The 72089-nt window shown below is 45.6% G+C and overlaps 1 long non-coding RNA gene across 1 annotated transcript; it reads right to left on the bottom strand.

Annotated features, from left to right (window-relative positions):
• Positions 1-32819: 32819 nt before the first annotated feature.
• On the bottom strand, positions 32820-62097 carry LOC138297436 (uncharacterized). The gene is made up of 2 exons (XR_011204104.1): positions 61947-62097; positions 32820-33382 (listed from the first exon to the last, which is right to left on the bottom strand). It is a non-coding gene; the product is annotated as an uncharacterized lncRNA (long non-coding RNA).
• Positions 62098-72089: the final 9992 nt, after the last annotated feature.

The following is a 72089-nucleotide window of genomic DNA, read 5'->3' as shown; positions in this document are numbered from 1 at the left end:
TGGCATGGTGAGCAAAAGAACGATGGATTAAACCCAGATCTGTGACTGGGGGTGAGTGTTTGCATTGTCAGCACTCCGTCCATCATCCTTTTGTGTTGTTAAAGTTGCCCTAAGTGGGAAGGGTATGCCCAGACGTGGGTCCCTTGCTCACTGTGCCACTGGAATCAAGCTAGCCTGGCTGATGAGGGGTGAAACCCCGAAACCGGTCCCAGGATGCTTGTTTCCGGTCCAGGTAGGACCTGGCCTGGCAGTTCGGGCTGGACTGTTCCCATGAGGAACAGGGTCAAGACTGATTTGTATATGGCTGGGTCCAAACTGGGGTGGCATGGTGAGCAAAAGAACGATGGATTAAACCCAGATCTGTGACTGGGGGTGAGTGTTTGCATTGTCAGCACTCCGTCCATCATCCTTTTGTGTTGTTAAAGTTGCCCTAAGTGGGAAGGGTATGCCCAGACGTGGGTCCCTTGCTCACTGTGCCACTGGAATCAAGCTAGCCTGGCTGATGAGGGGTGAAACCCCGAAACCGGTCCTAGGATGCTTGTTTCCGGTCCAGGGAGGACCTGGCCTGGCAGTTCGGGCTGGACTGTTCCCATGAGGAACAGGGTCAAGACTGATTTGCATATGGCTGGGTCCAAACTGGGGTGGCATGGTGAGCAAAAGAACGATGGATTAAAGGGTGAGTGTTTGCATTGTCAGCACTCCGTCCATCATCCTTTTGTGTTGTTATAGTACTTACATACACAGGACACGCTCTTGTGGGTCCAGCTGGAAACACAGTGGCGATTCCTGAGAAAACAGCAACAGCACACTGTCACTGTTAGGCACGAAATACAACGTATAACACTGGACAAGGATGGGGGCTGGAATTGCCTCCTGGAAACCAGGAGCCAACCTCAGTACACAGGAGGACACGTATGCACTGGTGAAGACTGATAGAACACTTACCAGACACAAAGAACCAAGAAGAAACAGAAACAGAAGGGAACAAACAAAGATGCAGAGGCAAGAACTAGGAACAGGCTCAGGCTGAAGCAAAGGCGGGACTAGGACTTGAAAACAGGGCGCAAACTTCTGGCTGGGACAAACAGAGACAGGACTGGGAAACTGAGAGCAGGCTCTGGCTGGAACAGGCAAGGACAGGGCTGGAATACAGGGAGTAGGAAATTAGCAGTAAACAGGACTGGGAAACAGAGAGAAGGTTCAGGCTGAAACAAGGCAGGAGCAGGGCAGAGAAACAGGGAGCAGGCTCTGGAAGAAACTAACAGGTACAAGGCTAAGAGATAGGGAGCAGACTCTGGCTGGAACAATCAGGAGCAGGGCAGAGAAACAGGAAACAGGATCAAGCTGGAACAGAACAGGAACAGGAACAGGAACAGGAACAAAACTGGAACACCATCCGACAAAGGGTCTGTAACACAAAGGAATCGAAGTCCGATGCACGACGGGGAGCTTGAGGAAATGGCTGCTTATAAGCAGTTCCAAGCTGGGCTGCACAGGAGAGGTTTCAGGTGTGTGTTGTTTCGGACACTTGCAAGTCCTGGAGGAGAGGATCCAGTGAAAAGGAGCAACTGGACTTCTCCCATTGAAAACAATGGGAAACAGAATCCGGGTTTTCCTAACTACCAAGCTGTGCATTATGGGATTTGCAGTCCCAAGAAGCAAATATAGCCCTACACAAGTGTACCATGGAGAAAAGAGAAACAAACAGGAGTCAGCAAGGGACTCTAGATAGGTGTTCAAGGTGATTCCCAGGCTTCTGACAGTCCCCTTACAGCGCCCCCTGGAAATGGGACGACCGAGTCGTAACAGTATACCCCCTCCCACCAGTCTGCTCAAGAAGAGAAGGCGATCCTTTGGCTGAAAAAAGTTGAAGAGGAAAAGCCACAGCAAGAAAATCCAACCCCAACCTTGGTGGATAAGTTTACAGTCCTGCCATAGGTGAATATTCCAATGAGCAAAGCATGTATTAATACCCATATGGGCTCCAATGTCTTTCCTCTTTATTGTTCGAGTGATACGGGAGGAGTGCATGGAGTTGGTTTCTGGTGAAGTGGATTCAGGAGCAAGGAGATCTGGAATGGCATTATGGGCGGTATTCTTTAGGACTTTAGTTTCCTGTTCAGTACTGTCTTCTTTAGAGGAGATAATTGGCGTGTTAGTAACTGTAAGGTCTGTAACTCCTTCCGACAAGCAGGATATGTCTGTTTCTGCAGCAGTATTTGCATTGATTGTGGTCTGAGGCTTGCAAAGCATAGAGACTTGGGAGACATGGGTAACTGGTGTTCTCAAGGTAAACATGTAAAAGTCAGAATTTTCTTTAGTTTTGGATGACTTCGGAGTATCAATCACAGGATCAACAAGAGTTTTTAAGTCTTTAGAAACTGGATTAACATCTGAAGATGTAGAAGTTCCACAAACTAATTCTTTAGGGTGATCTTCAGACAAGACTGGGATTTCTTCATTGCAAGTGCTCTGTGGTGTGTTCGTGGTATCAGAAATGGTTTCTTTGCTAGGCGTTTCTACTACAGGTAGTTGATCTTCAACTCTGTTAACATTGAAAGGTTGTTCTTTGGAAAGAAATAGAACTGGAGTCTCTTCAGAAATCACCTTTACACTGTTACCTACATTTTCAGCTTTAGCCTTTGAATTGATGATGGTTTCTTGCAATAAAACACTAAGAACAGTACTTATCATCAGATCTTCGAATACAAGATTCAAATTCAAGTCTTTAGTTTTAGTGGGACATATTATATCTTTCAGTACTTGAGCTTCGGTTTCAGATTGCTGGTTTTCAGGAGTGTTTAATTTCAGAGACACAGCAGGTGGCATTGGTGTGGCTGATTTTACATCAAAATCAGATACCGGTAGATCAGAGATCTGATCTTCACTAACCGTTGAGTTGGAAACAGGCAACGCAGTGGCAGGGAACAGCAAGTCGGAGTCAGTGGTTGAGGCTGCAACTGTGTCCTGTTCTAGGAGAAGGCTCTCATTTCTTATGACAGGCTGTTCAGTTTCAGATTGCTGGCTTTCTTCCTTTTCTGAAATCTCCACAGTTTGCTTTGACACAGAAGAGATTTTTAAACTTTCTGAGAAGTCCATTACATTCTTAGTAATTGCGGGTATTTCTTCACGGTCAGAAAAATCCATTAGTTCACTTGAAACATGAACTGTCTCTTCATTATCTGAAAATTCTATGATATTGTTTGAAAGGTCAGGAGTATCCCCACAATCTGAAAATTCTGGTGTGGGCGCCATTTGAACAGCACTATCTGCAGGTTTGTTCACAGCAAGGCAGGAACCACTGTCATCACTAGATTCAGATTCTTCAACACTGTTGCACAACTTGCCATTAATCTCCAGTAAAGTCATATATTGGTTTCTTAAGATGCAGCTATTGGAGTCTGCATCAGAACTCTCTTTTTCCTTTGGCTTTATTTGTTCTGATAGAGGGGCTGAGACACTTCCTTCTGAAGACTCTGATCCATCCTTTGAATCAAGAGGTGTCAAATCTCTCACAGATGTCAGTGATTCAGTCAACTGAACAGGGATATTCTCTGGAAAACTACAAGCTGAGAGAGAGTCTGAAGAAGAGGCTGATATATTTATAACTGGAGCAGTCTTTTGACATTCATTCATAGCAGGGAAAATCTGCTTTATAGCAGTCTTTGGAGAGGCACATGAGGTAGCATACTGTTCTTTAAGCCAAAGCTGGTGATCATTTTCTTTTTTCAGGTTTTCAAATTGCCTTGCAGTAGTTTCCATCAGCTGCTCTGTTACTTCTTCTACCTTACAGATAAACAGAATGTCTGGTTCTGCCAACAGTGAAATATGCATTGATGAAAAGAGCCCCCGGGCAAGATTTCTAGTGTATGTTATAACATATTCATCATAGAAGTCCAATATCTGCCTTTTAATCTGCCAAAACTGCTCTTTTAGTGTGTGTATGTCCATATTGTTTTCAAACCCACTCAGAATAGAAAAGGGTTTAGCAGAGTTTTTAGGGATTGAGACTGGTGTATTATCATCTAGTTTGGGAAGAGCACAAGCCTTATGAGTGGAACTAAGGAATCCCACAGTCTTTACTGATCCATTTGATACAGGTTCTATCCTGCTGACTTGAAAGCACTGAGGGACTGTTAGATCTTTACACGAGTCAGCACAACACTTAGGAATTGAGACTGATGTACTGTCATCCAATTTGGGAGGAGCACAAGCCATTTGAGTTGAACTAAGGAATCCCACAGTCTTTACTGATCCCTTAGATACAGGGTCTAACCTGCTGACTTGAAAGCTCTGAGGGACTGATAGGTCTTTATAAGAGTCAGCACTGCACTTTGAATTCTGAGAAACTGGCCTAGATGGGCTGAAGCACTCAACAGAAAACAAGGGAATCCCTAGTGTGGCTTCTTGAACAGTGTCAGGATTCTTTGTTTTGACGGAGTCCTGGAAGTGAATTTGGGATGCACTAGCATGAGGCGAGGAATTAACCATCTTTTCTTGAGAGTAAATGTCTTGTGCAGAGGTAGCAAAAGCACTTCCACAGTTACGAACATTCTTACTGGCTTCAGCTAATAGATATTGCAAAAACTCATTACGTCCTTGTAATTCTTCTACAGACAGGGACTGGGGGTCATAGCCACAAATAACATAATAGTCTATCATTGAAAGATTAGCAAGCCACTCAGTATAGTACTGAACTTGCAAGTTATGGTTTTCTTTAACAAGTCTATCCTTTAAACTAAGGTCTTTTTTAGAGGATTTCAGAGAATGTATAGGCTTAGAAAGGGGTGTCTTAACATGATAGGAAAGCCCTTTAGGTTTGTGTGTGCCTTTACTGCCAGGGGAGCTTGAAATGTTTGGATCGTGCATTCTGTCACGGTTTCGGACGGGTCTGATCAGGACTCTGGTTGGGACACCCCTTTAGGTCACCGAATATCCTAAAGAGGTAGTGTACTAGGGCAGAAGAGCAGCTAAAGGCATACACGGAAAGGACAGCTATAGACAGGCACAGGAAACAGGAAAGTAAAAGCAGAGCAACCCTTGTGTGAACAAATAGAAACGGATTACTAGTGGACAAACACGCTGGGGTTGTACACAGAGTAAGGTGCAGAACCTCCCACAGTGACAGGGAATCTCAATGACTCTGTGCAGTTTGCTCTTACAGATAGTCACCCTGCCAGCCCCATAGAAAGGAGGCAGCAGAAGTGATTCTGTCTCTGGACCCTAGAGCACAAACAAGGATAGTACTTACATACACAGGACACGCTCTTGTGGGTCCAGCTGGAAACACAGTGGCGATTCCTGAGAAAACAGCAATAGCACACTGTCACTGTTAGGCACGAAATACAACGTATAACACTGGACAAGGATGGGGGCTGGAATTGCCTCCTGGAAACCAGGAGCCAACCCCAGTACACAGGAGGACACGTATGCACTGGTGAAGACTGATAGAACACTTACCAGACACAAAGAACCAAGAAGAAACAGAAACAGAAGGGAACAAACAAAGAGGCAGAGGCAAGAACTAGGAACAGGCTCAGGCTGAAGCAAAGGCGGGACTAGGACTTGAAAACAGGGCGCAAACGTCTGGCTGGGACAAACAAAGACAGGACTGGGAAACTGAGAGCAGGCTCTGGCTGGAACAGGCAAGGACAGGGCTGGAATACAGGGAGTAGGAAATTAGCAGTAAACAGGACTGGGAAACAGAGAGAAGGTTCAGGCTGAAACAAGGCAGGAGCATGGCAGAGAAACAGGGAGCAGGCTCTGGAAGAAACTAACAGGTACAAGGCTAAGAGATAGGGAGCAGACTCTGGCTGGAACAATCAGGAGCAGGGCAGAGAAACAGGAAACAGGATCAAGCTGGAACAGAACAGGAACAGGAACAAAACTGGAACACCATCCGACAAAGGGTCTGTAACACAAAGGAATCGAAGTCCGATGCACAACGGGAAGCTTGAGGAAATGGCTGCTTATAAGCAGTTCCAAGCTGGGCTGCACAGGAGAGGTTTCAGGTGTGTGTTGTTTCGGACACTTGCAAGTCCTGGAGGAGAGGATCCAGTGAAAAGGAGCAACTGGACTTCTCCCATTGAAAACAATGGGAAACAGAATCCGGGTTTTCCTAACTACCAAGCTGTGCATTATGGGATTTGCAGTCCCAAGAAGCAAATGTAGTCCTACACAAGTGTACCATGGAGAAAAGAGAAACAAACAGGAGTCAGCAAGGGACTCTAGATAGGTGTTCAAGGTGATTCCCAGGCTTCTGACAGTCCCCTTACAGCGCCCCCTGGAAATGGGACGACCGAGTCGTAACAAGCGCTCTGTAGTTAAGCCTACTGCTCTGCCAAGCTACCAAGGGGGTAAGCAGGGATTAGCTGAGGGTGATTCTCTTTTACCCTGACTAGAGTGAGGGTCCTTGCTTGAACAGGAGGTAACCTGACTGTCAACCAAAGACCCCATTTCTAACAGTGCACATTTAAATACTCTGTAGTGACAGTAGCAGATTTGTTCATATGCTGCAGGCAATGTTTTTGGACATGTGGAATGCAAGTTAAACATACAGTTGCCATGAGTTATACAATAATTTCTACACATTAGCGTCATTTGTTGACGCAACAGCTGCACTAACTTACAAAACGCAACAGCAGCCTGTAAATTAGTGCTGCCTTCATGTCAATCGATGATGCAAATGTGGCTCTAACATATGTTTTATGCATGGACTGTGAGTGTACCAGGAAAGACATGTTTTTAATCCAGATATTTTCAAGAAATAATGTGTTCCCCAATTATTTCTGACACATGTCTGAACTGGACTCTGACACGTGCGTACCAAGTTATATCTGACCTCAGGTAATATCTTAGGCTGATAGTTGGACTTGGTTGTGCCGCAATTAAATTAGGGATGGATGCCAAAAGTAATGCACACGGGTTAATATCAAAATGTTTGGTGCAACTTACCATAGCTGTGGCACATAAAATGAAGCAAATGATACAAATTGAGGGGTAACAACTATCCATGGCCCTCTGTACATTGTACCTGTGTGTTTTACATTGGTCTTAGTCACAGTAGCTGGTCCCGAGCTAATGCATTTGCCATCTGTGTTACTCTATTGCCATGTACTTCTCATAAGTTATGGGATCATCATGGGATACCTGAGGTTGGGGAATGCATGATCACAATGGATTAAGTGCATGATGTCATGCAAGGGACCACTGACCAATTCCATCATACATATAAAGTTGACTAATACTTAGCTAGTTTAGTTTGGCACACCCATGCTGATCAAGTACAGCATATATTTAATAACTAACCTCCCTGTATGGAGGCTATCACTGACATGGGTGTATGCTAAGATCAGTAGACCAGCATTCCTGTGACTGCTGTCATTCCGAAGGTACATACAAATTGAAAACTACATCATCATGATTGACACACTGGTACATTTGCCAAACCATGTATTAATCAAATCACAGTGTCAGTTTGCTATATATCCACTGATCAACAAAATTGGCAAATGTACGGTGATGAATGTGGCTCTTCTGTGATTTCCGAAAGCCATATTGGGTAAACAGGTCAATGAGAGACACAGTTTAGGTGCAATGACTACACCTGTGCCCATGCAGTATGTCATGGATGAATACAATATACACTGTCAACATATATCTCCTTGTTGTATTCAAATATGAAAACTGGTCAATCCATGGCTAGCCTCAAACTGTCACCAAATAATGCACAGGATCCCTGCCATTATGGTGTCATAGGGGGGCATATGCTGCTCGGGGTACCCTTTTCATGTAACATATGTAATCTAGACACAACACAGGTCCTATATGTAAGGGACCATAGAAAGCATGATAAATCATGCCCTTAATTCAACCCACAGGTGCGTCACACAGAAGGATTATCCTTTGATGCCCAAGCCACAATACCTGAGTGACTGGTATTGCAGTCCTCAAGGGAAAGTGGCTTTGGATGTCTCTCATTGATACACATGGTGAGAGGAGTACACTCCATAAATGAGTCTGCAAACAAATGATGGAGCATGTTTGCCACCACATGATTGTTAGGGCCACTGCATGTGTGCAGATATGTGTGTGTATCACTCACTGGAGTGCCCGGGTCTGTACATGTTTGCAGTGGTATGTCGGTTGCGTATCATCATGCCTGAGAGGCTGGACTTTCTGATTTAATCTTACACACAGTAATTGTATTTGGAAGTGTTGTACAGTGCACAGACATTGAGCACATTTCTCCCTTCCATGCTTTACAGGTGGACCTGCCCCCTACACAATCAGAGAGGTGGCTCGATTTGTGGACCCAGGCATCTCCAGTAAGTGTTGATATTTCTGTTCTGTGTTGTGTTTGCTGCTGTTGTGTGATTGACTCCTGTGTGTTGGACACATAGCAAGGTATAATGCACTGGTAAATGATTGGATATATTACTTGAGTGGAGTATCATTTTTTTCCATCTTTGAGTTGGACAATCATTAGCATATAGTCATATTTTGGGATTGTGGTGCAGCCCTGTAGGCACGGCCCTGTGAATAGTGTGACTTTTGTTGATAAAACTTTTAATAAGAAAATTTAGCAGAGGACCATATTTATGATTTAGTTAGCAAATCAGACCCTGAATCTCACAGAATAGGGATGCCAAAGTCTTACCCACAGACTTGAGCCTCCCTGTTCACGAATGAACATGTTTGACTGTATGTTTGACTTCCTAGCAGCATGTAGCTCCACATGTTGTGCTACGTGTATGTGGCACTTGAGTACAATGTCATAGGTGTGCATGTAGCTCATGGCCAGATGTGTGCTTGCATCTATCTGCTTGTTGTAAGTCATGTATTACTGGTATGAAATGATGTTGACAATTGTCTGCATTACCACACATAAATCTGGATGGGATTGTCCAAGGTTTGGGTGTATCCTAGTTGGACATCCTCCTTACCTGTGGTGGACTGCCCAAACCCATGTACAGCTGTCCAAAGCTTCCTGGGTGTCCTAGATATTGGAAAGTATTTGTTGCTTGTCCACCCCCCCTCAGGCACAGGCGTAGGGTTATGAAATGTGTACCTAGGACTGATGATCCAAGTTTAGTACACAGACATATAAATCTGTAAATCACTTGTCCAAAACTAGGATACCCACTCATGATTAGCAACTGCATTCTATCCTGGCAATTCCATTTACAAATCACAGATCTTGTGGCCCTTGAGTGTCATCCAGACGTTAGTCATTGGCCTGTCACATGTGGAGGACTTGCAGCATTTTTGTACGTGACGAATGGCTGATTAATGATGCATAGGTCACTTAAGTTGTTACACATCTTTTAGAGCATTGCTGTGCTGTTTGATAGGACATGTGTAGGCTGCATTGACATGTACTTCCTCAGTGATCTGTATGATGATATGGCCTGTTACTGGTACATTAGATGTATTGTCTGATTTACTTCTCGAGCCATATCACACAATGAAGTACCTAATGTTTGTTTTTTTATTTTTTTTAACAGCAGCCAATATGAATCCCATCCAGATTCGGGAGTTTCAGCGCGGGGTGATGCGTTACCGCCATATTCTAGATGTGGAGTCTGGGTTCTGCCACATGACACGGCATTATAGCCATGAAAGAACCTCCAGAGTGTGGAGGGCATTTGCCCATGAGGGCCCTTTGATGTCCACCACAGCCACCACCACCAGCCCCACCACTACCACCCAGGTGGCACCAACCATAGCAGGCATCTTTGCTGGACCGTCAACCTCCACTGCTCCAGGACCTAGCACAGCACCACCTGCACCTCCTCCTACACGCATGGCACTGACAAGGGGACATATATCTTCAACTGGCACCCAGACCACCCCTGCTGCAGTCATTGACCCAGCAGATTTTCAGCGGATGCAACGTGACATTGACTGTATGTTGAGGAAAATGAACAGGCTGCAGCAGGAAGTGGCACAAGTGAATAGGAGGGTGCGTGCCATAAAGAAGACCCTCCGGAGGGCAAACTTGTAAACATTTTACCCTCAGCCATGATTCCCTCCCCTCCCTCCTCTTTCCTGGTTCTTTTCATTAGTGGGTTTAGGGGGCTTAGTGTTAGGTTAGAATAGGCTGTTAGTTTAGTTAGTAGTAGTGGGTGGGGGGGTGGGGGTATACACTTTTAATATCTGTTTTTTATTATGTGTGTGGATGATGTTAAAAAAAATACAAAAAAATATTAAACAAAAATACAAAAAATATATATTTGTTTAGTATAAGATAATATGTGTTTAGGTTAGGTTATGTTGTCCTCCATGTGTTCCGTCTTATAAGGGGGGGTGGGAGGTTGATGTTTAGATCGTTTCATTAAATGTGATAAGTAAGTTTAGCTTAGGTTAGTTAGGGCCAGTTGTGGGTAATGCGTAGTTAGGATAGGTTAGCTTAGGTAAGGTGTTTCCCCAGGGTTTAACTTCCTTTTTTACTGTTAAATATTTAGGTAATCCTTTACAGTATGTGTCACATGGTTGGGGATCAGGGCCTTGGCATGGGTGAACAGTGTCTCTTCTGCATTTGTATTTGTGTCCCATCCTGCAACCAAATCCCAATTGAGCTGTTACATTGGCAGCTACACCAGAGCTACTTTGCTAAGAATCTGCCATCCATTGCAGCCACCACTCAAGGTTACTATGGATCCCAAAGTATTGTTAATTTTTGATGTATGTTTTCTATCTCACATACTTTGGGACCAGATTTGGTATTGAGGACACTGTGTTAAGTCTGCCTGCAGCGTGATGTTCAAGTGAAGCCTTATAAGGTGAGTGATAGTATGATCTCATGTAGTATGGTATACATAACTCACACATATCATTTGTTACATTGCTCAGCCAGGTTACATATTTGTACGTACACTCATACACATCCATTCATGCTGTATGGTGTGTGTTAGGAAAACTTTGGGTCAAATATTACATACGTAAAAATTGTCTTGAAGAAAAAGTTGAAGGCAATAATTTTTTGCTTAGACATCCCTTGAGGAAGCGTTAGTCTGTCCAACACAGCATTATAATGTATAGTTTCTATTTCCCTCATAATTAACCCTCAGGAAGGGCAGATGATGGTACAATCCAGACCACAGTGCATAGTTATCAGCAACATTCTTCCAGGGCAGTTGTATTGACATTCTATAATCATTGACCTGAGGTGAACATCACTGATCTCCATCACGGTTGATGTGTCACATTACACAGAAACAAAGTTGTTGTGTAAGTGCTATTTATTTTAAAGTGCTGTAGTGCTATGTGTACATTGTCCATGATTGTGAGTCCATTAGTGTGACACCTTCCATTGTGATCCTACACAAGTGCAAAAGGACATGTCATTGTACATGCTTGGGTGAAGTGTCAGACAGTGCAGAGGGACAGGATTTGCCAATGAGCTAGTGAGAGACAATCACAGGGCAGGGTGACAAGATAAACAGTGGGCTGGAGAACAGTGCTTGTGAGCAGCTGTTGCAAGACTGGCATGTTACAAAGCACAGGACCTTGGTTATAGGTGGCCATGTGGCAGGGACTAGTGCTACCGGGTACTCTTACGGGTGAAGGTGATCTGTTCCACGTCTTCATCTTCTGATGTGGGTGTTGTCTCCTCTGCCCCTGGTGGTAGTGGTTGTGAAGGGGCAACACACACCCCAGTGTTTGAAGACGTGGAGTCAGACATCCCGGTAGCTGCTAACTGTGGGGCTATTAAGGGCAGTACTGCAGCAAGGAGGAGCTGCTGGTTCTTAAGTATAGCAGCCACATCACTGTGGTAGGCAGCCAGGTTGGCCCTGAGGGGGTCAATATTGCATTCGTGCACACGTTGACACGATTGTTGTTAGAGGTGTTGTGTCAGCTCTCTTACAGCTGTGCTGATTACCTTCACACTTTTTTCGAGTTCATGCAAGATTGATGTTCGCCCTTGCATGGCTGCTGCCTGTTCTGCAGTTGACATCATGCACAAACGCACCCCCTCTACGCTGGCTGCCATATTTTCCATCCCCACCTGCACCTCCTTGGCCAGCTCCTGCTGTACTCCAACTACAGTTCTCTCAAAGCTGGTGCCAGTGTCGTCAGAGTCCTCAGCTGGGTTGGAGCTGGCAGGTCATACAATTTGGGTGGTGGGTGATTCCTCTGTGATGGCTGCAACTTCTTTGCTTCTCCTTGCGACTGAAGGTGGTGTCTGGAGGGTCCCAAGGACATCTTGGAGGGTCTGATGGCTGATGTTTGTCAGCTCGTCATCCATGTCATCAGGGATGTCCAGGACAGGCATATCCCCAGGAGACCTATCGTCCTCTGCAATGATATATGACCCTAGGGTAGGTCGCTCCCCAACCGTTGCAGTTCCACCTGCACTCCACCTCTGCGCTTGCCTGTAAATAGCCAGTATTCTCTTGGTGCCTTTCCCCGCTTTGGTCTTTCGCTCTTGTTGCCTTTCTCTCCTGTGTCTTTCGCTCTTGTTGCCTTTTCTCTCCTGTGTCTTTAGCTCTTGTTGCCTTTTCTCTCCTGTGTCTTTCACTCTTGTTGCCTTTTCTCTCCTGTGTCTTTAGCTCTTGTTGCCTTTTCTCCCCTGTGTCTTTGGCTCTTGTTGCCTTTCTCTTCTTTGTCTCTAGCTCTTGTTGCCTTTTCTCTCTTTCTGCCTATTTTCTCCGGTTGCCTTTCCCTCCCGTTTTCCACTCTCCTGCCTTCCCGCCCTCCCGCCTCCCGCTTTCCCGCCGCTGCCCCCGTGCGGCCCTGCCCCCGCTCCCATTCGTTGTCCCCCCTCCCGCCTCCCAGCTGACCCCTCCTCCCCCCCTTCCCTCTTTTGGAGGTCGCTGCGCGGCGGAGTCAGCGACCCTTGACCCTAGGGTAGGTCGCTCCCCCACCGCTGCAGCTCCACCTGCACTCCGACTCTGCGCTTGCCTCTAAATTGCCAGTATTCTCTTGGTGCCTTTCCCCGCTTTGGTCTTTTGCTCTTGTTGCCTTTCTCTCCTGTGTCTTTCGCTCTTGTTGCCTTTTCTCTCCTGTGTCTTTCGCTCTTGTTGCCTTTTCTCTCCTGTGTCTTTAGCTCTTGTTGCCTTTTCTCTCCTGTGTCCTTAGCGCTTGTTCCCTTTTCTCCCCTGTGTCTTTCACTCTTGTTGCCTTTCTCTTCTTTGTCTCTAGCTCTTGTTGCCTTTTCTCTCTTTCTCCCTATTTTCTCCGGTTGCCGTTCCCTCCCGTTTTCCGCTCTCCCGCCTTCCCGCCCTCCCGCCACTGCCCCGTGCGGCCCACCCCCCACTGCTCCCATTCGTTGTCCCCACTCCCACCTCCCGCCTCCCAGCTGACCCCTCCTCCCCCCCTTCCCTCTTATGGCGGCCGCTGCGCGGCAGAGTCAGTGACCCTTGACCCTAGGGTAGGTCGCTCCCCCACCGCTGCATCTCCACCTGCACTCCACCTCTGCGCTTGCCTCTAAATTGCCAGTATTCTCTTGGTGCCTTTCCCCGCTTTGGTCTTTCGCTCTTGTTGCCTTTCTCTCCTGTGTCTTTCGCTCTTGTTGCCTTTTCTCTCCTGTGTCTTTCGCTCTTGTTGCCTTTTCTCTCCTGTGTCTTTCGCTCTTGTTGCCTTTTCTCTCCTGTGTCTTTAGCTCTTGTTGCCTTTTCTCTCCTGTGTCTTTAGCTCTTGTTGCCTTTTCTCCCCTGTGTCTTTCGCTCTTGTTGCCTTTCTCTTCTTTGTCTCTAGCTCTTGTTGCCTTTTCTCTCTTTCTGCCTATTTTCTCCGGTTGCCTTTCCCTCCCGTTTTCCGCTCTCCCGCCTTCCCGCTCTCCCGCCTCCCGCTTTCCCACCGCTGCCCCCGTGCGGCCCCCCACCCCCGCTCCCATTCGTTGTCCCCCCTCCCGCCTCCCAGCTGACCCCTCCTCCCCCCTTCCCTCTTATGGCAGCAGTGGGCATGCAGCTGGCGCGCCAAAGGCAAGCCGTCTGTGCCTGGACCGCGCCCAGCGCCAGAACCCCTGGCCCCCAGCGCTCCCAAAACCGCCAGCTCAGCTACAACACCGCTTCCCTCCAGGCACTCAACCCTGGACGCACTACCACCTGCTTCCAGGCGAGCCCCAAACTCACCCAAGGACCCTTCACCTGCCAAACCTGCAAGTATACCTTTCACCGCGCCTACAGTCCGTCCACCGGCCCACGCCCTAACAACCACCTCAAGTGCATCCTCCACAACGCACGCTCGGTCCACAGACACGCCATTGAACTATGGGACCTCCTGGACTCCACCGCACCCGACGTTGCCTTCATCACAGAAACCTGGATGAACGCCTCATCGGCTCCCGACATCGCCCTAGCCATACCCAACGGCTACAAAATCACCAGGAAAGACCGCAACAACCAAACCAGAGGGGGAATCGCCATTGTCTACAAAAGCTCCATCAACGTCACCACCTCCATCGAAGATACCCCCCTCGCGTCGGAACACATGCACTTCCAGATCCACACCGACCCCAGGACCCCCTGGCCCACGCGCCCCATTCAGCTAATCCATCACAGACTTCATCACCCCGCACGCCCTAGCCTCGCCTGACTACATCCTCCTCAGGGACTTGAACTTCCACCTGGAGAAGAACAACAACACCAACACCGCCACCTTGCTCGACAACCTTGCCAACCTCGGACTCAAGAAACTGGTGAACACCCCAACTCACACCGCCGGCCACACACTCGACCCCATCTTCTCCGCCAGCAACCATGTAGCCTTAAACTACTCCTCCGAGATACACTGGACCGACCACAGATGTGTACACTTCACCTTCAGACGCAAGACCCACCACCTTTGCACACAACTAATCTCCCGCAGACCCTGGAACAAAATCTCCACAGAACAGCTACTTTCCACTCTCAACCATAACCGACCTGCCATCACCCCGACTCCAACAACGCAGCTCTCGGCCTCACATAGTGGATCACCAACTGCGCCGACAACCTCGCCCCCCTCAGAAACCTCCCAAGACAGACCGACATTAGGAAACCTCCTTGGTTCACAGACGCCCTCAAAGAATCCAAGAAAACCTGCCGCACCCTCGAAAAAACCTGGCGCAAAGAACACCGCCGAGAACATGTCAGCCCTCAAGACCGCCACCCGCAAACACCACCAGCTGATCCGTTCCACCAAAAAGGCATCCTTCAAAGAGAGACTGGACAAGAACACCCGCAACAGCAAAGAACTCTTCAACATCGTCAAATAGCTCTCCAATCCCAACGCCAGCTCCAACACCATCACGCCCTCACAAGACCTCTGCAACTCCCTCGTCACTTTTTTCTATCGAAAGATCACCGACCTACACGACAGCTTCGGACCCCAGATCCCGCCGACCACCACTGAACTCACAGCCCCGACCATCACCCTCAACGCTTGGACCCCCATCAGCCCCGAAGAGACAAGAACCACCATGAACTCCATCCACTCCGGCGCACCATCGGACCCATGCCCCCACCACATCTTCAACAAAGCCGACACCATCATCGCCCCCTATCTCCAGAGCATCATCAACAGCTCGCTTGCCACGGCCACCTTCCCCGATAGCTGGAAACACGCAGAAGTCAACGCGCTCCTGAAGAAACCTACAGCGGACCCCAACGACCTGAAGAACTTCCGCCCCATCTTGCTCCTCCCCTTCCCGGCCAAGGTCATGGAGAAGGCCGTCAACAAGCAACTGACCAACTTCCTCGAAGACAACAACTTGCTCGACCCCTCCCAGTCTGGCTTTAGGGCCAACCACAGCACAGAAATCGCCCTCATCGCAGTCACAGATGACATCAGAACCCTGATGGACAACGGAGAAACAACCGCCCTCATCCTCCTTGACCTCTCGGCCGCCTTCGACACCGTCTGCCACCGCACCCTAATAACCCACCTCCGCGCCACTGGTATCCAAGCACAGGCCCTGAACTGGATCATCTTGTTCCTCTCGGACCGTACACAGAGAGTCTACCTCCCGCCCTTCCGCTCAGAACCCACCAAGATCATCTGCGGCGTCCCACAGGGCTCCTCACTCAGCCCCACTCTCTTCAACATCTACATGATCCCCCTCGCCACCATCGCTTGCAAACACAACATCAACATCATCTCCTACTCCGATGACACCCAGCTGATACTCTCCCTCACCAAAGACCCAGCCACCGCCAAAGCCAACCTGCAGGATGGAATGAAAGACGTCGCAAAATGGATGAAGCTCAGCCGCCTGAAACTGAACTCAAACAAAACAGAGGTCCTCACCCTCAGAAACTCCCCGTCTGCTTGGAACGACTCTTGGTGGCCCACGGCCCTGGGCAGCGCACCTACCCCCTCAGACCACGCACGCAACCTCGGATTCATCCTGGACCCCCTTCTCACAGGACCAAGCAAGTCAACGTCGTCTCATCCTCTTGCTTCCACACCCTTCGCATGCTCCGGAAGATCTTCTGCTGGATCCCCGCCGATACCAGAAAGACTGTTACCCACGCCCTCATCACAAGCCGCCTGGACTACGGGAACACCCTACACGCAGGAACCACCGCAAAACTTCAGAAACGTCTTCAGCACATACAAAACGCCTCTGCACGCCTCATCCTCGACGTACCCCGCCACAGCCACATATCCGCCCACCTGAGACACCTGCACTGGCTCCCCGTCAACAAGAGGATCACCTTCAGGCTCCTCACCCACGCACACAAAGCCCTCCACAACAAGGGCCCCGAATACCTCAACAGTCGCCTCGCCTTCTTCACGCCCACCCGTCAAATTCGCTCTACCAACCTCGCCGCCGTCCCTCGCATCCGCAGAGCCACCGCCGGAGGTAAATCCTTCTCCTACCTGGCAGCCAAGACATGGAACTCCCTTCTTGTCCACCTCAGGACTACCCAGGACCACCTCGCCTTCAGGAAGCGCCTCAAGACCTGGCTCTTCGAGCAGCAGTAACCCCCCACCCCAGCACCTTGAGACCCTCACGGGTGAGTAGCGCGCTCTATAAATGAATTGATTGATTGATTGATTAATTAGTGTGTCTGTGGGTTTTGTAATGTGACGTGCCTGCCTTCCTATTCGTTGCACATTGTGATCTTGGTTCCGGTTCATTACTCCTGTCTTTCATATTAGCATTCTTCCATGGCCTATGCCCCACCTGCATGTCACATGTATTGTGGTCAGTTTGGGGACTTGTCAGCATCACATCCTCTACGTGTTGGTTCTGGCCAAATTGTGAATTGCCACCTTCTTGCCCTACTCAACCCTCCGTCTGCTTCCATTCTCATGGTGAGGCCTTGCACTGGCTGTGGTTATTCTGATGGCACTAGCACCACACTTCACAATCTGGAACTGCTCCAGTCTCTGATATTTCACATCCAGCTATATGTTGCTGAGACCTAGCATGTACTATGTATAGCATTGGCATGGCACACTACATATGTCAGCATTGGTAGTGTGTAATGTTGATGTTGGGGAATGTGTGCTACATTGGATTGCACTGATGGCCCCAGCAGTCTTCCATTTCCTCTTCTGAATGTGAGGGTGAATTTCACTAGCCGGGGACATATGACCTCCCCCTCAACGCTGTTGTCTGAGCAGTATGACATTTGGGATGATGCATGGTGTCATTGGAGCTATTGTGACCCAGGCACAGGGTGGACCCTGACATATGCAGCATGGGTATGACATTAGTGCTGTGTACCTCATAATGTTTATGACAATGGCTAATGTTTGTAGCAACTATGGACAATCACATTTGACAGGATTAGAACATTTGCATTGATTACAGGGGATTGATAAAGTTGTCATCCTGAACCCTCTAATTTGGGTGTGTTTGATCCATGGGGATGTTACTGCCATTAGCTACTTGACTTGCACACACAGCAGAGGTGGTAGTGGCAACTGTTGTCAATGTTAAATTCCACTTGCAGATATGGCCTGAGACTGTTAATTGAGCCCTAGTTCATATAGGGAGAATACCAGCTATCGTGTGACAGCAGGCCAGTTTTACGTTGTACCCTAGCCTCCTGGACTGGCTTTACCTTTCCAACATCCTTGGCATGGTAGCATACTCCCATGCAAAGGTTGTTGGTGTAGTGTAGTACTGTGCCCCAGGTTTCCTCTGAACAGGCCATGCCCCCGTGCCGTGCCCCTTAACCCATTCCACTCCCTGAATATCATGACTTCAATGTATTGTGAAGTAGGTACGTCCCCCCTGCTTGCAGTTAACAATTGTGCATTTTAATTCCCCATGCGACTTACCCTGCATGTGTGTTGTCTCCTGGTAGTCTGCGCTGTCCTGTCCTTGAATCCCTGTGACAATCTCCTCAGGGATGACGGCTGCCACCATCTCCTCCGTGTGGTCCAGGGCCTCCTGCGGTGTTGGACTCCCACCTCCAGTCTGCAGTGCTGCCTTCCTGTTCCTGGCCATCTTTTCCTTGGTCCTGCGCTCGCAGTCATGCCAGCGTTTCTAACACTCAATGACTGTTCTCTGTACTTCTGCCACACTGTTTATCTTGTCAACAATTTGTTGCCATATTGCCTCTCTCCTACTGATTGGCAACTTTGAGGCGACAAACAGTTGGTGCTGGTGTTCCATCACCTCTTTCACCAGAATGTCCTGCTCCTCTGCACTGAAGCAACACTTTATTTTCTTCTTCTCCCTGTTCTGGGTCTTCTGTGGGTCCTCCTGGCTGGTTCCTGGTCTGTTGTCATCTTCCTGGGGTCTGTGCAAGCATCTGGGATCCATTTTGGCTCTCCTTAGCACATTTTGCTGTGTTTGCGCCGCTTTTTGACACTACTGCATCAAAAAAAGGCGCATATCCGTTAGCGACTTCGTAAACCGGCTCACAGTCATTTTCGCCGTGTTAACGTTGTTTTTCTTTACGACGTGACGCATTGGTTTGAGTAAAAAAAAATGACTCACACCAGTGGTTTGCGCCGCCGTGCGTCAAAGTATAAATTTGACGCCCGAGCGACGCAAAGAAATGGCGTTAGCCGGCGGTATCATTTTTGATGCAAAACTGCGTCAGCTCTGTTTTGCACCAAAAAGTACAAATATGGCCCTCAGTTTTCTGCACTCCTGGCTTTCTATTGTCTGTTTTGGTTGGAAAATAAATTTTCAAGGTACATATATGTGATGTTAAGTATGGTAAACCTAATTATATCTACATTTACTCACCTTGACTATATTCTTATAGTCAGTATTTTTTCACATTATTTTTGCTTGCAGATATTTAAGTGTCAGTATTCTGACAGTACACCATTCTGAAAAATATTGCTCTCTAAACCAAATCAGTTCTCTAATCTTAACAAATCTCCTTTAGTCCGCTGATCAATCGCTCTTCGGCTCCTACAAAATATAACAGGGCTGCCCTCTTTTTTCACTCCTCCCTTAAGGTAAAATCCAAAGATAGTAAAGCAGATAAGGAGTGAAGGATAATACTGGTCAAAGGGTAGATTTTGGGCAGGCTGTGTACCATAGTATCCACGACAGGCTTTAGGGCGGTGCGGCTGCACTGGTTGCTGACCTGGATTGGGGGTCGCTGACCTCAGGGGGGGATGTGTCTCGCAATAACTTAGAAACTTGCGATTTGAAAGCACCTGCTGAAAAGTTCCTTGTGCGTCCAGCCTTCAGGAAACTATTAAAATGTCAAAATACCTCTTGTGATTAATGTTCCTGCTATGGAGAGAAATGGGAGGGGGAACATCCGGAACAATGACTACGTTGTTAACGCAGTCGGAACCATACTTGCATTAACAGCGACTCTCTTTTTTCTCTGCCTTAACCACGCATGTGCTGAACAATGCACATGCGTGGTCAAGGCAGAGAAAAAGGGAGAGTGCATCAGGAGAGGACGCGGTCAGGTAAGTGGGGCTGAGGCAGGGTTGGGGGTAGTTTTTAGGGGTGTGGGTGGACTATGGGCTTCGGGTGGGGGGAGGTCAGGGTAGTTTGTTTTTTTAGGGGTGGGGGTATGTGGGGATCAGGGTAGTTCTGGTTTTTAGGGGCAGGGGATCGGGGCAGTTCTGTTTTTAGGGGTGGGGTGTTAGCGTAATTTTGTTTTGGGGGTGGGGGTCAGGGTACGTTTGTTTTTGGGGTTGGGGGATCAGGGTAGTTTGTTTTCTGGAGGTGGGGGATCGGGGTAGTTTGTTTTTTTAGGTATGGGGTGGGGGGATCAAGGTAGTTTAGTTTTTGGGGGTGGGGGCTGGGGTAATTTGATTTGTGGGGGTAGGGGGTTAGGGTAGTTTGGTTTTTTTGGGGTGGGGGTTGCGATAGTTTTGTTTTTGGGGTGGGGGTTGGGGATTGGGTAGTTTCGTTTTTGGGGGTGGAAGGTGGGGGGGTCGGGATAGTTATTGTTTTTGGGGGTGGAGGTAGGGGGGTCGGTAGTTAGTGTTTTTGAGGGTAGAGGGGTCGGGTAGTTTGGTTTTTGGTGGTCGGGGTAGATTGATTTTTGGGGGTGGAGAGTCGGGGTCGGGGTAGTTTAGTTTTTTGGGGTGGGGAGGGGGGCCAGGGTAGTTAGTATTTTTGGGGGTGGGGGATCAGGATAGTTAGTGTTTTTGGGGGTGCGGGATCGGGGTAGTTTGGTTTTTGGTGGTGGTGGGTGGGGGATCGGGGTAGTTTTGTTTTTTTAGGGGCGGGGTGGGGGTTCGGTTGTTTTTAGGGTGGTTGGATGAGGTTGGGGAAGGGTTTAGGGCTCAGGGTGGGTGGGAGGTATCCGGGGTAGTTTTGTTTTAGGGGTGGGGGTTGGGGTAGTTTTAGTATTAGGGGTGGGGTACTTCTGGGCCTTAGGACAGGTGGGGGAGTTGCATGCTAGAACCACGTATGCCGTTCCCACACATGCCTTTACTAGGCATGCTATTACAACGAAAAATCGTTGTCATGGCAGTCGTTGTTCCGACCGCGTTGTTCAGGAATGCCTGCTTCCAGCATTCGTTGTTCCATCATACATTCAATGGGAGCTTTGTCTAGTTGCAGCTTTGACTCACCATAAAGCAGTGCAGAGGGTTAATATGCCTGCTACACAGAACAGAAATATAGTTTACGTGGATAGCTGAGTGGCTTAGTAAAGCCAGCCTTTACAAGTGCTTTAAAACAAATGTATGTGAAAGGGGAGCCATGGAGAAATGAGCAGCACATTTTCAGGGTGGTAGTTAGGGAATCCGAGGAGGCGGTCCTGGGGTGAGGGCACCAAAAAAGACTGTCGCACAGGGCACCACCAGTGCTAAAGCTGGTCCTGATAGCATCCGTCTATGCCTCCACCTCAGCACAAGCACCCTTTTTGCACTCATTCTTCGCCCTCTTGGGTGGCTTTGCGGGAGGAGGGATTATTCTTATGGGGCACTTTAATCATATCTGGGTTCCAGAATTACACAGCACCCTCTTTCACAGCTCAACCACGGGAAAATTAATGAAATCCTTAAAAAATCCATCCTGTCAACAGGCCTGGTAGATGCCTGGAGAACAGCACACCCTACTGTTTGAGATTACACCTTTTTCTTCCACTCCCACCATTCATATTCACAGCTGGACTAGATATTCATAAGCCAAGCCCTATAAAACTCTATTTTAACCTCCACTTTCCACTCACTCACGCTGTCAGATCATGCTCCTGTGGAGCTTAGGCTAGACTGGCCACCCCAACATCTAAACTCCGTAGATGGTTCTTCCCTGGCTCCCTTACTGGACTGTCTTCTTTTGTGACGAGATACGTTCCACCATTAAAGAGTTTTTCCGGTTGAATGACCCTGAAGATACCAGTTTAGCAAACACATGGGACGCATTCAAAGTGGTTATTACAGGAAAATGTGTTTCCTTGTTAACCACGCTAACCAAACAGAAAACCCCAGAGAGAGTGGCACTTGAAGCAAATCTTCAAGTCACAGAATGGGCTCATGAAGATAACCCTACTCTTGCACAACAAAGGAAAGTCACAGCCTTTAGGGAGAAATTGAATGCCAACTGTACTAATAGAGTGGAGTTTAACTTGCTTTGCCTCAAACATATGACATATGAACGAGGGAATAAGGTGAGTTACACATTTAGCGTGACAATTACGTGCCAAACAAGAGAAAGAATACGTTGGCTACCTATGTAACAAAATGGGAGATATAGCTATGACTGAAACAGACAAGGTGAAAGCCTTTTATGACTTCTATAGGCACTTGTACACATCTGATATACCTAGTGAAAACTCGCAAATAGATTACTTAGAAGGATTCCAACTACCTCAAGTGACGGAGGACCAAAATGAGGAGTTGGGCAGACCAAATAGGGACGAGGAGGTCTGATTGACGATCACTTCTCTTAAACTGCATGAATCACCAGGACCTGATAGGTTTTCAGCCCAATTCTACAAATCCTTTAGCTCTGAGCGTGTACCACATCTAATGTGCCTCTTTAACTATATGGCGTGCATTCGCAAGGTTACTCCCTCTATGAGCGAGGCCTTGATTACAGTCATACTGAAACCAGGCAAGGACCGCCACCAATGTGTTTCCTATAGGCCAAAATGCACTTCTTAACTTAGATGCTAAATTGTACACTCAAATTCTCACCACAAGACTGGAAAGCATACAGCCTGGCTTGATCCACCCAGATCAGTCTGGCTTTATTAAAGGGAGACAGACATATGACAACTTGAAAAGGATGGGCCACCTCGGCGAAAAGGCAAACAAAAATAGACTCCCGGAAATGCTCTTGACCCTTGACGCTGACAAAGCCTTTGACCAGATGGACTGACCCTTCCTTTTCCATATTCTCCAGAAATTTAGCATTAGTGAATACTTCGTAGCCATGGTCCAAGCAAACTATATGAACTCCCTATCACAGGTAGTAGTCAATGGAGTGGGATCTGACTTCTTTAAGCTAGAACTTGACAATTGGCAGAGGTGTCCACTTTAGCTGCTTTTATTTGCCCTCATTATAGAAACCCTCACAGTTAGAATAAGAGCCATCCCTTTTGGACCAGATAATCACAAAAACTCGTTGTTTGCAGACAACGTATTGCTTTCACTCACTTCCCCACTTCATCATTGTAAGCTCTACAGCAAGATTTAGCTTGCTATGAAAGGGTGTCAGACTACCACCTGTACCTCCACAAATCCTTCCTCCTTAGTTTGACTCTGCCCAAGTCAGAAATAGAACAGCTGGCTGACTCCACTGCCTTTACCTGGACATTAAAGATCTAACTTATTTGGGAATCAAAATAACGCCTAAAATTTCTGACTATTATTGTGCTAATTTTCCTCCACTCATACACCAATTGAAAGCGGACCTCAAACAATGGGCCCCCATGTATTTATTGTGGTTGGGCCGGATCAATGCGGTGAAGATGTCAGTTTTGCCCCAACTACTGTATCTATTTCAGGGGCTCCACATAGAGCTCAATCAAGAGTTTTTCTCAGAGGTTTGCTCCATTGTCACACGTTTCATATGACAGGGCCCGACTCCTGTACGAGCTCTTAAAAATTCCAAAACAGGGGGGCAGATTGGCACTACCTGATTTTCTTCTCTACTATAGAGCAGCACAGCTTAGGGTGATAAAGGAGTGGTCCATGACAGAATCAGGCAAACACTGGCTGAATATGGACAGAGCGGTGGTAGGGTGCTATATCTGGGATGCCCTGTGGAAGCTGAAAGTAGACCGACCCCCTCAACACATACCTTAGCACTCCCACAAGAACCGCTCTTAAGGTATGGGACACCATGAATCATGCATCTGGGTGGGGGACCCTTCCCTCACCATATAATCCTATCCACTTTAACCCGGCCTTCCCCCCGGTGCTCAGACTGGGCCACTATCACCGTTGAAGGGCAGGAGGATGCCATACTATTTCTCATCTTTTTCATGGGTGGGATAGCCTTACTTTCCAAATTTGCCAACAAGATTTTGGGCTGCGCACCTCAGAGAGATTTCGTTATACCCAACTGAAACACTGAGTCCTTCACCCAGACATGCGATTAGCAGCCACAAGGGAACTGTCTCCAATTGAAACATTTGTTTGCGAGGGAACGGGGGCTAAAGGCACCATCTCCTTTCTATATGCCCATCTATTAAATACTTTACCTACTACCCAACCACGCCATATAAAATTTTGGACCACATTGTTGGACAACTCCATATCAGATAAACAATGGCAGAAGCTCTGGGAAAATATAACTAGATTTAATCATTCACTGGGGATGAGGGAAGCTCATTATAAAGAACTTTACTTTACTTTACTCTACTACCTCAATTAATTTACCCCACTGCCTCTGATTTATGCTGGAGAGGCTGCAGACTACTTGGAGATTTTACACATATATGGTGGAATTGCCAACTCATTCGTCCCTTCTGGTCTGAAACTTTGGCACAAATCAAAACCATTTTGGGATACCCGACCCAAGATACATTAGGTTTTACCCTATTGGGCTTAACCCTGAAACCCTGAGACCCTTAAACACCAAATTTCAAGTGATCATTCCATTGTGTGGTTGTGCCTATGTGCTATTAAGAACGCCTTGGCAGCAAATTGGAAAACCCCCACTGCTCCTACTTTTTTCCAGTGGCATGCTAGACTCTGGAAAGCCCTGATGATGGAAAGAATGGACAATGTACTATCAGAACTTTGAGTACCAATGGGGTCCCCTGGTGACGTTCTTATCAGAAGGCATCCCACTTACAGCTTGCCCCACTTGCTCAAGGGCGTGCCACCTATTCCAGTTTTAATCACGGTTAAAGACTTTCTGACCTTATCTCTGAATTACTCAAACCATCTATAGGCACTCCATATTTTCCCTTCCGGGGTCAATCAATCTATCAATCAATCAATCAATCAGTTTTTGTAACGTGTGGTTCCTCACCCGGGAGGGTCTCAAGGAGCTGGGGGGGGAGAGGAAGGGCCTCATCCAAAGAACCACGTTTTGAGGTTCTTCCTGAAGATGGTAAGAGATGGGCTTTGTCTGAGGTGCAAGGGGAGGTTGTTCCAGCTCTTTGCTGCAATGTAGGTGAAGGAGCGTCCGGCGGTGGTTTTGCGGATGGAGGGATGGTGGCCAGGGCCACCTGGGCAAAGCGGAGGGATCGGGCAGGGGTGTGGAAGGAGACGCGGTGGTTCAGGTAGGCTGGTCCTGCGTTGTGTATGACCTTGTATGTGTGGGTGAGTAGCTTGAAGGTGATTTGCTTCTCGACCGGTAGCCAATGGAGGGTCCTCAGGTGTTTGGATTTGTGTTCTGGGCATAGAAGGTCCAGAATGAGTCTGGCAGCAGCATTCTACCTAAGGAGCAGTGGGAGGACAGAAAGCAAAGTGAAATAGTGACAGCGACAATGAAGAATATGTTGAGGTGCCCAAGGGGGGGGGTTGACTCTAGGCTCCCCAAGGCAATAGTACCCAGGTACATAGAGGGGGATGACATTGACAAATGGCTGACTGCATTTGAAAGGGCCCTTGAGATGTGGGGCGCCCACCCTAAGCAGTGGTTCACTTTTGTGGGCGCTGTTTCCAGTAGCTGGGAGAGATAGGCTCTTGACCCTGTAAGGGGAGGAGGCTAAGTCCTATACCCACATGAGGAGATTCTTAGTTGGGAAATTTGGTTTGACCGGAGAGCAGTACAGGATGAAGTTCAGAGACACCCAGAGAGTGAGTACACAGTCTTGGGTGGACTTTTTGGACACCTCAGAGAGGGCACTAGAAGGCTGGATTGTTGGTAACCAAGTGAGAACAAATGAGGGATTGTATACTTTGTATTTGAAAGAACACATTTTGACTCATTGTGTACAGGAGAGGGTACCCCAGTTTCTAGTAGACTCTAAGCTGTCTAGCCCTGGGGAACTAATCAAGGCAGCTGATGAGTGGGCCAGAATCAGGGTTTCCAACTAGCATCAGGGGGGTGACCAGAAGACAGGAGGACAGGTGAAATCCCAGGGGAAAGAAGGTCAAAAACAGAAGGAGTCCTTCACAGACCCACAAAAACCTGAGGAGGGGGGCAATCCAACTTCAAGGGGTGGGGGTAGCAGGGAAAGAATGGTAGGTTCTTTAATCTCTCAAAGGTGGGAAAGTGTTTTGACTGTAGCCAGCCAGGGCACAAGAGAAAAGATGCTGTCTGCACAAAGAATTGTTGGGCAGTCCACAGAGATTGCTAGTGTAAGTGTGGGGGTACAGGGTGCCCCAGAGAGGGGTAGGGAGGTTGCAGAGGCAGCCTTAGTATCCTTGGGTGGGGTGGATCTTGCAACCCTGGCTGCCTTACCTCCAAACATGGAGAATTAGAGGCAGAGGCCTAAAAACAATGGCACTGAGGTTGAGGCTCTGAGAGACACATGAGCCAGTGTGACTATGGTGATGGATGCACTGGTATCTCAAGAGGAGATGCTACCTGGTGAGTTTCACCAGGTGACCTATGCTGACAGCAGGATCAAGCTTCATCCAATGACTAAGGTGGATTTGGAATAGGGAGGTGTGACAGGCCCTAAGAAAGTAGCTATGCCACCTGCCCTCCCAGTACAGTGTTTACTGGGAAATGATCTTGAAGCATCTGAGTGGTCAGAGAATATTGGAGCTCCCTGAGTGGGTATGTGCTGTGACTAGGTCACAGACTACTCAGAAGGGAAAGGCTGGAATCCTGGACCCTATAACAAGGGGCCAACTCTCCATGGGCAAGGGTGCTGGATCTGGTGAGCCAGCCCAGAGAACTCCAGAGGTACAGAGGTACAATAGGAACCTGACCCTGATGGGGAGGATCTGATCTCTGAAGATGGGACTCCATCCCTACCAGATCTGCCAGACTTGTCAGAATTGACAGGAGCCAGTGGACCCTCCAGAGAGAAGTTTTGCCATGGGCAGAGTGACTGTCCCACTCTTGAGGGCTTGAAGCAGATTGCCTTAAAGCAAGAGGAAGGGGATGACAGTGGATTTCATAGGACCTACTAGGAAGATGGACTGCTCTATACTAAGGCCCGAAACCTCAGGGAGGTGACCACCAGGAGGTTGGTGGTGCCCCAGAAGTACAGAGAGTTAATCCAGACTTTAAGTCATGATATCACCTTGGCAGGACATTTGGGGCAGAGCAAGACATTGAACTGGTTGGTGAACCATTTCTATTGGCCTCATATGTCAGAAGGGAAAGTTTTTTTTAGCTCTTCTGTCACTTGTCAGGCCAGTGGCAAGATAGGGGCACACCCAAGGCCCCCTTGATTCCACTGCCAGTGGTTGGGAGCCCTTTTGAGAGGAAGGGGGTAGACATTGTTGGTCCCCTATAACCACCCACAGCCTTAGGGAATGAGTATTTCTTGGTGGTGGCAGATCACACCACAAGATATTCTGAGACAATACCTCTCAGAACAATAGCTGCCCCTGTGGTGGATAGGGCCCTGCTTGGTGTGTTCACCAGAGTAGGCGTCCCAAAAGAGGTTCTTTCAGATAGGGGACAAACTTCTTGTCTAGCTATCTGGAGGCTATGTGGAATGAATGTGGTATTACCTACAAGTTCAGCACCCCTTATCATCCCCAGACCAATGGTCTGGTGGAGAGGTTAAGTAAGATCCTGAAATCCATGGTCAATGGGTTCTCTGACAAACTCAGGTGGAGATGGGATGTACTCCTCCCATGCCTACTGTTTGCCTACAGGGAGGTTCCACAAAAGGGGGTTGGTTTCAGTCCCTTTGAGGAGTTGTTTGGGCACCCTGTGAATGGACCATTGTGCCTGCTGAGAGAGTCTTTGGAGAAGCTTCTCAAAGAAGCAAAGGACAATTTCCTGGACTATGTGCTTTGGGCCAGAATACATGTACAAGGCAAGCAGAAAACTGGAGCCCAGCCAGGAGCTCATGAAGCACTGGTATGATAAGAAGGCTGTCCTGCCAGAGGATACTCCAGGACAATTGGTATGGGTGTTGGAGCATGTAGCTCCTAGGGCCCTCCATGGCAAGTGGACTGGGCCCTACCCAATCATTGAAAAGAATGGTGAGGTTAACTATTTGGTCGACCTTAGCACCCCCAGAAACCCTCTGAGGGTCCTGCATGTCAATAGGTTGAATCCCTATCATGATAGGGCAGGCATGACCATGTTATTGGTCACGGATGAGGGAGAAGAGGAGGAAACTAAGTCAGTGCCTGACCTCCTCTTCCATGACGTGCGAGATGGGTCGGTGGAGGGAGTTGTACTCTCTCCGAAATTGACAGACCAACAACAGAGAGACTGCAAGCAGGTGCTGGGGCAGTTTGCTGGTCTGTTCTCTTTGACCCCAGGTGTACACCATATTGACACTGGTGACAGCCCCTTGTCAAAAATAAACTGTACAGGTTGTCTGACCATGTCAGAGACAGCATTAAGGCTGAGGTAGCTAAGATGCTGGAGTCGGGGGTAATTGAGCCTTCTGACAGTCCATGGACCAGTCCAGTGGTGCTGGTACCCAAACCTAATCCCCAGGGGGAAGGAAGGAATTAAGGTTCTGTGTGGACTAGAGAGGACTGAATGCAGTCGCAAAGACTGATGCACACCCTATACCTAGAGCTGATGAGCTCATCGATAGGTTAGAGGCTGCTAAGTATCTGAGTACATTTGATTTGACCTCAGGCTACTAGCTGATTGCCCTCACTGAAGGAGCAAAGGAGAGGTCAGCATTCTCCACACCAGAGGGCCATTACCAGTTCAAAGTAATGCTCTTTAGCTTAAAGAACACCCCTGCTACCTTCCAAAGGTTGGTGAACAGGGTCCTGTCTGGGTTGGAGCAGTTCAGTGCAGCATAACTGGATGATATAGCTGTGTATAGTTCAACCTGGGAGGATCACTTAAACCGCCTGAGGGAAGTGCTTCAGGCGATGCAGCAAGCAGGTCTGACTATTAAGGCCAGCAAGTACCAGATAAGGCAGAGTTCCGTGGTGTACCTGGGCCACCTTGTAGGTGGAGGCCACGCACAACCTCTCCAGGCCAAGATCCAAACCATTTTGGATTGGACAGCTCCTCCTACCCAGACACAGGTCAGGCTTTCCTTGGTCTGACTGGGTTATATAGAAGATTTGTTGAGAACTATTGGATCATTGTACCCCCCACCTGACAGAACTAACTTCTAATAAGAGGCCAAATAAAGTGATTTGGACTTCAGGGTGCCAGGAGGCTGTTGACACTCAGAAGGCCGCCAGTGTTGCTGTCCCCTGACAACATAAAGGAATTTGTGGTGCAGACTGATGCTTCAGAGCAAGGAATTGGGGCAGTGTTGGCACAGATAAACGAGGAGGGTCTTGATCAGCCAGTTGCCTTCAATAGCAGGCGACTTCTCCTCAAAGAACAAAAATGGAGTGCCTTTGAGAGGGAGGCCTTTGCTGTGGTCAGGTCCCTGAAGAAGCTGAGACCATATCTGTTTGGTGCTCACTTTTGTGTTCAGACTGACCACAGACCTCTCAGGTGGCACATGCAGGTGAAGAGGGGATCCCAAGCTTTTGAGGTGGTCCATTTCCCTACAGGAGATGGACTTTATAGTGGAACACAGACCTGGGGTTGCACAGGGCAATGAAGATGTACTTTCCAGGTTTTTCCACTTTGGTGATAAGGTCTACCTGGGTGCAGGTTAGTGACCTATCACCTTACATTTGGTGAGGAGGCCAACTTGGAACGCCATCTATTGCCCTGTTCACCCCAATTTTTGTTGCTGACTGGTTGTGATGGTAACTGACTCTGACTGTGCCCTGGGCTCTGTTAGACAGACATAGGCCAATGCTATGTTAAAACACACATGTAGTAGAGTACACTAGGTATTTGGGTACCCTTCCAATTGGCCTGACAGACCCTGTAATTAATATAATTTCTGTACTTGCACATGTGCACTGCTGTGTGCTTTCTGTCCTTTTAAATGCAGGCAGCCTGTCTTTAAAAGTTCAATTCTTACTGTTTGCATGACAGCCCCTATAAGTCCCTAGTAGATAATAGGACAAGGGGGTGCCAACTACCTAGAAGACCCTAGTACATAATAGGGCATGGAAGGAGAGGCCCAGCAGAATTGCTGCCCTTTGCATGTGGGCACTGCTGGTGGTTTTCTGTCATTTGTAAATGCAGCATGACTCTGCAGACTGCTTTTAAATGGAAATGGTGTTCCAATTCGACTTTGGTGCAATGGGCATTTTAAAAGTGATAATCTTCCTTATTTTCACATATTAGGTATCCCCAGGGTCTTCCCTAGGTGTTCCAGGGGTGCAGGTCATTTAACTATAGGCATTGTCCCTGTAAAAGATGCTTTATAAACCCTGGTGAGGGGAAAAACTGCTCATTTAATTTCCCCCCCAATGTAGATACTGGGCTTCATAGGCTAACATTGCAATATTATAGTTCATTGTAAATCTAGGAGGGAAAAGCGTCTGCAAGTCATTGAAGGACTTAAAAGGTTTGTTTTGATAAATCCAGCAATTTGCCATTGGTTAATGTATCATAACCTGTAGAGAGAAAAAGCTTGTCTTTCTGTAAGCTAAAATCCAGCCTTCTGATGGTTCCCTTTGAGTCCGACTGGTCAGTGCTAACAGGATTAGCAGAGCTGATTGATTAAGTAATAAGTGGCTGTCTGGGGGGGGCTACCTGGTAAAGGGCAGCTCTGCGGTGACACAGGAATGCCAGAGCAGTGAGAGGGGTCAAAAGACATACAGTCTCAAAGGAGAGTAGGACAGGCAGGGCATGCCAGATCACCTAACCCCCACCTTCTGGACCCCTGAGCCAGATAACAGTCTTAAGGAAGGAATCACAGATGTTAGGAGGAGGAGAGATATGGAAAAGAGCCACACTGAGAGTTGGTTTAATAAGCTCTGAGTCATCTGCCGACATTTCATCCATCATGGATTTTGGAAGAATGGTGTTTTCTGGGACAGGAACATGCCACACTTTGGAGGAAGTAGTCATACATCTGGGTGTCACACTGCATTCTATTTGTCAGGGATGTCACCCCTCCTGATTCCCAGGAGCTGGGAATAACTATGGAGAGGTGCACAGCATCTCAGATCTGCTACCTGAAACTACAAGAGGAAGAAAGACTGCCCTGTTGGAATTCGGATCTGCACCCTGGGCCTGTACTTCTGAGTGAACTCTGCCTGCTGCTCAATCTGGTACTACAGCCTTGAGGAAGGAGCCTTGCTTCAAGAAGGACTCAGGAGTGGACTCCCTGCAGCTACAGGTTAACACAGCTTCACCTGCATCATTTAGAGCAAGGGTCCCCAGCCTGGAGTGCTTCCAGTGGACTTTTAAGGATTTGGCCAGGAGCATTGTGGGAATTGTGATCCAACTTTACAAGGACCATCTAAGAGATTCCAGACCCTTGGATTTGTGTTTGGACCCTTTGATCCTGCAAGGAGGACTTCAGGAAACACCTCCTGAAGTTTGGAGAAGTTTGAGAATTGTTTAAAAGTTGTCGCTTTGTGTTTCTAAGCACTAGAAAATGTTTATTTTTTACAAATTCATATCTCCAGTTCCTTACATTGGAATGTTTACATTTTGGTGTCTACCCATTAAAAAATAACCTATTTCTTTACATTGTTGTGGGATTTGTATTGTGTGCTGTGTCCCAGTTATTTACTGTATTGCAGTTTTTTAATGTTTTACACTCTTGTCTCCTAAGTTAGGCCAGCCTGCTCGGTTATAGCTACTGAGGGTTGAGCAAGGGGCTAATTTACTGAGACCTTTACTGAACCTATATTTGGTAAGTGGTCTTATTTCCAGGGGTAGGTTCATACTTACCACTACCAATAACCCACTTTCTAACATATTTAAAATATTTTAATTTAATTTAAATTCATGTCCTGTGGGGTCCCCAGGTTAGCTCCATTGACTTCTATAGAAGGGTGTTGCAGTACTAGTGGTTGGCCATGTTTGCTGCTGGACTTACTTCAGCTCTGAGCTGGAGTAATTTACAACTGTTTTATGTCCCTTTTAGGCTGTGGGAACTTTAGAAGGGCTGTTTGTGAATGGCAAATGCTTACTGTTTTGTGGGTGGGTACAGGTTCCTCCATAAACCGACCTGACCCTCCTTTTACCTTTCCTTTCTGCAAACCCCTCCTCTTAAGTAGTAAGTAGTCCCCATTTTTAAGCCATTCCTCCATGTCCCTCCCACGTTTACTTCAAAAATGTGTACTTAAGTCTCTGTAGACTCCACAGTCAGGGCAGATATCGCTGCACAGAAAAATGTAGGAGAGGCGGAAGTGTAAACTCCGCATGTAGGTTTGCTAAGAGCATTGTGTAGAATGTCTGTAGTACTATTAGAACATTGGTATGCTGGGGGCTCCATTGAAAACAATGGAGTGCTGCGGGCTTTTACTGGCCGGTAAAAGCCCGCAGCGCCAACATTCCAGTGTTCGCTTTGTTCACAGCAACAGCTGTGAACAAAGCCTCACGGAGCCCGAGGGGATTTAAATCCCCTCGGGCTCCGTGAACATTTTTTTTTTTAATAGAACATTCTGCCCTGTGTGGCAGAATGTTCTAATAGCCTTAGAACCCGCCGTAGCGGGCTCTACTGGCTATTAAAGTCCCTCTCCCTTGTTAAATGCCCTCGCCTTCGGCTCGGGCATTTAACGCAGAGGAGCGGGCCTTTAATAGCCGGTAGAGCCCGCTACGGCGGGTTCTAAGGCTATATTATCTTACTACAGAGCGTACTACCAGATGAAGTTTGTGAATAGACCCCAAAGAGCCTGCAGGTACTGGTGTGCTTTAAAATTACATTTGAATTTAGAATCTATATTATTATGCCTTGAGTGTCAGCTCCAGTCTATACCATTTATGAAAGGTAAAAAGATATCAGTCTAAAGCATGGGTACCCAGAAACATTTCCCTAGGGGCCAAAAATGAAAGTATGTACGATGTCCTAACCAACCAAATCCCTTCTCCGAAGTTCCTTCAAATGAAAACAGGAGACATTGAGTTGATGCAGAGATTTTATTAGAGTTCTTTTCATAGCAATGACAGAAACATACAGCAGCAGGGATGTGATTAGGCAGTCAAAATGCCTCTGTTTAAATAGGTTTAGACCAGATTACACATTAGATATTGCATGCCAATAAATCAGTCCAGCCTGCTATGCCATGAGATGTATACCAGAAGGGACTGCGTGACTGATCCAGAATCAGCGTAAGATGAATGCAGAACACCAGGGTAGATGTTCAAGACAGAATCAGTGATGCCAAAGGAAGGAAGCAGGTGCTTAGGCCTGCCCTGAAGAGCAGGCACGTCTTCTTCATGTTACATACTTCTATCCACAGCTCTATAGCTTGTACTTTGAGAAGGTCTTTCTCCGTCACTGCAGTTGTTCTTCTGGGTATCTTCAGTACTTCCACACTTTCTATCTTGTAGATGGCGGCGAGGTGCAGCAGTTTATTCCGTATCTGTTGCAGACTCCTGAGCGAATTTCAAATTTAAAGCAGCTGCCTTTCCTGCATTTTCCTTTCATCCTTAGACAGTGGGCCGTGTCTGCTGAATGCCTTGACCCTGCGCGACACAGAAACACAAAAAATCCAAGATCATTCTTGGCATCATCGGATTCTTAGCAATGAAATAGGTGAATGAACATGTAACAAGACTTCACATGGAACCACAAGACTGCTGTATAATATTTCTGTTAGGGTTTTGATAAAATAATAATTTATCTGCAGGGGGAGCCGTGCAAAGGATATGCTTTGTTGAAACAGGATTATGAAAAACACCAGTTGATTTGTCTACAGCAGTTTTGTCTCTGCAGTTTGGGGCGGTGAGGTGGAGGGAGCCATGTGACTGAGACATAGAAGGAGGAGTTCTAAGGTTCAGGATTGTTATCTGGGAGCAGAACAATGAATGGAGTTCTGCAAAGTGACCAAACCTGGCCTATGCCTTGTTGTTGTAAACAATGGGGCATATTTAAAAGCCCGTAGCACCACCTTAGCGCCGCCATAGCGCTATTTATTTTATGCTAAGACGGCACTAAAGTGATTTTTTCGATGCACCATATTTACAAAGTGGCTCAATACATGCATTACGCCACTTTGTAAACCCTTGTGCCACATTCTGCCTGCACCAGGTATAATGTATGTATGGGGGGTGTTCCGGCACTAGGAGGCCCACAAAAATGGTGCAGTGAAATTTAACAGATTTCACGGTGTCATTTTTGGCATCATTTTTAAATCCTGCTCGGAGCAGGCATTAAATTGACGCTCCCGTAGAAACCTATGGGCCTCCTTGCACTTTGCTAAACTAGTGTCAACATTTTTGATGCTAGTGCAGCAAAGCGCCACTATAGCATCAAAAATGTTGATGCAATTGTGCCAACGACTGCCATGGGGTGCCGTAATGTAAATACGGCACAACCATGGTGGCATTAGGGGCGCAGAAAAAGTGGCACATCAGCTCTGATGCACCACCTTTTCTTAAATATGGGCGATTGTTTCAGTGAGAAAACCTGAGCTTAACCTCCAGTACCAACCAGCAGGCTTTTATCTTCAAGGGTACATATGAAGAATGAAAGCCATCCCAAACCACCATTTAATTCAGCAAACAAAACCATAAAATTGTCATACCACTGAAGGAAAATGAAGAGAAGGCCCACACACTGGGTTGTAAAAAGTCAAAGTTAGTCTATGTCCATAAAACAAGAAAAATAAGCAGTTTTCAGCAATGTTCTGCTCCACATCGGCCAGGAGCGCATGTTAATTTCACTTCTATTTTGGCAGTCACATATATAACGACCTCTTTGTTAAGGGATGTCAACCAACAGATCCACGAGGGAGACATACCTCTCTACCCCTACTTTTTGTTCCAGTCACAAGTCCTACTTCCTTCAGATGCTGGGCAACATCCTCCTGGTCACTTCTAAAGCTCCCAGATTGCAGGGGGTGGGAGCATTAGAGAGTTCAAGGGTGTAGGAAGTTGGCTCTGTATATACTATTTCAAAGTAAGAAATAGTGTGCACAGAATCCAAGGGTTCCCCTTCGAGGTAAAATAGTGGCAAAAAGAGATAATTCTAATGCTCTATTTTGTGGTAGTGTGGTCGAGCAGTAGGTTTCTCAGAGGGTAGTGTTAAGCATTTGTTGTACACACACAGGCAATAAATGAGGAACACACACTCAAATAGGTTTTTATATAGAAAAATATATATTTCTTTGTTTATTTTAAGAACCACGTGTTCAAGATTTACAGGTAATACTTCAAATGAAAGGTATTTCACTCAGGTATTCTAGGAACTTTGAATAATCACAATATCATGTACAGTTTTGACAAAAATGGCAATAAGCTATTTTTAAAAGTGGACACTGCAAAAATCAACTGTTCCTTGGGGAGGTAAGTAAATGTTAAGTTCACAGGTAAGTAAAACACTTAGAGGGTTCAAAGTTGGTTCCAAGGTAGCCCACTGTTGGGGGTTCAAGGCAACCCCAAAGTTACCACACCAGCAGCTCAGGGCCGGTCAGGTGCAGAGGTCAAAGAGGTGCCCAAAACACATAGGCTTCAATGGAGAACAGGGGTGCCCCAGTTCCAGTCTGCCAGCAGGTAAGTACCCGCATCCTCGGGGGCAGACCAGGGGGTTTTGTAAGGCACCGGTGGGGACACAAGCAGGCACAGAAAATACACCCTCAGCGGCACCGGGGGGGCCAGGTGCAGAGTGCAACCAGGCATTGGGCTTTGTATTGAAAGCAGTGGGGAGACCCGGGGGTCTCTTCAACGATGCAGACAGGCACAGGGGGGGCTCCTCGGGGTAGCCACCACCTAGGCTAGGCAGAGGGTCGCCTGGGGGTCGCTCCTGCACTGGAGTTCGGTTCCTTCAGGTCCTGGGGGCTGCGGGTGCAGTGTTGGTTCCAGGCATCGGGTCCCTTGTTACAGGCAGTCGCGGTCAGGGGGAGCCTCTGTATTTCCTCTGCAGGCGTTGCTGTGGGGGCTAATGGAGGGTCGTCTCTGGCTACTCACGGGCTCGCAGTCGCCGGGGAGTCCTTCCCTGAAGTGTTGGTTTTCCACAGGTCGAGCCGGGGGCGTCGGGTGCAGAGTGGAAAATCTCATGCTTCCGGCGGGAAACGTGAAGTCTTTAAAGTTGTTTCTTTGTTGCAAGAAAGTTGAAGATTGTTGAACAGGGCCGCTGTTCACGGGAGTTTCTTGGTCCTTGGTTGCAGGGCAGTCCTCTGAGGCTTCAGAGGTCGCTGGTCCCTGTTGGATGCGTCGCTGTTGCAGTTTTCTTCAAAGTTGGGAGACAGGCCGGTAGGGCTGGGGCCAAAGCAGTTGTCATCTCCGTCTTCACTGCAGGGCTTCAGGTCAGCAGCCCTTCTTCTGGTTAAGGTTGCAGGAATCTAGTTTCCTAGGTTCTGGGGGGCCCTAAATACTGAATTTAGGGGTGTGATTAGGTCTGGGAGGGCAGTAGCCAATGGCTACTGTCCTTGAGGGCCTCCTCCCTGAGGGGAGAGGGCACATCCCTAATCCTATTGGGGGAATCCTCCATCCACAAGATGGAGGATTTCTAAAAGTAAGAGTCACCTCAGCTCAGGATACCTTAGGGGCTGTCCTGACTGGTGGGTGACTCCTCCTTGTTTTTCTAATTATCTCCTCCAGCCTTGCCACCAAAAGTGGGGGCAGTGGCCGGAGGGGCAGGCATCTCCACTAGCTGGGATGCCCTGTGGCGCTGTAACAAAGGGGGTGAGCCTTTGAGGCTCTCCGCCAGGTGTTACAGTTCCTGCAGGGGGAGGTGAGAAGCACCTCCACCCAGTACAGGCTTTGTTCCTGGCCACAGAGTGACAAAGGCACTCTCCCCATGTGGCCAGCAACATGTCTGGAGTGTGGCAGGCTGGCAAAAACTAGTCAGCCTACACTGGAAGTCGGGTACGTTTTCAGGGGGAATCTCTAAGATGCCCTTTGGGTGTATTTTACAATAAATTGCACACTGGCGTCAGTGTGCATTTATTGTGCTGAGAAGTTTGATACCAAACTTTCCAGTTTTCAGTGTAGCCATTATGGAACTGTGGAGTTCTTGTTTGACAAACTCCCAGACCATATACTCTTATGGCTACCCGGCACTTACAATGTCTAAGGTTTTGCTTAGACACTGTAGGGGCATATTGCTCATGCACATATGCACTCACGAGTGGTATAGTGCACCCTGCCTTAGGGCTGTAAGGCCTGCTAGAGGGGTGACTTACCTATGCCACAGGCAGTGTGAGGTTGGCATGACACTCTGATGGGAGTGCCATGTTGACTTAGTCATTTTCTCCCCACCAGCACACACAAGCTGTGAAGAAGTGTGCATGTGCTGAGTGAGGGGTTCCCAGGGTGGCATAAGACATGCTGCAGCCCTTAGAAACCTTCCCTGGCATCAGGGCCCTTGGTACCAGGGGTACCAGTTACAAGGGACTTACCTGAGTGCCAGGGTTGTGCCAATTGTGGAGACAAAGGTACAGTTTAGGGAAAGAACCCTGGTGCTGGGGCCTGGTTAGCAGGCCTCAGCACACTTTCAAATCATAACTTAGCATCAGCAAAGGCAAAAAGTCAGGGGGTAACCATGCCAAGGAGGCATTTCCTTACAAAGGGTAATAGAGTTTATGGACGAATCAGGAATTACAAGACATGTCGCAATTCCCAATATTCCTTTCCCATCCCTGACATTCCAAAGCTCAAAGCCAGTGACATTTCCCTGGCTAATTATCTAGAAGACTGGACATTATGAGATAACAAAAACAATAAAGGATGTTAGAGTAGTCTTATGCCACCCTCACCATTTTCTGGCTGTACTTGATCCATGGAGCAAAGTGTTCCTTCACTTTCCACTAAGATTATGTTAGGTAATTATGCCACATGTTCTGTGCAGACCCTAACTGCACTTGGATCACAAACTTCTGAATCAAAGAATGATTGGTAGAGATCCAGTCTCTCATTCTGACTGGAGATTAACTGCCCTGACCTAATGATATGTAGTCTGTCTTCTGACAATGCGTGAATTATTTTAAGCTCTTCCACACTGCTGTCAGGCTGTAACTTAGACGTTAACCAGAAAGTGACCTTTACTAGAACTACATCCTGCTAACCTGCATAGTAACATACACCAAATGTATTTGCAAACCTTAATATCACAGCCTTTAAGCTCTTCTCTGGCAAAGTGGTGTGTGCAAACTGGCACATGTAAGTGTGCACTAAACATCACAAATATTTAAATAACACATGGATGCATATTGCATGTTTCAAACGATTGCACCAGGTGTATGTAAATGTTTCGCTTTTAAAGTGCAATGGAAATCCCAATGTGGCAATTACAGAATACTTATGTGAAAATAATATGCTTCTGCCTATCTGCCTATCGGTGGTTAAATGGATACCTAAGTTTCTTTTCACAGCAGCCACAAATCACCAACTACCCGACACTCTGCGAATAAAGGAGTTTTAGAAGATCAGTTCGTGAAGGGCGACTTGAACAAATTTCTGAAAAAACGAACAAAGTTTTTTCCTTTCAAAGAAAATACATTTTAAGTCTTGTTCAAAGTAAGGCAAGTAAAATCAACTAGGTTGGATTCATCCTGTAATAGCTTGGAGAGGTGGTGTCAGTACCACTTACAACCTTATTCAAACTCTTGATTGAAACAGAAAAAGTAGTGGTGGGCTGGAAAAGACAAGCCACTGCCACAGATGATTGACTAGACACAAAGGACACCAAGTATCGGCATATCGGCATATCATCTTGAAATCGGTATTAGCAAATAATGGAATTACAAATGGGCGACTGTAGTTATTGGTGACTCTTCAATACACAGCAAAATCATTTTTGTCCTCTCAGTAACTGTTCCACTGTGGACCAATTGCAGTACCTTTGTTAAAAACAGTTCTTCACAAGCCAACCCTTGCAGTGTACCAGATTTGGTCCAAATTGATCAAGCACATCAATGTTATGGGGAGATCTATAAAAATGTAATGTATTCATTACCCCTGGGATTTTACCAAATCTGGAGCCAGATGTATCATCACGGCCCTTTGCAAGTCGGAAATAGCGCTTTTTAAGAAATCGCTATTTCCGACTCGCAAAGTGCCATGTATCACATTTGCGATTCTGTAATAGCGATTTCTTAAAAATCGCAAATGCTATTACCGAATCGCAAATTGCGATACCGGCCCCATTCGCAGCTATGGGCCTGTTGGCCCATATCTGCAAATTTTTTGCATTTCCAAAATTGTGATTTCTGAACCAGAAATCGCAATTTTGGAAATGCAAAAGCCCAGGGTGTTGGGGGCCTAAGGCCCCCTCTGCTGCACGCCAAAAGGGCATGTGTTCTTTACATGTTCAATTTAAAAATGCATTTTAAATGCATTTTTAAAGTTTGCACCAGGTTACCACCTGGTTTCTTTTCATGGTATTTTGCATGTGCAAAATGCCATTCTGCGAAAAATCGCAATTCGCGATTTTTTGCAGCATCTCCTTGCGATGTGGATTTTGCGAATCGCAAATTGCGACTCGCAAAACAAGGTCACAACGCAAGAAATCACAATTTTTGCGATTTCTTATTTGTGGTCTGCGAATGCCTTTCATGCATCGCAGACCACTTTTTTGCACTCGCAAACGGCCGAATTTTGCGATTCGCACCGTTTGCGAGTGCAAAAAAATTTCATACATCTGGCCCCTGTTTTTTTTCTGAGCGTATAACTCAAAAAACACTCAATCTCTGCCCTTCCGTCTGTTGGAACAGAAAAGTCCTCCACATGGTAATGGATGTGCACCCCCACCCTGGGTCCCCAACAATACTGATGTCTGGATCCCTAATGCTGATTTTTCTTGTCATAGACAAACACGAATCTTGCGTGTGAGCCATGACATAGGCCTGTCTCATGAACTGCAGTCTTGGTGGACCGGCAGGGGCACCTTAAGCTCTACCTTCACAGTGGTGGAAGTCTACTGCCATCACTAGGAGCTAAGCAGCATGAGTGTGGTAGTGACAGCATACTGTGCAGTGAGTGGTAGGAATAGAGAGGTCCTTCTTAAGTTTCGCCTAGTCAGTGCATGTGCTGTCTCTTCTAGAATTTTGTTTACATACAGTGGGCTTACAGCCTGCCCATAGTTTGCCAGTTGTTAGCCTCAGCGATGATCTAATTTCCTTCTTTCCTGTTTGCTATGTGTTAGACCTGACAGCCTTAGAGTGGTCACCCCTAACGTTTTGCCCACTTTTTAGATGCTGTTTTTGCTGGTTTTAAGACTCTGCGCACTTTACCCCTGCTAACCAGTGCTAAAGTGTGTATGCTCTCCCCCTTTAACCATGATAACCTTGGATCATTCCCCATTTGGATTATTTAATTTACTTATAAGTCCCTAGTAAAGTGCACTATATGTGCACAGGGCCTGTAGATTAAATACTACTTGTGGGCCTGCAGCACTGATTGTGCCTCCCACTTAAGTAGCTCCATAACCTTGTCTCAGGCCTGCCATTGCAGGGCCTGTGTGTGCAGTTTCACTGCCAATTCGACCTGGCATTTAAAAGTACTTGCCAAGCCTAAACTCCCCTTTTTCTACATATAAGTCACCCCAAGGTATGCTCTCGGTAACCCATAGGGCAGGGTGCTGTGTAGGCAAAAGCCAGGACATGTACCTGCGTAGTTTACATGTCCTGGTAGTGTAAAACTCCTAAATTCATTTTTACACTGCTGTGAGGCCTGCTCCCTTCATAGGCTAACATTGGGGCTACCCTCATATACTATTTGAGTGGTAGCTGTGGATCTGAAATGAGTAGAAGGTCATATTTAGTATGGCCAGAATGGTGATACACAATCCTGCTGACTGGTGAAGTTGGATTTAATATAACTATTTTAGAAATGCCACTTTTAGAAAGTGAGCATTTCTCTGCACTTAAATCCTTCTGTGCCTTACAATCCACATCTGGCTGGGTTCAGTTGACAGCTCCATGGGGCATTCACTCAGATACACCCCAAACACCGGATACTCAGCCTCACTTGCATACTTCTGCATTTTGAATGGGTCTTCCTGGGCTGTGAGGGTGGAGGGCCTGACACTTGCATGTCAAATGACAGAAGCCTGTCCTCACACAAAGGACTGCCACACCCCCTACTGGGACCCTGGCAGACAGGATTAAACTGAAAGGGGGCCTTGTGCACTTCTAAGCCACTCTTTGAAGTCTCCCCCACTTCAAAGGCACATTTGGGTATTTAAACAGGGCCTCTGCCCCTACCAACTTAGACATTTCCTGGAGAAGAGAACTTGAACCAGAACCTGCATCCTGCCAAGAACTGCCAGGCTGCCCAAAGGACTCACCTGACTGCTTTCTGTGAAGGACTGCTGCCTTGCTGTTGCCCTGCTGCCTTGCTGCTCTCTGGCTGAGGTGAGTAGTGCTCTCCAAGGGCTTGGACAGAGCTTGCCTCCTGTTCTCTGAAGTCTCAGGACCAAAAATACTTCGGGCCTCATTATGACCCTGGTGGCCGGCGGTAAGCTGGCGGTAACACCGCCAACAGGCTGGCGGTGTTCCGCCAGCTATTATACCCGTGGCGCAATAGCCATGGCCAATTCGCTGGGCCCTCCACTACACTGCCAGGCTTTCGTCTGGCGGTCATAATCCCAAGGGCATCGGTGAAAGCACTGCTGCCCTGGGGATTATGAGTCCCCGACAGCTAGCCTGGCCATGGCGGTAAACACCGCCATGGAAAGACTGGCGGTAAAGGGGACTTGGAGTGCCCCTGGGGGCCCCTGCACTGCCCATGCTCTTGGCATGGGCAGTGCAGGCCCCCCCAGGCATGACCCCGTCGCACATTTCAGGGCAGTGAAATGCGCAACGAGTGCTACTGCACCTGCTGCACATCAGCATTGCCGCCGGCTCTATTACGAGCCGGCAGCAATGTTGATGTGACTTTTCCACTGGGCCATTGGACAGTAACACTCTTACCGTCCGCTGCCCCAGCGGAAAAGTCGTAATAGGGAGCCAGAAATACTGCCGGCACTGGCGGTATTCTGGCTCCCGCAGAGGTTGTAATGAGGGCCTTCATCTCTACAAGAAGGACTCCTTGTGCGGTGAAAATCGACGCACAGCCTGCCAGAAACGACACACAGCCTGCATCATGGTGAAAAATTCACTGCACGCTGAACCGGAACGACGCAGCCTGACTTTGCAACGAGAAGATCGACACAGTGCCAACGTAGCGACCGGAAACGCGACGCACCCCCCACTGGATCGACGCACAGCCGAGCCGGAACGACACAGCCCGACTTCTAGAGAGGAATTGATGCAGCGCCTGCCATGCAGTAAAAATTTCCATGCAACGCCCAACGGATTGACGCAGCCCCTGTGACTTTGTCCTGTCAGCGCCGGAAATCCAGGCATCATACCCGGGGCGTCTGAAAACCCTGCAACCTGAAGAGGATCCATGACCGAGCACCGGGAAACGACAAACAGCCATCCCTGCGTGAAAAATAAATGACGCATTGCTGTGTGCGGCCTGAGAAATCAATGCACACCTCCCTGTTTTCCACGCATCTCCTGCTCTGCGGTTCTTTGCAGAGATTTTTAACGCAAACCAGGTACTTTGTGCTTGAAAGAGACATTTATTGTTTTTAAGAGATTAAAGACACTTTGGCCCTCATTACGACCGCCTGCCAAGATCGGACTGCCGGGCGGGCGCCAATGCGGCCGCACTCCCTCCGCGGCCATCAGGAGATCCCCGCTGGGCTGGCGTGCTGAAACCTGTTTTCCGCCCGCCGGCCCAGCGGGGATCTCGGCCCCAACACAGGAGCCGGCTCCAAATGGAGCAGGCGGTGTTGCGGCCGTGCGACGGGTGCAGTTGTACCCGTCGCGCTTTTCACTGTCTGCGCAGCAGACAGTGAAAAGCTGCACGGGGCTGTGTCAGGGGGCCCCTGCACTGCCCATGCGACTCCCCATACCGCCAGCCTTTTCCTGGCGGTTTGAAGGCTGGCGGTAGGGGGACTCGTAATCCCCTGGGCAGCGCTGCTAGCAGCGCTGCCCTGGCGGATTAAATCCGCCGGGACCAATGTGTCGGGAAACCGGCAGTCCCGGCGGTGCGACCGCGGTACTTTCGCCACGGTCGTAATACTGTGGATTTCACCGCCAGCTTGCTGGTGGTGAAATCCGCCACAACAACCCTGGCGGTCCAAGACTGCCAGGGTTGTAATGAGGGCCTTTATATCACTTTTGCAGTGATATCTGAACAAATACTTGTTGCATTTTAATCGTTTTGACCTGCACCTTATCAGATAAATATTATATATTTTTCTAAACACTGCCTTCTATGTTAAGCCTGACTGCTCAATGCCAAGGTACCAGAGGGTGGGCACAGGATAATTTGGATTGTGTGTGATTTACCCTGACTAGAGTGAGGGTCCTTGCTTGGACAGGGGGTAACCTGACTGCCAACCAAAGACCCCATTTCTAACACCCTGGCATGTGGATGTCATGTCCTCTTCTTGTATTTGGCTCTCCCGTGGAGCATGGACTAAGTACCTGTATCCATCCACTCCTCCTGTTTTTGGAGCTACTTTTTGTTTTTGTGTTCAAGCACTAATTTCGAGTTTTTGTGTTTTCTCTGTGTCTCTCATATCCTCATCCATGGTGCTTCTATTCTGTCCCACCCGCCCCCTCCCCTTTCATGTTGCTTCTTTTTCCTCTTACCCCTACCCAGTACTCTATGCCACTGCACTCTACACAGCTGCATTCTACAACATGCACTCTCCTCTGTTCCACTGTACTCTATACCGCTGCACTCTGTGTCATTTTACTCTACTCTACACCAGTCTATTCCACGCCACTGTACTCTACACCACTGGACTCTACTCTGTACCACTGTACTCTATGCCACCATACTCTACTGCACTCTATGCCACTGCACTCTACTCTGCATCACTCTACCGTGCACTACTGTAGTCTACATGACTTTGCACCACTCTATACCACTGCACTCTATGCCAGTGTACACTATTCACTACATTCTACACCACTGCACTCTACACCACTGCACTCTGTTAATACAGTCTATATCCCTCCACTCCACACTATTGCACTCTACTTCACTCTGCACCACTCTACTCTATGCCACTGCACGCTACGTCAATGCACTCTATGCCACTCTACTTTACAACACTATGCCACTGCACTCAACACCACTCTGTCTACTGTGCACCACTCTATGCCATTGCACTCTAAGTACTCTACTCTATTCCGCTGCACTCTATTTCACTGCACTCTTTGCCACTCTACTCTACTCTGCACCACTCTATGCCTACAGTGGGGCCCTCAAGGAGTCACATGGTGCACGGCCCTCCTGTGGGAGCATATTTCAGGACTTGAATGTGTGGGCCGGGACAGGCCACTAGGCAGGGGCAGTGACCCCGTCATCTGCGGGACCTTCAGAACACAGATTCAGCACGATTGGGGGGGTCCCATGAAACCTGGTGAGTATCCCACAGAGGTGCACAAGACGTGCTGGGGGGTTGCCCTGGGGCTTGAGCAGGCAACCTGAAGAGATTGTAGAGGGCCCTGACTCTGGGTTGATAACACAGCAAAGATACTTGGCCCCTCTCTCCCAGGACCTGACTGCTTGTGCTACCCCCATCCACATTTGATGGCTTTCTGGGGCAAGCAGGTCAGATCCCCACCCATCATCTGTTGAGGGAGCTGGAGGCCCGCAAGGCAGAGAGATGGGCTGTCCAGCAGAGGCCACTTGCAGAAGTAAGGACTTGCTGCTAGCCGCAATGATAGTCACCATGGGTGGCGACAAAGGCCCCAAGGCTAGGCTAAGATGGAGAAATACCCTTCCCCGTGGGGTTGCAAAGGGTGCCCCCTAAAAAGTACCCAGTGTACAGCATCCATTTTAGTACATCCTCATTCCTCATCCCTACTTCTCATCCCTGCTTCTCATCCATCATCCCTACTTCTCATCCATCATACATCATCCCTGCTTCTCTTCGTTCATCCCTTTTTCTCATCCATCATCCCTACTTCTCATCCATCATACATTATCCCTACTTCTCATCCATCATCCCTGCTTCTCATCCATCATCCCTACTTCTCTTCCATCATCCCTACTTCTCATCCCTGTGTTTCATTCCTGCTTCTCATCCATCATCCCTACTTCTCATCCATCATTCTTACTTCTCGTCCATCATACATCATCCCTACTTCTCATCCATTATCCCTACTTCTCATCCATCATCCCTGCTTCTCTTCCATCATCCCTACTTCTCATCCCTCTTCCCTGCTTCTCATCCATCATCCCTACTTCTCTTCCATCATCCCTACTTGTCATCCCCGCTTCTCATCCCTACTTATCTTCCATCATTCCTGCTTCTCATCCCTACTTCTCTTCCATCAGCCCTACTTCTCTTCCATCATTTCTACTTCTCATCTCTCATCCCTGCTTCTCATCCATCTTCCATCATTCCTACTTCTAATACCTCATTCATCATCCTTACTCCTCATCCATCATCCCTACTCCTCATTCCTCATACCTCGTCCCTCAGTCATACCAACACATTTTCAGTTTTGAGAAATTCACACTTGTTGGTTGGCAACAGCCAATCAGAGTTATGAGAGAGAACTGCATTCTATTTCACTGAAAAACTGCCTTCTCATTGCATGTGCTGGGTGAAGACGGAGGAGAGGAAATGCAACTGTGTGTTTGTCTCCAGTGAATTCAAGACTGTACAACATTTCATTTTATTCAACTAAGTGTTTTTGGCTTACACAGGCCTCTGCTGGTTTGGGAGATACAAGGAGCCCACATCTTGGGCCATAAATCTGCTCTTGGAGAAAGGGTTAAATATTATCAAGTTTCAAACAGCCAGTCAGGCTGTGCATTGAGGAGAAGCTCAGTAAGACTTCGACCTGTGACCAGGACTGGGGACCAAGGCCTGCTAGTCTTCTAGCTGGGCGAGGGGACATCAATAAGGAAACCCATACCACCTGCCCTGAAGTGTGGAGCACCATTGCCTGCCTGCTTGCCAATATTAGTGTGCCCAGTGAAGGAGAGGGGAGCATTGGAGGGAGTGAGGTCCAGCTGGGAATCCTTTCAAGTGGATTCCCTTAGTGAGGTGTGAGGAGATGGCTGTTGCACTGATCAGGGTCTTGCTCAGGTGCAGGGAAAGTTGGCGACCCTCATATGCCAGAGTCGGTCCTCTTTGAACTCAGCCATGCTCACCGTTGTGATGAATTGGTCAGTTAGGAACCTGCAGACTTGTGTGCCAGAAGGGGCCACTGTGAAGAGACTGCCATGCTCTGAGTGCCGTAGCTGATGTACAGTGGAAAGCTAGCAACCCTGTACGTCAGGAGTGGCCACCCAGGAAGAGATTACCATACTGAGTGGGCTATAGAGTGTGTGCGGTGGTGAGCTGGTGACCCCATGTGCCAGGAGGGCCACCGTGAGGAAATCTACTGTAACAATCAGGTTGGAGCCCATGTGCAGTGGAAAGACAGTGACTCTGTATGCCAGAAGGTGCCACCAGGAACAAGCAAGAAGTGTAACCTGATTGGGATTGTCACTGAAGGAGTGAGGACGCTATGGGGACCCGTACTGATCTGCATTATGACTGAGGATTAGCAGACCTGTTACTCCCCCCACCCTCCCACTCACCATGGAAACGACCAAAAGAACTTACCCAGCTTGGGGGAGCCACAACGAAGCCCAGGTTGCAGTGGTTGCACAACTACATGTGAGGTACTTGAGGACCGCTGAGGAGAGCCCACCTTGGTCGCATGCAGAGAACTTACCAGAGACACCTGCTTTCGATCCATACTAGGTCAAGCCACAAGAAATCAGCAGTAAAATACCTCAACTCTCACGGTTGGGCCCAGTGATCTTTGCTTGCTCCATGGCCCTTTCAACAGGATTCTGACACAGTCATTTGGTTCCTCTTATTGGTTTGGTACATTTTTGTTTAGCTGTTTTAAAGATGTAAGCCAATTAAACAATCTCAGCTCTGCATAACCAAATGCTGTCTCTCTGACCACTTGTAATCCATTGTGGACCCGCTTGCCTCCCTGACTACGTCATCATGTGTGGCACAAGCAAGAAAAACAAGGGAGTGGAATTTATAAACAAAGATATGCTAACAAAGTTGCTATAGCACTTTCCCCATCAAATAAGATCTAGCTACACATTATTTGTCATCCTCTGAACTTGAGAATACATTTATTGAACAAATCTCTGAATGTTTCTCTAAGAACTAATGATGTCATTGCGTAACATCAGCAGTAGTTAAGGCAATACCAGTTGCTAAACTTTTAAAGTGCTGAGAGAACACTGTTCATAAGCAACCTGCCACAACCCTCAACCCTCTTCCCTTTCTACTCATAACAGAGGTGGTGGGCTTGATTACACCATTATGGACCAGATAGACTGCCACTCCCTCCTCCTGATTGAAATCAAGTGGCTGGACCACTTTTCCACTCCATTTCTGATATGGGTTAACACTAGCATAGCAATTTTCAAACCCCTTTATCCCAGATCCTGGACACGAACCATGAGGAAAGATAATTCGGCAACAGAAGTGCATGCTGATAAGGCCTCAGCTGGTATACCACCAGAATATTGCAGCTGTCAATTGGTTGTAATATTTAGGCCCATGTTTCTGCAGGAAAAGCATTTTTTAGTTTGCTAATAACTTTCGGCCTGATTCAGATCTTGTTGGAGGGAATCCTCCATCACGGAAGTGCAGATATCCCAACCACTTTTTTACCATCTCCATAGGATATCATGGATTCATAATAAGGCGGATATGAAATCTGTCATGTTTGTGATGGAGCATTTCCCCCCGCCAAAACATAAATCAGGCCCAAAGTCATTGGTTGACGAATCTTCACTAAACTTAAAAAACAAAAAAGTTCATCTAATTCAGCTCCTTCCTGGAAAGGTTTGGGGTGATCCATCAAGTGAGGGTCAAGAAAATGGGGTTGGACGTGGCACAACATGTTTTGCCAATGCAATGTTGCATAGGAAAATTTGACACAGCTACAGCCAAAACGGCTAAACGGAACTACACCATATTTGGAAGAAAGGTAGATATTGTCCCAAATTTTTGGGATTTGGTGTAAATCCGCTTAGTAGTTTTTGAGAAATTAAGGTTCATCATTTTGTCATATATCATGCTGCAAAGGATCTGTGGAGCTAACAGATCTAGCAATAAGATCTGATCGAGTGCCACCACATCAACAAAGATTACATTTCAGGACTCAAGACTTAGGGGGTTATTACAACTTTGGAGGAGGTGTTAATCCGTCCCAAATGTGACGGATATACCACCAGCCGTATTACGAGTTCCATAGGATATAATGGACTCGTAATACAGCTGGTGGTATATCCGTCACTTTACCGTCACTTTTGGGACGGATTAACACCTCCTCCAAAGTTGTAATAACCCCCTTAGGGTCTGATTTAGATTTCGGCAGAGGGGTTACTCTGTCACAGGGGTGATGGATATCCCATCCGCCAAAACTAAATCCCATTGCTTTCGATAGGATTTAGGTTTTGGCAGACAGGATATCCGTCACCATTGTGGCGGAGTAGCCCCTTTGCCGAAATCTAAATCAGGCCCTCAGTTGCTTGATTTAAAAATTAGGTATTAAAAAACATATAGGGGGAGGGTAGGCCTGGTTGGGAAGCCTAGAGGGAGCACCCTTAGAGCCAAACACATACTTCAGATTTGTGGAGGATCTTTGGATCCGTTGTAACTTTTTAAAAGAAAATCAGGCTCCAGACCTTTTTTAAAACAAAAAAAGCCCAGGATGAGCGAGGGGCCCCAGTATCCAGAGGGGTGCCAAAACATATTTATTAGCATAAGGGTGCATACGGCGCACGTATGATGAACGACATCTTATGTTAAGTTTTAAAAAAAACATAGAAATTCACTGGAAAAAAACAAAGGTTAAAACGACATTCTAGTTTGGAATTTTAATATTATGTTACTTTACATTAAAAAAAAACCTTAGAAATTCACTAGAAAAAATCAAAGGCCAAAGAGATGCAACAGTCCTCAACGTTGTTTAGGGGTCACCAGGGGTCGCAGCTGTGACCTCTGGCATTCCCCTTGTGATCCCTGTCACTGCCTTTGCAACCCCTGTCCTCAGAGGTGGAAAAATCAGTGCTTGGAACACAGTAGCAGCTTGTCCTTATGGGCGTCATCTAGGGCTACACTCTCCTTGCTTTCTGTCATTTTTTATAGATTATTCACTATTAGTGTAGTACAAATGGGGTACAACTAGCTGCAATAAAACTTTCGCTGGCAGCTAAGGTAAGTAAAAAAATGCTTTTAAATGGAGGTTGGTTGTGTGCTTGCTGGTGAGAGTGTGTTTATGTGAGAGAGAATGTGTATATGTGTGTTTATGTGTAAACATGTCTGTGGGAGTGAAAATAAAAGTCAGTGGGTGTGAGATGCCACTTCCACTACCCCTGGCATTTTGGTGAATTGGTTATAGTTAGGTGAAAATGCCAGTTAAAACATTGTGTTTCATATTAACAAAACCAGTGAAATTCACAAGTTTTAGTCATCTCAATTAACTGTAATTTGTACCCTAAAGTAACTATACCTTGCCCCCTCACCATGAGCTGGTAATAACCTCCCATATTTCTTTATTTATGACATGTTCTATTACATCACTGCAATATATGAAATGACATAATTGATGACAACACTGTGCATAGTGTTAGTTACTTTAGGACATGAGTTATAGTTACTTGGGATAACAATAAGTATATATATTTTCAAAGTTTTTAGTGAAAATAACTCCAAGAAGTGGAAAGCCCCACTCATTGTTATCTGGTTGTGCTAGGTCAGGGAAAAGTCACAAGTTCAGGCTGACCGCACAGGAGTGCTGTTTAGACACAGGGGCCATGTTAGTCCCACTGAAGAGTCACCTTTACAAGTCTAAAGGGAAGAGTTAATTTGTTCCTTTGGAGGAAGTTTTGAGAACGAAGAGCAGGTTGAGCATCGCATATGGTCTTTGCAATAGTGGGAAAAGCATGTCATTATTGGAGATTCAAATTGGTTTAATGTCACAGATGGTCGCTGTTGGGGTGAAGTGCAGCTCTTGCATTGCTGGTCATCACTGACAGTCGCTGTCAGCGTGAAGTGCAGGTCCAACTGAGCTTCTAATTGGCGGTCATTTGCAGGCAACACAGGGTGCAAATGGGCTTGTTTGCAGTCAGAAAGAGGACACATTTCAGGATTTTCACCCTTTAATTTAGGAGGAGCTCTCACTGATACCAGCCAAGGGTCCAAGAACTGGGGGCACCTCATGGAGATCAGGTCTCACCTGCCTGAACCTGGCTACAGAGGCCAGCAGCAGGGCTCAGACGGGTCTATTTGGTGCTGGTCAGCTGGCTAGTGGCAGGAAGGCTTCTGGAAACTTGTGTGCATGCAGCTCACATAGGAGATCAGTCACTCTGAGTAGACGAATCAAGGCAAAGAGGTCCAACATTCCTTCTCCAGACAGCAAAAAAGTCTGTCAAGCAGCAGGGTAGTCCTTTCGGCAACAGGTCAGCTCTTCTTCTGAATCTTTCACGGGTCCAGAAGTTTTCTGATGGTAGGTTCTGCTTGTCTCATTTTCAGGTTACGCCTAGGCAGCATGCAAGCGCTGTCTCTCGACATGTTGTAATCTACATCTGTGGACTTGCAACACGCTCATCTCACGCCCATCATGCTTATTTGTTCCTTGGCCTGCCTTTCAAAATTCTGTTGATTTAATAGGTAAGTGCTTCACGTTTGTCCCACCTTGAGGGTGCTTTGTTACCTCCTTGGAGACTGACCCTGTTATATGGATTATCGCATGATCAGCCGTACACTTTAGCGTGGGTGCACTACTTTTTTCTTTTGCCTCGCCTCTTCACGATGCATGACAGCCTGTTGTTTCTTCCTCTTCCTTGTTTTGTGCCTGCAGCTGTTTCTTTGTGGTTTCTGCGCACTAAGGCTGCATGCTGGACGGGGGGTTCTTTTGAATTTACTCATTATTTTTTAAAACAAAGGTTCATATAGGGCAAACTTGATCGGAGGAGTGCTTTACATGAGGACGTGAAGTTCCATATAGCGAAAGCTCGATCTGAGGAATGTTTGACATGAGTACCACTTAACAAGTTTAGCAGTTGAAAAATATACAAACTGGAGCATTTAACACAGAACAAAAAACACAAGAATCCTCAAAGCGCCTCTCCCGTCATAGTGGGAGAGCTGATACTACAATATTCACTGCACTCGGGAAACTCGCCCCATAATGCTTTGCGGGGCATTTCTTTTACAAAACATTTTTGCCCATAACTCACTGTGTGGTGGTCCTAGCACAATGGGGCCACCATCATAAATGATCAGCAAGACACACTCTTTCTGTCTAGGGCAACTCTGGGCACCACACTAGTTTGGGGGGAACGCAAAATAATAACCCCTTCCACCAGTCAGTGTTTGTTAAGTTCTCTCATGGCTGGAACTTTTGTTTTACAGATGGGAGTAGTTAGTGCTTTAAGGGCCTTGTTTGTAACATTATTCTAGTAGGCCTGCTAGTAGGCCTGCTAGGCCTGAAAATGTTTAATGGACTGCGCCCTCTAGGGGCTAAATGTATGATTACACTGCATTATGTTCTGCTATTCTTTTTTCATGTAATTGTGCTCTCTAGGGGTTGACTATATGGCTACATGATCATGCTTCTTACAAATGTTATTTTTACAGTGGTGCCTTCTAGGGGCTGTTCTGAGCACTACAGTCAAGATACTACAATATTCGCTGCACTCAGACACTCACCCCATAATGCTTTGTGGGGCATTCCTTTTAAAAAAAATGTTTGCACATAACTCACTCGGGACCCCAAAAAGATAATATAAAAAAATATAATAAATAATGGACATATTTTCATTTTGTGCTGCAGTTAGAGGAAGATGGTAAATGGAAGTGCTTAATTTATATGCAGGGCCACTAGAATTATGTGGCAGAGAGGACCAAATTATGCAGCAGGGTTGACCAATTTATGTGACAAGAAAAGTCCAGTCATGCATTTACAACTCCAGTAGCTCTAACTCAAGCAAAGGAGAGACCCGTTGCATTGCAAATGCTTGTTATACCTAGTGTCAGCCTTTTTGCTGTGGTATTCTCTGGCTTACCTCCAAAACTGGTTCTGCTCAGTTCTTTCCCTTCCCCTGGTCCCGGCTCCAAACTTCCCAGGGTGACAAAGGCAAGAACTGGCCTGGTAACAAGTTGATTTGTGTGTTCTGCAGGCAGGGCCATTTGAAGTGTAATTAGGGCAAGGTCAGCTCCACACTAGCCATCCTATTAGGAAGACCCTCCCCCCTCACCCCTATGCTTCATTTTTCTCAATGTTTTGGACCAATACACAAACCAGCAGATCTACCCACAGCCATCGAGAGTCATGTGACTCAGGACACTGGCAAGAGGGCAGAAAAACTAAAAATGGCAAATAAGAGGATTATTTACAAACACAAAGAAATAAAGTAAATACATGTGTTTAAAAACTATAATGCACTGAACGAAATACACAAAAATTAATCAGATGTCTGATTTTAGACTCATGGAACAAAAACACTGAGTGAAGAAGCATTAGTAGCAGCACTATAATGACAATCAGTTGAAATGTATTTGAATAAGAGTTTTCAAGGGTTTCTTTTGCCCTCAAAATAAAATATACACATTTATCTAGCTTATTGATTGCACATATTTGCATATAGCGTGAGAGAGAAGTGTGCGATCTACTCTTAATACAAGGAAAATTCCTCCAGAGCATATTTCTGTGGTGTAGAAATCCTCCCAATGATGATAAATATATGCGAAAGTAGTAGAATGTATGTCGACGTTTCGGTCTCCTTTTGTACAAATTCGCAAGGTCATCCTCAGGACTAAATGTAGAAGATGGTTAATATAGAGGACCCCTGAAAAAGGTTCTTCCAATAGGAGGAAAGGGACAAGCTTAATTATTATGCTACCTCTGATGTTAAAATAGGGAGAACCTTGAGATAACTTGGAGGGGCAAGGCTCTGCTAACTACCGTTCAAGTACCCAGCTCAGCATGGAACCATGAAACTGTGACTGAAAGAGCAAAGTAAGGGAGTGAAGGCAATAAGTTTCAGGGAATAGCACACCAAAGATGCCAGACCTAAAAGATAACATGTAGAATAATAGCAAGTGAAACAATAAAAATGGCACTCTCCAGGTGTGTAAGGCTAGCTTGGCTTCAACAAGCAAAAATATTAATATGCTAGTCTAAGTGGCTGGTCCAGGAAATTCACTTCAGGAGTGCACTTCTTATATGTGTCAATCAGTGGAGATAGGTTGTTTTAGAAATATGCTTACTTTGTTGCATCTGACATGGCATGATAAATCTTGTACCTTTAGTATATTATATATGTGGTCATTTTTTTAAAATAATATACATTATTATTATTGATTTTTTTTTTTATTGTTTTATGGACGTTTTTATGGATCTGTGATTACACTGAATTGCATGTTATGGAAAATATGTTAAGCTACAGAACAAATCATTTTGAAAATTAATTTAAAGTTTTGTCACATTCTCTAACTCTAAATTGGCATATTTCGCACAATGAGTAAAATATGCAAACTTAGTGGTAGAAAAACAGCAGTAAGTGTAATTCCTGCAGTCCTAAAATTAATATTTTTGACAGTCATATTTGGGAAGGAAAGCTAAGTATAAACCCTAAAGGCACAAATTAGGAAGAGGTGTAGGCCTAATTTACAAGAGTTTTAAGATACAGCTGTTTTAGTATTTTACATAGAAAGAGTGTGCCTTGGACTAGTTAAAAATCAACTTGGGAGGAAATCTCATACACTGGGGGCCAGATTTATCAAGGTTTGATGCAGCGTAACACAGCAAGACAATTTGCTCCACTGTGTCAAATGGAGAGGACAGGATGCACTGTATTTACTAACATATGGCACATTCCTGCTCTGTCTCTGTGCCTGCACAGTTCTGGCTGGCAAGCACCTATGCAGACACGGTACCCCACAGTGCAAGGGTGCCTGCGTTCCACCTGGGATTGTTTTTGTGTAGGAACGGACACCTTCCTGCACAAACGTGATCCTTGCAGGCTTTTTCAGCACACTTACCAGTAGGAAAAAATGAGGAGAAATAAAGATATTTCCATCGTTGCACCTCTCCTGGGAAAGCATAGCATTTAGACGCATTCCCATGTTTACTTGTGTTAGTAATTCTGGGAATGCACCAAAATACATAGGTGGAATGCGTGGGAACACCAGCTCTCCACCCATATTACTTCTTCCCAATGCAGGGTAATGGCATAGTAAATCTCACCTAAGGGCTTGGGTTGCCCTTGATAAATGGATTATGGTCTTTGGAGAGATGTTGTGCCTTTGTGCTATTACTAAAGCCGCTGCTGCTGTATGTTCCCCCTTGAAAGACCTGCTGGTTTTACAAAAGACATGGGATTTTAAATAATGCAAAAGTCAAAGATGAATTTAATGAATCATATGATGAATAAATGAATGAAATAGACTTATGGAGCACAAGCTAGAGATGGGTGTCCTTTTGCTATAGCCTACCAGTAAAGGATGCTAAGATTAAAATCTTGTTAAGAAGTTGATGAACCCCTCTCCTATGTGCCATAGTATTGGAATCACTAGTCTGTGTGATTAGACAACTCCACTTTGACAAGAGGTCAATTTTTCACCTCCCACAACATTGTCATCATAATTCCTCCCAGAATCTTTGTCCAGTCATCAGATAATTTTTATTATATAAATCACTCACTAACCGGGTTCAGCATTAAGTAGAATAAGTCCATGATCATCCGCTGATTCCTGTAATGCCTCTCACTGTGCTAAAGTTTCCCTAACCTTGGTGCTCCTCGTCTCTTAAGTACTTTGGAGTCTGGATTAGTTGAGACACCAAGCTATTTATTGCTGGGAACTATGGCATAAAGATTTCCATAACTGATGACCTGATTCGGAAATAGAACAGCCTCTCACTTTTGTTGGTGGGCCTGCTTGCATTGATGAAGATGCTCATCCTCCCCAACTGCTTTACTTGTTTTACAATATCCCTATGCCAATGTGTTAAGGACCTACAATCCAGGATGATTGATCATGCGTGGGCCGGTAAACAGCCCAAAATACAATGAGGGATCCTAACATTCCCATACAACAATGGAGGGCTCACAGCTCATGAGTTTGAGCTCTACTATATATGTGCTCAAATCCATTTGGTCCACGGTTTGCTCTGTCCACCTCCATATATAGCTCACCTTACAGTAGAACCAGACATTATATCCCGACTCTCTTAAAAATGCATTACTTGGCTGGCCTTGTCTCCATGGCTGTAAATAGCTTGACTCCATGAATAGCATGCAGATGGCATGGGAGAAATATAGACCACAACTATAATGTCTGGTATGATATGCTCAGTCATTACCCATCACATCAGCTTACATGGGATGCAGGATTCCTTTGTAGACTACAAAGGTGGGGCCTGATCACTGTGGGTGATCTCTTTATAGATGGCCAGTTCTTCAGCAGGGAAGATATCATGGAATGCAGCAAATGGTCTAAGATAGATATGTTGGTATATTATCAACTTCCAGCATTATGTAAGAATAACTAGCCAACGTTTCCGGCTGTGGGAGACGGTTCAGGGAAATTCTATATCAAGGAAAGAATGGCATTCTGCTGCACTCAAATGGGGCTGCTGTCCCCTAATGATCGACTAAGATCACAGTATTCCTACAAAACACTGGATTGTAACTTTGTACACCTAGCATTGATTTGCACTCAGATTTATAAATATTGGTCAGCAGTTTTGGGCCAAATCTCATTAATGGTAGCGATGACTGTTACTCCATCACCTATGACCACATTGTTGGGTTGCGCTATACAGGCCCCATTGCAGGTGAGTTTCTTGTGTTCATTGCATTACTACTATCCAAGAGATAAGTGGCCTGTGTTTGGGTGAAAAGTGTATTCTCAATGGTTAAGTTGTAGATATTTGCTATGGGATTCTGCAGCAGGCAACATGAGGCCTATTACCGCACACTACGGCCATCAATTAGGCCAAAAGACTTTTGGGACCCCTCCAGTCAGACCTGCTAAGCGGTGCTGGGATGCCATGATAGCTTGGCCGCTTTGGGAAATCAGCACAGTAGGCCCCCCAGAGAAACACAGGATGCTCAGCAATAGCATGAGTGAACAATGTGTTGCTGACATGTGATTGAGCTATAGGTATTATTCTATTTTAGTCCTCTATTTGGAACTTGTTTTGGTCATTGAGATAACCTCAATTGTCTGCTAGATGTTTGATGTTTCAGCTGATGCAACTGCTATGTTTAGAATTGACAAAAGCTGAATGTAAAAAAGAAGCTGTTAAACACGCAGCCACATATATTGTGACTTTCCTGTTCTTTAGTAATTATTTTGATTTTTTCTGAATTTGACCTTGATTGGCACTCTACAGCTTCTAGTCAATCCATGTATGCATTAGTGCTTGTTCCATCATCTGTTCCAGAGAAAGGTATACCAGATGTATCACACCTCTTTGTCACTATTCTGAAATTACTGATTTGTTAAGCATTTCTCAATCTTTTCTGTTTGCGTTGCAATTCAAGTTGTGTTTTTTTTTTACTTTTAGGTAAGGGAAAAATTAAGAAGAAAAATCCAGTGTATAATACAGGAAAGAAACTCCATGAGTACGAACGCAGCCTATCAAGACAACCTTGAGTGCTGCACCTAACACTGTAAATTCATATCTAGATCAAGAATGAGAAGGAGCAGTGGGGCTCAGCTCCCTGTAGGGCACTACTTTGAGGATTATATCCATTGACTATGGGCTCCACCTCTCCAGAGAGAGGCACAGACATTGCTGTAGGATTTGTGGGGACTGAGACAGGACATATTTTATGACCCATCTTCGGAACAACTTTGAAGGTATTGACCATTTCAGCTCATTCCAGCCCTCCTGCTGCCAAGCACTAATGAATTATAGGTTTTAAAAAATGGGGGCATTCAAAAGCAGCCCAAAGCTCAACCTGTCAGGTTTCTCCCAGGCATTGATAAACATTTCTTTATCTGCTTTAATATAGATGTATTTTGTTGTCATTCACCAACATATTTTAGCCAATTTCACTATCTAACCAACCTGTTCCATTCACTGTAGGAACCACTTGGTACGGGTGACTGGGTGAATTTTTAGTGTTCTACTACTTAATAATAACATGAAATATATACACATAGCGCTTGAAATTGTAGTTTTAATTGCTGGATATTTGGAGATTTGTCCGCTTCACAACTGGCTTTCTTTGTACAGCGTTGAAAATTCAACCAATGGGGAGGCTTTTTTCCATTCCATTGGGTTATATTTGATAACTTTCTCCTTATTAGTGAAAGTAGAAATGTAGTAGTAGTGACATATAACCTGATTATCTGATGCTAGTTAGTAGTTGTTCCGTATTTCCTTTGTGGATGAGCTTAAGTTACAAGAGGGAAAAATATACAAAAAAAGAACGTGCATCCATAGTTTACATTTTTTCATATTGATGCGACTCGTGATGCTTTGGCTAATCTTGCCACATTCGTAAAAATAGCTGACAAGCAGGGGACAATTGGATCATACATCTCTTGTTTTCATTATCAGCTACCCCTAAAGAGAGTGCTACTCCAGAAGTGATTTGTTAGAGGTGTATCTAGGTCCTGAAGAAAGTCTATGGCCATTAGGGATGTTAAAATGAAGGCAGCAACATGCTGACCATGGTTCCATGCAAAATTGATCATTATAAACCACACCCATAGAAATACAAAGCGTTTTAATCTTGCGGTCGAAAGAGAAGTGGAATAATAGTTATTACCCTAACTGAACACAGTTTAATCACCTTTCCAACCAAGCCCCACACATCTGGTATGGCCCATATTTATACTTTTTTTGCGCCGCATTTGCGTCATTTTGTGACGCAAAAGCGGCGCAAACTTACAAAATATAGGGGCATATTTATACTCCGTTTGCGCCGAATTAGCGTCGTTTTTTTCGACGCAAATTCGGCGCAAAACTAACGCCATATTTATACTTTGGCGTTAGACGCGTCTAGCGCAAAAGTATGAGGAAAGAGCGTCATTTTTTTGCGTGAACGCCTTCCTTGCGTTAATGAGATGCAAGGTAGGTGTTCCCGTCTAAAAAAATGACTGCGCCGCAAATGCGTCGTATTTATACTCCCGGGCAAAAATGACGCCCGGGAGTGGGCGGGGCAAAAAACCACGCATTTGCGCCGGATTTTAGCGCCTGGGTCAGGGCAGGCGTTAAGGGACCTGTGGGCTCAAAATGAGCCCACAGCTGCCCTCCCATGCCCCCAGGGACCCCCCCTGCCACCCTTGCACACCCCAGGAGGACACCCAAGGATGGAGGGACCCACCCCAGGGACATTCAGGTAAGTTCAGGTAAGTATAATTTTTTTTTATTTTTTTGGCATAGGGGGGCCTGATTTGTGCCCCCCTACATGCCTCAATGCCCAATGGCCATGCCCAGGGGACATAAGTCCCCTGGGCATGGCCATTGGGCAAGGTGGCATGACTCCTGTCTTTACTAAGACAGGAGTCATGTAAATGGCGTCTGGGCGTCGTTAAAAATGGCGCAAATCGGGTGGAGGCGATTTTTTGCGTCAACCTGACTTGCACCATTTTTAAGACGCCCTAGCGCCATTTTTCCCAACGCCGGCGCTGCCTGGTGTACGTGTTTTTTTTCCACGCACACCAGGCAGCGCCGGTCTGCTTGCGCCGGCTAACGCCATTCAATAAATACGGCGCCCGCATGGTGCTTCAGAATGGCGTTAGCCGGTGCAAAATTTTTTGACGCTAAACTGCGTTAGCGCAGTTTAGCGTCAAAAAGTATAAATACGGGCCATAATTGTATTTTGTACATTTGCGCCGTTTTTGCGTCAAAAAGTGACGCAAATGAGGCGCAAAAAAGTAAAAATATGGGTATATTCGCACTAAGGACACAAAATCACCTAGATGATTAAAGAGCTTGTGGTAAGCCATCCTAGCAACAACTGTTGCTGGTGAGGAGCTGGGTCCTTTTTTAAAGAAGGCAATCTTTTTGGGCCTCAGTGAATTTTCAAATTTACCAGAATACGGAACAACAAATTGTCTAAGCCACATGCCATAGTACCTTTTATTGTGTAGAATATGCTTTTTTGTCCATAATGTTCTCACTCCCCCGTTTTTGGTAATAGTTTTACACCAATTTTTAGCCTAATACACAATTGTGTGAGTAATAATGATAAGTTCTTGTGATGTGCGTTAAAACGAATAGGGGTTTCGAAACATGTTCTAAGTATATCTTTCTGAGAGGCAGGGCCGGACCGGGAACCCAAAGCAGCCCTGGCAATTTTGTCAGGCCAGCCCTCGGGTATGGCGGGGACTGACGAAGCACTGATGCTTTTGTTGTTTTGTTACTGGTGGCTAATATTGCAACACTACTGCAAAAGTGGCCCCCAGTATCAAAACCGGCCCCCACCGCTGAATAACTGCCCCCCGCCCTTCCAGGCCACCTGGAAAACGTCTGATGCCCTCTATGTCCAGTCCGGCCCTAATGAGAGGAATCATCCATATAGGTCAGTTAAAGTTTGATAGGACGGTTGAAACATATCGAAATGTAAACTGTTTACTGCCAATATATGGCCGCCAACTTTAGGCAACAGCATGTTAATGTTTTCTTTTTCCTATTTTTGTGGTAAGTGCATGCAATTAAAAACAAAAATGTAACCATTACACCAGTTTTCCAAGCCCAGACAGATTGACTTTGCCAAGTCCTATTTTTGTTTGATCATGGTATTATCATTTCCTTGCTTTCTTTATTTACCTTTTTTTTGTTAATTATGCCTCGAAAGTAGACAATTGACCCTGTGCTTTGACTCTGTTCCTCCCCATGAGCCCCCCTCTCTGTTCAATCCTCTCACAGTTTTGCTTCTGTGTTTTCCTTATGTGCCTCCTATTCACAAACTTGTACTTCCCTACATCCCTGGCCCCCTTCTCCTTCCTTGTTATGGATTTTTACCTAGATCTTTTCAGTGTATGTTACTTCTCATGTCGGTTTTTTCTTTCCCGGTGCTGGGAGGCTTTATTGGAAGATCTACTCATTGGACAAAAGGTTCTCAAGATGTTCCAATAATTGAAATTCCCTCCCCATACTTTTAAACTCACAAAGTTACCTGTGTTTTTTAGCAGCTCTTGTATAACCCTGTCTATTGTCTGAGTTAAGAGAACTTGTAACCTCTCAGGACATAATTTAGGGATCACTAGAGTTTTCTCCTCACTCACCCAGAAGCCCAAACAGCTACATAGGAGTAAAAAAAAAAAAAAAACTACCATGTTTGTTTCTTTTTTCTGCGCGCTCACTACAGATGGGGTCACATTCCTCCAAAGTGAGACAAGGGGAGGAGGAGTTCGACACTGGATCATGAGCTTTGCTAAAGAGAGAACGAAAGGGAGTGGAGTGCCATGGGATTCCTTTGGTGAAAGAGGCTTTGGAGGGCTGAGGAGATGTTTTTCAAGAGCTCATGGTAAGCTAAGGCTCTAGTTCCCATCACGTTCTGTGACTTTTAAGGGCCACACGGAAGGATGTGTTTGGAAAGCAGTTCGGAGAGGATTCAACTGCGGACACTAGAGAAAATGACTGGGAGCTGACAGCCAGGGTTTCTCCCTGAGTGGATCTATAACAGTAGTTATAATCAGCAAAGGCAGCATTCTGATTGGACAGCCAGTTCATAACATTTCCGTGATAATGTTAATTTTGCTTACTATACTTTGTCTTGGACCCTGTACAGTGCTCTGCTGCTTTTTGGCTAGACTCATGCTTCATAAATACCACATTCATACATACATACATAGTATAACTTTAAAAAGAGGTTTCATTACATAACAGCTCATAGACCTACAGGCCTTTCCCAACATAAGTATGATCCTTCAGGGGAGACAATATTGAGTATAGTAGATGTCAAATATCATCTAGTACAAATGGTATGCCACATCTGTTGCTTAACACTTATGGAACACCCTGAAAGCTAGTCTCAGATGTGGATCTATTTTTTTTGTTTGTTACCTAAGTATAACCCCTAAAGTTCCATGTGAGCCAAATTGTTTCTCATCGATTCGAAATGTAAACTTTTATAGACAGCTGGTGTCAGGTTTTTATGATTATCTCACTTCTCATTTAAAAGTTCCAAAACAATAACATTCAGGTACCACAGGATGACATTTAAATGGGAAATGAGAGTATCCCCCAATGAATTGAGTTGTTCTTATTTAACTTTGTGCATTGTGGGTCCAGTTTCAAAATAAAGGATTTTCTTTTTTGCAAAAATTCAAAGCGGTACATTATTTGGGAATGTTGCCCACTTTTAATAATTTCTGTTCTCATAGAAGTCCCAAAAGAGAACCAGAGTGTACCATGCTAGATTAAGTTTAAAGTACAGTGCATTACAGATCTGGAGGTGTGCATTCTTTTGTATCCAATTAACATAGGCGGCTTGACTTCAAAGCACGATTGCGTGGATTGTTGGGAGTTTTCATCGCTTGGTTGGACGCACAGCTGCATCAAAGCCCATTCTAAGAGGTTTATTGATATGAGTCATTTCTCAAGTATGAATTAAGTGCCTTAAACCACACTGTGCATAATGATAGGTGTGAAAACAAACATAAAACATATTTAGCAGTACACCATTGTAATGTACAATGGCCCAATACAAGTACAGGATCTTACAAATTAATCAAGATGTTATCCTGCCAAGTAATGAGAACACAAATATGCATGTCATTATAGAACATTTGTTAATAAGGCTTCAAGACGCACCTTGAACAACCACAAAATAGAATTATTAAAAAACTTAAAGAGCTTTATTCTTCTGATTTACGTAATCCCCTCACCCAAAATATTTGATTTGAAACAGTTAATGAGCAAAGCAATTCGAAAGATTAAGACATGCTACTGTAAGAAAATTGTGTCCATTTTATTTGTTTGTTCACCCCATACCTCATTGTCCTAGTTATTTTCCTGTGCAGCCTTCTATAATGAAGAAACCTACTACAGAATCCCATTTGCTCATATCTTACCATCAATTTCCGTCAAGAGGAGGCTGCAGATTAGCAGTATATAAATAATTTTCATCTTGAAGCTAGATTTCTTTTCTACTCGCAGACTTGAGGCACCAATCGTGCTGTTGTGCAGAATGTCGCAGAAGCCAACTATTATGCGCTGGACTAAGGACGGCAGCTGCCTCCAGCTTTATTCAATTCTGATACTAGAGAGCAGCCCTTGCTTGTGGGCGGATTCTTGAAGTGCCAGCCTACCACTGGTGTTAACCTACCAACAATCACAAAGTAACAGGGACTGAAAAGAAACATAGGCGGGGTGCTCTAGTGAACAAAGCAGCATGTGGAGATCTGATCTTTTAAGCTAATACTCCTTCTTGAAGCTTTTGCATGTCTGTTCAACCGCATAGTATCAGACAAAATGTGCAAAATAAAGTTGAGCTGTATTTCACCAAGTAATTGCAGCATGCTGCTCTGAGCAAATACCTCATCCTTTTCAACTTTCACATGATTTTGATTGTCCTGGCTTACTTAAACAAGTCACCCTGCCTAACCTCAAAATGAAATGGAACAAAAGCCTGATCACCTAACAAATAATCAATTGATTATTAATTTCTGGTGGGAATGGTGAGCTTCAAAAGTCTGGATACGATTGGCTTGCAACCGGTTTGGGAATATTTTGGCAGGAAGACATGGGACTTTACCTTTTTTGCACCATCTATACAGCTCGGGAGTTGACATGTGCAGATTTTAACAAATGAAGTAAAAATAAACCTCTTGAGAGATCTTTTAAAATGTATTAGGACGGACGACAAAGCTGAGGAAGACATACAAACCTGGAACACATTGGTGCACAATTTCAAAGCATGTGGAGAACAAACACTGAGGGACACCATGGACGAGAAGCTATAACATAATAACCAGCATGCATAGAAGATAGGCGATAGCCACTGGTCAGGAAGACAGAAGCGTAGAGTAGAGGTCACAATACTTTGTATTTGTAATTCAACAAACATGTGGTCTCATTGTAAGGGTACTAATTATGCTTATAATAACCGATGTCTGTCAAATTGATCTTGTTTGTTAGTTCACGTTGAAGCGATGTTCCTATGTAATTACAAATGTTAATAAAAACAGATTATGTAAAAAAAAAAATAAAAAAAAAAAAAAACTCTTGTCCTCTTTCATTCGGTTGAAATGCGGTGTGATTTTGAAGGCTATAATGACTTTTGGGACTTAGCCCTTATGGGTGTTCAACACAGGATGTCATTGAATTCTTTATAAGGTAAGATTAAAGTGTTCCCTCTGTGCTTTCAAAACCAAAAGCAGGGTTGCTGAGAGCTGTAGTGGTGGCAGTTGCGGTGCAGTGCAACTTAAAGTTATGGGTACATGACCCTTGCACGAGATATGGTCACCACATTGTGCATGTGTTGACTTTTATTTAGTTAGAAGGTCACATTTTTAGGAACCTACATTGGTCATTGAATGAAAGTCTAGAATCAGGTCAATGTTGCTTCCTCTGTGGAAATGTGGAAATACTAGAAGCTCCCACAGCTATTGAAAGAGAGAAGGAAGTTATTGTGTACCCGTTGAACGTCACAAACCCCTTTTTCTTTTCCAAAATTTAGAAGTATCCCGTTCTGACAATACTTTCTTTTCTTTACTACACTGTAAAGATGTGTTTCTTCATTAAAAATGTTCTGTCAGGCTCTCGTTAGAGGAAACGCATCCTTGAATTGCAATGTAGTAACAAGTAATGAACACTTGTCCTTCATTTTCAATAAATTCGAGTTTTCTTACATTTTAATAAATTAACTTCAGCTCTTCTGTTATGACCATAGTATCAATTCGTAAACTTTTTCACTGCATTGATTGTTTTATTATTCAATATAAAAATTGCATTGTTCTGAGGTATTTTTCCATTTTTTTATATTCCTTGTAACATTCCTGTATTTAACTTACATAAGTGACCAATGCATTTTGCAGCTTTTGCTCCTTCTTTAAAGTCTTTATTTTAGAAATAACAAACAGTACCTAGCCTAAAACCTGTAAAAGATCAACGTAATCATAATTTTATCATAAATTTTGTTATTGCACACTGTCTTTTGTTATAGTCGTTTCTATGTAAGTCTTTGCTATTTTTCGTGTTACAATGTCTTGTCTTCTGCTTGTGCATCACAGTTTATTTTGCTGATTTTGCCACTGTAACACTGACATCTGATTTGTGTCCACTTATCTGCTATCTGTCGTTCTGACCCCATTGGCTTGAACGTCATTCCATTTTCCTTTTAAATTTACATGGAAATGTTGTTGTTCATAGTTTCTACCAATATATCTGGACCACACACTCTTCTTCTTTGTTGAAAAAAAATCTTACCACCTTTAGTACTTATTGTTATTGTGAATTGCCCTCTCTCATTTGAAACACGTCATGTTTTCCTGTTCATTGAGCCCTGTTGGTGACATGGTTCCCAGAAGAAAATGATCAATAAGTTTCTCTTTCATTGACTATTTTGTTTTTTATCTATAAGGCTGTGTGCTCCAATATTTAGATTTTTTTTTTGTTTTATTGTGCATTTTTCCAAGACAAAGTAACATGCCACTGGTGATTTTTTATTTGAAGGACATATGTCAGAATTTAGCCCGTCCAGTTTTGATCTATTTGGCTGTAAGTCCACGAGGGCCTGATTCACATACGTTTATGGGCACCTAGACAATTTGTGTAGTCATCGCAAATCCCAGAGAATCAGGGTTTAAGAAAATTGTGAACATTTACAATCGTACAGTGCGCTTATGAAAATCCACCAGATTGGCAATTCTTTTCTACTTAGACATTTCTAGTTAGTGGTGGGATGGGGCAGTTCTGGGTTGCACATCAAGCACTGCAGGACATTGTTTCTACATACACAGCACGTTTGGATTCTGGGCGCAAAGACAAAACAACTCCACATCACCTACCTCAGCAATTATACAAATGTAACCCTTAAATATCTTCTTGCATGCATGTACAAATCCTGACAAGGTAGTCATACCTTCTCACATGTTTTGGTAACGGTTTTGATAGAAAATATTAAACATCTAAAACTTGTACATTTAATATAATCAACAGATGCAGTAATTCCCCTATTGTGGGCTGCTTGAAGCGGTAGCAACTTATGGCAACTACGGGTTGTCCAGTGTTTTCTTATGTGAAATCCTAAGGTCCTGACAAATGACATTTGGATTTACCATGTCCAGATTTGCACCTTGTAAAGCTACAGGTACAGAGGGACAGGGGCTGCAGCCTGAAGGACAGGCTGGCCCACGCCTGTGCCTCGTGTCACCACTATGAGAACAGCCAATGCTCCAGCCAGAGACTCCCCGATCCCCCTACTCCCCAAACACCCTCACTGTCCACCCACCCTATTGCCCCAGCTCTCTATGATAAAGTCCAGAAAATCTGGGAAAACCAGAAATACAGGTCTTGGTAAATATGTGTCCAGCTAGTAATTACCCATTCCAAGGACTATGACTTATAATCACCATTAACTGGTTGGGAACTATCAGTGTGAATCCTTAATCCTGGCCAAGTGGTACCCGACAGTGTTAACAAGGAACTTTTTATAAGGATGCAGAATTAAAGACATATGAGGTACAATGCATTACCACAATAACAAAATTGGTGTAATGTTTAGCCTGAGGAATTCTGGATGCTGTAATCTTGCTTTTGTTTCATTAAAATAATGAGACGAACACACGTGGAATCAATGATTTCTAGGTGAAACGTTCAGGGACAACATCTTTATGGGTTGTAGTGGGGCGGTAACCCATTCTGTTTACCACCCAGTGAGCAGTTTGCCAGCAGCATCCCTCATTTCCTCTGTAAATGGGAGCATGCTTGCAGATAGAATGAACTTCCTGAGGGATATTGCACATTCGCATGTGCAACATAGGAATCCCCTGGAATACACAAGTGCTGGTCAGTCTGTTAAATCCAGTACACACAATACAGATGAGTCTTCCAGGAGTTTATTTGAGAAAAGCACAGTACCTGTCTACAGTCAAGGCAGCCTACTTCTAACTCCCCATCATTCCAGAGTTAGGATCTATATAGCAAATTCTGGCATGAGGTGCAAGTTACAATAAAAGCAAATCCCTTAAAGCAATATGCACAGTATATCTGTGTAACACAGTCCCCATCCATTCCATGATCTGGAAGGGGCAAGGAGCGCAGACTCTGCAGCAATGTAGGACGGTCATGTACACAGTGACCATGCTGCTGGTAAGGGATACCCACGCCTGTGCACTGCTACCTCTCGAGGGCTGCCATACCAGCCCAGGGAGAAAGGTCGGATGTTGTCATGACTATATCATTCCACTTACATGCTGATAAGCAAGCTGAGATTTGGGCAATGGAAGCAACCTGGAATCTTTTATTTTTAACCCTGGCAGAATGAAGTATGTTTAAGACTTCAAACTTTGCACCAATTATAAATATGGCAACCGAAAGTAGAAAAAAACTATTTGTAAGTAAATCAACAGATACCATTTGTAGTGATAAAAATCTTTTTAATATGAAGAAAGCTTCACGGATGATCTGAAAAAATTGGATTCTTCTAACATTTGACATGGTAGCTCAGCAGGTTTGGGGCCAGGGACAGCTTCCTCTTTGCAAATCAGCTACCCTACTGGCTCAGGAGTCAGTAGTACACTTATGGTTTAAAACATCAATTGGATTCTAGAACCATTGATACATATCATTACAACTTGCTAAAAGTAGGCAAACACCTTTTTCATGACCCATTCAATTAGTCATTCATAATTGGTGGTAAAAGCCATTTTGTGCACTAGAAAACTTTGTCTGACACTGACACCATACATTTTTGAGAATCACGGGTTTTGTAACGGTAAAATAGCTTTGTACACCTTGAACATATATTTTGACTACCTTTCTGCAGTTTTACCTTTCCTTGCTAGTGCTCTAGGTTATAACTACAGTTAAAGTTTTAGTTACTGGCAGAGAGCATACTTTTAGCGTTGCAAACAAAATTGTTTAAAAAACAAAACAAAAAAAAAAGACCTCATTGGCAAACGTTTGGGCTCCAGTGCTTAATTAGAGCTGGTGTCTGCAGGTTGGGCCCACTTTTTTGGGGGGCACTGGCTCATATGTTTCATCATCAGGCATTGACCTAGTGCAAAAGAGTGAAAAACACCCAAGGGGAAAGAAGAAAAGACAGAAAAATGTAACAAAAGGTGAAAGCAGGAACCTGCAAGAATGAAAGAAAGGTGCATAGAGTGTCTGGTGGAACATTAAAGGGGCGGGAGGTGGAACCAAGATCACGACTACAACAACACCTTGGTATTCAGCACACCTAACATTCGATAGCACTGTCCGCAGGCTTCTGAGCAAAAGTTTGGGCCACACACCAGTGCTTAATTTGAGCTGGTGGTTGCAGGTGGCGCACCCCATCATTTATTTTTGTGTCACTTATTTTGTTCATCAGACTTTGACCCAGAGCAAGGGAGAAAAACACAAATGTGGGAAAGGGGACGGAAGAGAAAAGAGGAAAAACAGTGACAATGAAGAAAAAAGAGATAAAAAAATGATCTGCAGGAGCAAGATAAAGGGGCATGGAGTATTTTGTTGTGAATGAAAGAGGCACAAGCAGCTGCTCTGCTATGGCAGAGGAGCGTCGCCTCCCTGACAGCAGCTGCAAAACTTGAAAAATAAAATGATAATACAACATGTTTATTATCATTTTATTTTTCAAGGGGGCGTGGCCATGGGGATAATGGGCAGGGAGGGAAGCGGGTGCACTCCCCTCATTGACATGTGTGTTTGGCCAGCCTTCTTAGGACGGCCAACCACACATGCGTACTGAGCTCTCTCCAACCCGGCAACACAGCAGGCACAGGCCTCCAGTCTGCCTGGGAGTACAAAGCCAGGGCGGATCAGAGCAGTCCTAACGCTTCTCTCATGCTGACAGCAGCATAAGAGCAGAGTTAGGATTGGCCGCAGGGCAGCCTGGGAGCCTGCGCCTTCAGTGGAGCCTGAAGACAGACGTTGCGGCGATGCAGCAGGTAAGTTTCTTTTTTTATTCTCTTTTTTGTGTTGTTCCCCCAAGACCAACCACCTTGCACCCACACCAGCCGCGACTGGACACAAGGTGGAATTAAGTCTAGGTAGCCTTGGTATTCGGCACTCCTGCTATTCAAAAGCGCCATCAGCAAGCTTCTTAGTCTTAGCAAAATGTTGGATCCGGCTCTTATTCTTTTACAAATTAAGCACGTGTTGTTTCTGTGCAGTGTTTTTATGATCAAAATGCACCACAATGATGGTGCGCTATTTCCTCGTTTCCCCTCCATTTGTTCAGGATCTACGTAGGACACAGGGGCTGTCTCTGATCCAACAGAACAACAGCAGTAAATGTAATGAAATAACCTCAACAGAACGTCTTGGATCCCCGGCGTTGGTACCCTGTTTCTCATGATGGACAATCCCCCAAAAAACATAACACAACGAATATGTTCCTAAACTTGCAACAAAAGCTACTCCATCCTTGATGACATCACAGCAAAGCACAGCAGGATAGCGCATCTAGGGGCTGTATTTCTCGTCAGCGGGAAAGACATACCACACGGAGATTCTCATTATTAAAAACAATTGCGTGGTTTTGCTTTTAGTGAAAAGGGAAAAAAAATCAAATTCCAGACCGAATAACGGCCTCACAAACTGTATACAATAGGCACCAATGAGTGTCATGCAAAAAAAAAAATAGTACTAAAAATAAGCATCTCCTTTTCATCACCACAAAATGTCTGACGTTGATTAACCATTTTAATTCTACAGTACTTGATCTGTGACATTTTTTCCTTTGCTCTGTCTTAAAGTTGGGATGATTTTTCCTTTTTATAGTGTCTGCCAGGCATCGTATCTTCTCTAGTTGTTATTTTTTGCAGGATCGCTCTCATGCATTCAGAGCATCTGTCAGACGTCTCGTGCCCCCATCCACGCCACTCAGCAGGGCTGCAGGCCATCTGCCCACATCACCCCCCACGATAAGAAGCTACTAAAGGGAGGCGCGTGGTGGCTCTGGGCGCCAGACAGGGCGAGGCAGACTGCGCAACCCTGGCCAGTGGTTTCTTCTCACATGAGATCATGGGCTGTGCGAGCCGAGGCCCATATCAGTTCTCAGCAGAGGTGTGAACATATGGCGGAACTGGAACTTACTTTCTTTGGCAAACAAGCGGTGTCATGTACAGCTTCACAAGTCAGACTTCAAAGGTGAAGCAGAGGAGGGTCTAGCAGCCAACTCCCGGTACCAGAAGCTGCTAATCATTCAAAAGATGTACAACCCTGTGATGCTCTCTGATGTAATGTCCCGTGACCGCTTCGTTGGCTGTGCCCCTCAAGAAGACATCGGCCTGAGTACAACTGGGACGGCAATGAGAGGTGCAAGTTAAGTACCCGCTAATTAGTGGACGTGCAATCAGCCACAGAACATGATTTGTCCACATGGGGTAGGAAATTAAACATAATTCCTACAAGAATTCACCGTTCTCGGGTGCACAGTCAAGACTAGCGTGCAAGTTGAAATCACTGCGGCAACTTCATCAGGCGTAGTTTTCAAATTAGATGAGCAGCACGTTTGTAAACAGAGGCTTATCAAGCCCTGTTCACATGCACCTTTGTAGGTCTTACCTACTAGACGGCGCATGCGCTGTCGGTTGTGAGACATATTGTGGGCTTCTGAAGAATGTACAGGAGCATGGATCCCACCCATTGCTTACCTTTGGTTAGCTTTCCTGTTGCTCTCATTTGCCTGCTTCTTATTCATGTCCCATCTTGTCAATCTCGCGTTTGTCCCTCCCATGGAGCATTGCCTCTTTACCACCAACCCCTTTTGACTGGCTGGTGTCTTTGCTTCCACAGCTTGCTTTTCTAGTATTACTTTTCTATTTTTCATTAAGCACTGCATAAAAGTGCATGATTTTTCCAGCTGTCTTCCTTGTGTACTTCTCTCCCCCTGCACTCCATGTTGCTCTCTGTCATCCGTGTGCTTCTCCCCGCTGCCTCCATGTTGCATTTGCCCTTGTGGACTCCTCCATTGCATTCTCACCTTTGTGCTTCTCTCTCGCCTGCTCCACAGTGCACTCTCACCCGTTGTTTCTCCTTCCACCCATTCTACCCCCATTGCCTCCTTCCTGTTGTGATTCTCTCACACCTACCCTGTGTTACGCTCTCGCCTATTGCTTCTCCTCCTCAGACCTGCCGCCCCTTGTTGTTTCCGTCCTGTGTTGCTTCCCCACTCATCTGGTTTTTTTTAAATAAAAAAACAATTTCACACATTTTTTCTTCTTAGTCACTGATCCATCTTGATCACTAACTTAACATAAAAAAAGCGCCTGTGTCGTTTTGTAGGTGCTGCATGCATGGTGAGCACCTAGAAAATGACGCAGGCTCAAGTCCAAGTCTTTTTTTATTCTTTAGTCAAGTCGCACAGCATCCTTGAGTACAAATATATTTATGTTGTTTATTAATGTAAATTTACTTTATTTATTTATTTTAAATGTAAGACAAAAAATGGGTCAGCGCTATTTATATCTTTAATTACTTTAAATGAACTAACTTACATTAAAATTATTTTTCTAAAGTTTAAATTATAAAAGTAAGTTTTCACCTAAAAAACCCTCCTCTAATGTTTGTTTGACTAGAATTGGGATAGTAAACCTGCCTCCTCCATGTAGAAAGTTTTCAGAATGTCAGTTGAACATGAGCTATAATACAAAATAGCCCCCACCCCAATATACATTTCCTCCGATGTTTGTTAGACTAGGAGTTATAATAATACATCTGATCCGCATGCATGCAGTTTCTTCAATTATGTTTGGAATAGATCATCTGACCATGCCCAATGATACATTTTCCTTGGCGATTTTTACACTGGACATAGAGTAGTAAATCTGACACCCCAAATGCATGCGTTTCCCCAAAAGTGTGTTACATTGGAATTAGATAAGTAACTCTCACCTTTCCTCCACCACAATTGTATGTTACTAAGGGCCAGATGTAGCAAAGGTTTTTCCCAATTCTGTGTCTAGGGGAAAAAGTGTTTGTACATATGGCCCTAAATTGCAGCATTTATTTAGCGCTCACTACCCCATGTGGGTCACTGAAGTGTTTGCCTACATGAGCAGCATGCTACACCATGGAGGGGTGTGGTTGGAAGGATGCTGCTCTTGTACTGAAGTGGGAAGTGTTTCATTGTTGTGCATGATGACCACAGAGGTGTGGTTATCTTTTTATATGAGGCAGCGCTCAGAAGTGTGCTGGATGAAGAAATGTAAGAGGCAGAGGTGCAGTTTTATGATCTTCGGTATGCTTTGAATAGCTCTGCAGGTGCCCTTATGATATTTCATATTATATAATCTGCTTAGCTGGTCACTGCATTGGGTTGTTCAGTCTGAGATTTTGTGTATAGTTGTGGTACCGTGATGGCATGGTTTGAGAGAGAGAGAATTGGAGAAATGTATAAGGATGGGCTTTTTTGTTGTCATCACACATCTGAGTGTCTATGGGAGATGTAAAGAAGTTGTCAGAATGTGTAGATATATGGGGCCTGCAGTGAATGGACTATATTAAAGTCCTCCAAAACTGTCCAGGGATGTGTGTCAGATTTCTTCAGTTATTCCATGCCTGTTCATTTGGTGATGTTTGTTTTTTCACTGTACAGTGCTGGTGATGGACAACCTTATAATAAGTATAAGTTACAATTTTTTGCTGACCGCTGTGTGTTATGGTTTTAGTATTATTGTGGGTCATAGCAGTTATATGTAATGTCACGGCCAACAATAGGTCAGCCCTGTTTTTGCTTACCTGCACAATGAAAAAAGTTTTCCAATTGAATTATTTGAAATTTGTGAGTTGTCAGTTGAGGATTGCACTTGAGGATGTGACTGTTTTCTGGGCTCTGTTACCTGGATGCAGGTGTTACAGTTATCTAGGAAATACCCACATTTTCAACTGTCTTTTTACTCAGAAGTGTATATGCTCTTGGGCGCTTCTAATGCCGGCTGGTAGTGAGTTCCAGAGCTTGGCAACTTGTACTAAGAAATCAGGGCCTCAACGGATTTCTTGAGGTGCTATGTTGTTTGATGTTAAGTGGTGTAAGTCTGGAGCACAGT

This window comes from Pleurodeles waltl, chromosome 5, assembly GCF_031143425.1.
Source record: "Pleurodeles waltl isolate 20211129_DDA chromosome 5, aPleWal1.hap1.20221129, whole genome shotgun sequence".
NCBI lineage: Eukaryota > Metazoa > Chordata > Amphibia > Caudata > Salamandridae > Pleurodeles > Pleurodeles waltl.
The sequence above is the reverse complement of the archived record's forward strand: the minus strand, read 5'-3'. Positions and strand labels throughout refer to the sequence as shown.